General features: G+C 36.5%; 1 protein-coding gene, 1 long non-coding RNA gene and 1 pseudogene across 3 annotated transcripts; all 3 read right to left on the minus strand.

Moving 5' to 3' along the window:
• Positions 1-4,645: 4,645 nt before the first annotated feature.
• On the minus strand, positions 4,646-5,682 carry LOC307186192 (transmembrane protein 135-like; annotated as a pseudogene). Its single transcript has one exon. The product of its transcript is annotated as a transmembrane protein 135-like (transcript).
• Positions 5,683-31,891: 26,209 nt separating this feature from the next.
• On the minus strand, positions 31,892-33,066 carry PDHA2 (pyruvate dehydrogenase E1 subunit alpha 2; the record flags this gene model as incomplete). The annotated part of the gene is given in 4 exon segments (XM_079920661.1): positions 31,892-32,445; positions 32,539-32,700; positions 32,703-32,817; positions 32,821-33,066. Coding segments are annotated over 4 exon segments (1,077 nt in total).
• A 6,655-nt stretch (positions 33,067-39,721) lies between these two features.
• On the minus strand, positions 39,722-48,727 carry LOC307185582. The gene is made up of 3 exons (XR_013828101.1): positions 48,374-48,727; positions 43,799-44,297; positions 39,722-39,921 (listed from the first exon to the last, which is right to left on the minus strand). It is a non-coding gene; the product is annotated as an uncharacterized lncRNA (long non-coding RNA).
• Positions 48,728-72,089: the final 23,362 nt, after the last annotated feature.

A 72,089-nucleotide genomic window follows, 5' to 3' on the forward strand; every position in this document is an offset into this window, starting at 1 on the left:
CTTTTTCCATTTAAAAATTTAAATAATTTTATATAGTCATATATATCACTTATTTTCTTTAATTTTTCTGGTTTTCCTGTGTTATATTTTGTCAGATGTTTCAAACATAAAATACAAAATAAGTTACCCAGTCTTTTACTTTATGAGTTGAATTTTAAGAACATTTTGATCTTTTATTCATTCAGAATTTTTGATACAAAATGAAAATTAATTATAGATCAACCTCTCCTTCAAGTAACCAGCCAGTTAGTTATCCCAATATCATTTGTTAAAGTTTCTACCTCTTTCCAAACTGATTACCTATTAAGGAAATCCAAACTTGATCATAAATTACATTCCCAAATGAGTTTAGGTCACTTTATAAAGTCTTTCTTCTGTCTCATGGAGCTGCCCATCTATCCCTGCACCAGTAATATACTGAACAATAAATAAATGGAAAGATTCTGACCTTCACTTATGGTAAAAGGGAAACAAATTAAGGTATCAATGAGTTTTTTCATATCTTTCAGATAGACAAAGATTTGGACTTCTAATAATACAAATATTGGTCAGAATGTCAAATTCAGTCACACCAAAAATTTTGGTGGAATTGAAAATTGTTCAGCCAGGCAGCATCTGTAAATATTTTAAATGTGCATGCTCTTTAACTTCACACAGTGATTCTCAATGTGTGGTTTGAGGTTCCCTAAGGGTCCTCAAGATATTTTCAGGGGATTTGTGAGGCCAAATGTTTTCATCACAATACTAATACATCACTTGCCCTTTTTCACTGTGTAAACATTTGTATTGACAGTTTAAAAGCAATGATTGGTAAAACTGCTGTCACTGTAGCCAGAATAAAGGCAGTGGCAACAAATGTTGCAAATAGTCATATTTTTCTCCATCATGCACACAAAGTTACACATATACACACACACACACATACACAGTTTCACTCATAATATCCTGATGAAGCACTAAAAATTATTAATTTTATTAAAAATCTACTAATAGTATACGTTTGTTAAAATATTTTATATGATGAAAAATTAGGTACACATTAAGCATTTCTGTTGCCTACTGAAGTATGATGGTTGAATTAAGGGAAAAGCTCTTATATTAGTTGAACCAGCTCCTTATCTCATGCAACATCATTTTTACTAGGAAGAATGACTGACAGATGAACTATGGTTATTCAGACTTGAATATTGGGGAGATATTTTTTCTAAAATGAACAAAGGGAGTCTGTCACTTCAAGAAAAACAACTGACGCTGTTTGTTGCCAATAATAGAATCTGAGCTTTCAAGCAAAAATTAGAATTTTGAAAAATTATATCCATCACCAAAAACTTGAGAGCTTCCCCATACTTAAAGACTTTTATATGGTGATATTAACAAATGTGATGTTCTTTTCATATTCTATAACAAAATGTCAACATTTGTGAAAACTTAATAACTCAGGGAACCAATATTTTCAAAATGATCCATGCATGAGTAAAAGGGTCATTCTAAAGGTAAAACACAAATTTTAATGTTACAGTATGAATAATTAATTTGGTTTCAGATTCTACATTGCAACTAATCTTTAAGAAACTTCCACTTGTTGGGACTTCCCTGGTGGTCCAGAAGTTGGGACTTTGCCTTCCAATGCAAGGGGTGTGGGTTTGATCCCTAGTCTGGGAGCTGAGATCCCACATGCCTTGAGGCCAAACAACCAAAACAAAAAACAGAAGCAGTGTTGTAACAAATTCAATAAAGACTTTTAAAAAAATGGTCCACATCAAAAAAAAAAAAATCTTAAAAAAAAAAGAAACTTCCACTTGTCAAGTTTTGGTGTAGCATCAAAAAGGAACACCTACAATTTTCTGTAAAAGTTACTAAAATATTCCCCTTTTCTAAGTTTCTATCTGGGTGAAGTCAAACTTTCATCCACTTCACCAACATTACAATACATTGAATGCTGAAGCAGATGTCAGAAATCAGCTGTCTTATATTGTCAGACATTAAAAAGACTCAAAATATTTAAATGATGTCACTCTTCTCACTAATTTTCTGTTTTGGAAAATATAGTTATTTTTCGTAAAATTATGTTGACATCAGGTTTGTTATTATTTTAAATCAACAAACCAATAAGTATTTTGAAAATTGTCAGTTTTAATCTCTAAAGCAGCAAATATTGATAGACATATCCTACATTTTAGAAAGCTTTGCTCTCCTCAGTATAAAGTATAATAATTGAGAAGCACTGACTTTGAAAATCCACTAATAGAAAATCACCTTGAATAAGTGCATAAAATTACTAATGAACTAGTAATTGCTAGATAGTTCACATTCTTTCCTTTTCTCAATGGAAGTTTTTATTGAGGTTATCCTGATCCTACTCCACAGTTCTATATTTGTGCTGGGAGAGATGTTTTGTCTTTTGGTCCATGGTTAACTATATTCAGAAGATAACTTAGAATGTGAGGTCAGTGCATTCCACACACAGGTACACTTTTTTTTTTTTTTGGAATGGACACATCTATTTGACTTTATTTATAATGCAAGTTGCCAATCCATATCTGGTTAATTAGAGGTAGAAACACATTCATTTTGATTGTCTTCAGGAATACAGTTTCTTTGTGTTTGCTCAATACTTTGCAGTCTGTACCAATGAAATCAAATTATCCTTCTCTATTCACCACTGCAAACTAGTTAACTGCTCATTCCAGCTATACATTCATTATATGACTGCTTCGTGATGGCTATTTCATTTCATATTTTCTGTAAAATAAAAGATGACTATAGCTTCTATTAAAAAAAAAATAAATCATAGGAATGTACCTTTTGACCAGTAAAATTTCACTAAACAATCTCATCATATCTCAGTAGAATCTGTCTTCCAATTTCATAGTCTTTTAATCTGAATGAAAACAATAACTTATGGATTAAAAAGTTTTCTGTTTAACTGACAGGAAAAATATTATAAACATAATTTCTGAATAGAGAAAATGAGATGCAAGTAGCAGTGCTTTCTTCACTGCTATAATACTTCATTTTTAAAAGCAAACAGTACTAATCATTTTGATTCCAGTGAATAAAAACTTAAAACTGAATTTATTAATCAATTTGGAAGTCTGAAGCCAAAAGGATCCTTTAACTGTATTGCCTAATAGACAAGTCAATCCTAAAAAGGTAATCACAATGCAAAATTTTGGCCTAATTAAACTGGCTCTCTCTGATACTGTCTTTTTTGTTTGGTTTCAATCTGCCATAACAACCAAGGTTAGAATTACATGTAAACCGAAGTATACGTGGTGAAATTGAATACAGAGGATTAAGCATTTAAAAAGTCTGGGTTATAATTCTTATTGCTACACAAGTTCTACTGCATAATTAATTTACAGCAGCCTAAAACTTTTCAGCAACAAAATTATATTTAAAAAAATACCATTATCCCTATATGTTACATTAATTGTAATGTAACATATCACAACAACTTAAGCCTTTCATTACTTAGAAAAGAATAACTTGTCCCTGAAAAACTCTAAAGAGTGATCATATTTCAATCAAAGCTGTCCTGAACTAACTCATAATCAGCAGTGACTACATTTTGTCACTTCTTTGCTCTAACAGGAGTAAAAGTGATGACAATGATTTTGTGAAAAGAAGCTAGAGAACCTGCATCCAATTAGTCATAAAATGGACTTTTAAACAACCACTGGATTTTTAGAATGTTTTTAGTTGTCAAACATCCCTATAGGCGAAACAGCTGAGGAACACACTGCCTAACTTGCCCAAACTACTTTTGTTCCATAGAATTTGATCCCTTCTAAATCGACAACAGCATACAAACTTACCTATGAAGAATTCAGTCCTTGTAAATGAAAACAAACATAATAAACCTACAGGGGGTTTAAAAGTAACTTCATTTGAATATTCAAGTGTAATGCTTCTGTAAAAGATTAAAACATACGTTTCAACTTTAACAGATATGTCAATTTGCATTTGTTCTTAACCTGCCACTAATACATAGGTTCACTGGGCTGCCAAAGAACCCAGTTGATCATGGAGAGAGATGAAGGTATCAGTGGAAAAAGAGCACGGATACTACAGCATTTATCCAAACAGTATGACCCGTCTTTGCATCCCTGAAGTAAGAATGGCCACTTTCTCCAATTAATTTGCTCTATACTAAATAAAGCAGCATTGTCTGTGAAGAGTTACTCCATACCTATAACATTTCACTAGTATAGTTACCAATTCAGAAGTTAAAAAAAATAATAATAATACAGACCAAATCCATGTATCTGTGATCCTTTGTATCCTAAAATGTAGAAATATTCTTAGTTTTAACCAAGAATTATATTGGAATGAAGTAAAACATCTTTTAGAGTAATTTTGAGTATACTCTTATTTGTTACTACATTTCTGCATAAAGTATTTAAGATTGCTTGTGGACATAATTTAATCTATAATATATCATAATGTCAACCATTACAGTGATCCAGAATGAGATTCTGGCTATAGAGCGAGCTTAATTATTAAGCAACACTTTCCTAAAAAGCTGCTGTATTTCTGATTGGTAAGAAAAACATACAACAAAAAGAGCATCTCTCATTGAAATAACACTGACGTTCAAGCTCAGGCCCCCTTATTTGTGTTCAACATAATTAACTGTCTAGGAAAAAATAATGAAACATTAAGTCACATTAACAAGTTACAGTCATCTTCAAGGAAACTCGATGGGCAGTTCTGGTGTTACAGTTGTGTATCCTGGATCTAACCTAGGGATGAAGTCCTGAAAGTGTTTAGATGCACCAGTACCAAAAACATCAAGGACTTTTCGGTTCATGACGGCAAATCTGCCCTTGGTGAGCCTTAAAAGGAACTTCAGTAAGATTGTCTCAAGGTATGAACTTCCATGACAGCTGCCTGGAAGCAAATTGCTGTAGAGATGGAATAGATGATAGTGTCTGCATGGGGAAAATAGGGAACCTTTCCTGCTTCAATGCCTTTGAAATACATTGTCTCTACCAATTTGGAAGCTAAATACATGGAAATTGTGCTTTTATAAAACATCATTGATATTCCCACCAAAAATCCAGCTATAATGGCATGCAGTTCATCATCCAGATTTCTGACCCAGCGCAAGAAGCAACTAGTATCCTTGTATATACTAACAAAAGAGCCCAGAGAAGCTCTGAGCTGGAAGTTTTCTTTATTGTAGAAGAGAGAAAGTAGCCGGAATGGCTGTGTAAACAGATGCCTAAATGCAGAGGGAATCCAGAGGCAGCACTGGATCAAGTATCCCATGCTAAACATTCTGATGAAAACTTTAATGCAACAAGAGATGCAATTATCCTCATAGTGTTTGCAACATCAATGCCTTGGTCCATGCTTACATACTGAAACCACAAGCTTCCTGACTAGAGCAATTATATTCATTCCTCTTGGTTTTTCCTCATGTTTCTCAGTCTTTTGTTCCACTTTTGCATATGCCGCCTCTGGTGAATAAGAATGTGTGGGAATTTCTTCCTTCCCAACAATGAACCTAAGTGTAGAGAATGTAAATCCTTTCAAACAGTCCTTGCACCCACGCAGGAACATTTTGCTAAAGGGTAGACTAGTGGTAGAGGCTACCAGTTGTCTCCCAATATCTGTTCTCACTTTCTTCTCGTAATAGACCCCATGAACTTAAGCTGGGCAAATGGGTTGCCAAAACTATAATATTTTCCAGCTTTTTTTGCAGTTAGGTGTGACCAGGGAAATGTAAGGAAAATGGTAACAAAACTTCTGTGAAGGCTGGAATGTGGACGCAATATCTAGAACTAGAACAGATATCTTGCACAGCAAGGTAAAAGCCACATGTTAAAGATGGTAGAGCACAGAAGGAGCTTGGGTCCCTAAGGAGACCAGAGTCACCATATTCATCATAGTCTGCCAATATTTTTTTGAGAGTGAAACAAATTTCTATCTACAAATTTCTATCTTGAGTAAGCAGCTATAATTTGAGATTTCCTGTTACTCATAATTGGACATAATTTTAACTGAGAATGACTCAGCAGTACTGTTAGAGAAACAGGACTCTATTTTATCTGTTTATTTGTTCTCTTTTCCTAGTATAAGTGATTTTCCATTAGCATTATCAATGGAGTTTTTCAAGATAGTAGATTACTATTGAAGGCGAGGGTGGCAACTCAAATTTTCTTGGAATATTTGGTAATCATATTTCTAGAGCACATGTCCATACAAAGCTACTGATATTTTTTAACTGGCGGGAATATTTCAGAACTAATTCACACTCTTATTTGCATACACATACACAATACCTTATTTTGCTTGATTCAGTGAAGCAAAATACTTTTTTATTTATAAGTTAATAATTACTCCAGCAGTAACTAAACTATAATTACTAGCACAGAAAGTTAGCTAGGTACCATGTCTCCACCATAAAACTGTAAAAAGTTTGAATTAGAAGATATCTTAGTAAACATCTAATTCAACCCTTTCTTCTTTTTAGATGAAGATGTTCAGAGATACAAGGTAAAAATTACAAAATCACAAGATTATTTATAAAGCAGTGATACAAAAAAGCACCAATTATTATTCTCTAGCACATTTATTGTAACCAGTAAGAACCACTTTATCAGCTTGGAATATTAAATGAATGACATTTCCTTTCCTTCTTTTTTTTTTTTTTTAATTACTGAAGATCCTACTGTCTTTGTTAGTAGGAAGGCCATCAGCCTTCTTTTCAATTGCTATAGAACTTCATGATCATACTCAGCTCTCAGATTTTACTTAGATCTCACTACTGGGAGAAGATTAGGGAACCTGATCAACTCACCCACCAGTTTCACATTTTCAAATTTTCTCTTTGACACATGGGTTCTTGATTTTACATATAATTTTTATATTGTCATAAGGATTTCAGTGATACTTAGTTTATCTAAAATCACTGTAAAATTAGTGACAAATCACATTTGAAAATGCAAAATTCATATTTTACTTAGTAAGGTGTAAGAAAGAATTCCATTTACATTTATTTAATGCAAGCATAGTTCTTGGACTCCCCCTTAACAGTAAGATACAAAATAATTTAGATACTGTCTTAAGGCTGACTTTAGGAATCTTTGGAACCTTCTGGGATCTATCTTTTCTAACTTCCCTAAAGGACATCTTTCTAAGAGATTGCTTTACAAAAAAATCTACTTATGCACACAATCCTTTAAGTAGATGGTAGTCATACTTTAATTTAATTCATTATACCACTGCCAATGCATTGATCTTTTGTCTGTTTCTGTGTAAGTTAACTTATTTTGATATTTTATGTCATGAATCACTATAGGAATTTAATTAAATTGATATATTTACTGTGCTATAATTGCCACTAAAGTATTGTAAATGTCAGGCTACTCTGCTCTCATCCCAGATCATGACTGTAAATAAGATGCTGCAATTCAGATTCTGTTCTTTATCAAGAGATGTGTACAAAAAGAAATAATCTATTTTGACCCAAAATCTGGAATTTGAATTTTACCTTTCACATAGAAATGAAAAATAATTCCACAGAATATTTGATAAATTACCTATAATTATTTTTTTCAATTTTTTCTAATGTTCCAATGTTTAATGCTCTTCTGTGTTCATGATCTGATCATTGATAAACTGCCTGTCAGTAGTTGTGCTACTCAGTTTTTTGGACTCTAATTTATTCAGCACTTTTTTGAACATAAGTTAGTTTCATTTCCATTTTCACTAAGAGTATTTTCAAAATCTGATAATTTAGTTTTAAAAGTTTCATACTACATATTATCAATATAAAATTCCTATTAAAATGAAATATCGCAATTAGCAAATTCATCATCTGAACACACAGGAGCTATGATTGTACACCTTGAGGTATTTATCAATGTGGCAGCATAGATACTATATGATGGAATTAACTGGCCAGAGTATTTAAGATAAATAAACTTCCATTTAATAATGGAACACACTATTGACACTTAGACTGAAAAGTAACATGTTACTTTGTATAATAAACATGTTACTTTGTATAATAAATATGTTTAAATATTTTGAATGTTTAATATTTTTGTTTATTTAAAGTCATATTAGTTTAAATCAACCACCTATACCAAAGGTCATATTTACTTACCATTATATGCAAAATTAACTTAATTCCTTCCAAAAATAGACTATAAGCAAGTTGGGCATTAATAAGTGTTAATTTATTGACATATAAAGCTTTAATTAACACTTTAATATCAAAAACTAATATCCTAAAATTTGGGAGCAAATTAATTCAATACTAGATTAATGAATAAACACTTAAATAAATTTTTGGATTTAAAGTTCTATAAAATAGTTGATTTCTTAAATGTAGAAATCTATTTTTTATATTATTCTGAAATTTTTGGGTTATATTTATATACTTCATAGTTTAGAATATTGTTAGACTTACAGAAAAATCTGAAGATAGTATAGAGAGTTCCTACATAACTCACACCCAATTTCCCCCATTCAAACATTTTCCATTAATATGGTACACAATTAATGAATCAATACTGATCTATTAATATATATCTTAGTATCTTATGTTAGTATGGTCACAATTAGTGAATCGGTATTGAAACATTATTATTAATTCATGTTCGTACTTTATTACTATTCCCTTATTTTTTATCTAATGTCATTTTTCTGTTCCAGGATCCCATCCAGGATATTATGTTACTAGTCATCCTGTCTCTGTATTCACCTCTTGGCTGTTCTCAAACATTCCTTGTTTCGGAGGACCTTGATAGGTTTGAGTAGTACTAACCAGGCATTTTGCATAATATTCCTCAACAGGAATTTAATGTTTTCCTCATGATCAGACTAGTGTTACAAGTTTTGGGAAGAAGACCACAGAGTTAAAGTGCCATTTCCATCACATTTTATGAAGGGTAAATACTATCAACATGATCAATCATTGTTAATGTTGACCTTAATCACCTGACTTAGGTAGTATCTGTCAGCTTTCTCCACTGTAAAGTTACTATGTTTCCCTATTTTAATTCTGTACTCTTTGAAAGGAAGTCACTATGCATAGCCTACATTTAAGGAATTGGGAGTTATGCTCCACCTACTTGAGGGTAGAGTGCCTATAGAAATTATTCAGAATTTTTCTGCATTGAAAATTTGTCTATTCTTGTTTCAAGAATAGATTGAATGTTTGTTCAATCATTTATTCAAATCAGAATGGGAGAAAGCTTAATTTAAATTGATAACATCTAGTACCAATGATAACTATTGAAATGGAGGGAATATTCAAAAATCTTTGTCTTAAAAGGGAATATGACTTTCCATATATGATTTTCTAGCATATGGCTTGCCAAGGTGACTCTGGTACTATTACATACTAATGATGGTTAAAATAAAATAGTCTTAGGGGCTTCTTTGATTCTCTCTTTGATCTTTGAAAAATGCATCTTTACCAGTAAAGGAAGAAAAAAAAATCTATTCTCAGTTCCTCTTCAGAACTCTTTAGGAAAAGCCAGATGGAGAAGGGCAGTTTCACTTGAGTCATTTTTCATTTTCTCATTTTCTAACCTACATATTCAGTTTTCCTCCCTTTTTTAGTAAAACTATATGTTTTCTTTATTTACTCTTTATTTATGGAGCATGTACCATGTGTTCTGTGCTGAGGATAATGAGCAAGTTTGCTATATTTGGTTCCCACATAACATTGATTACAATTAACTTTGCTTCATTTGTAGTTAAATTAAGGAAAGCAATGATTATCATCAAGCTATATCAGTCAGGACCACTGCACTTTTTTAAACAATGTGGCCATTAGGAAATACTTCACATTCCTCATTTCTTTATACAATTAAGTGAGGTACCCTGGTTCAAATACTATGCATCTTCCAAGACACCTTAGAAATATTCAGTTCAAGACCCTAGAAGGCCATGGAAATCATAACTGGCCAGTCACAGGATGAAAATCAAGAGAATTTTCTTGGTGATATAAAAACAAACGCCCAAAATTAAGAAAATGGTAATAAGAACATATATATCAATAATTACCTTAAATGTAAATGGATTAAATGCTCCAACCAAAAGACACAGACTGGATGAATGGATAAAAAAGCAAGCCCCTTATATACGTTGTCTACAGGAGACCCACTTCAGACCCGCTGACATATACAGACTGAAAGTGAGGGGATGGAAAAATATAGTCCATGTAAATGGAAATCAAAAGAAAGCTGGAGTAGCAATTCTCATATCAGACAAAATAGACTTTTTAAAATAAAGACTGTCACAAGAGATAAGGAAGGACACTATGTAATGATCAAGGGATCAATCCAAGAAGAAGATATTACAGTTTTAAATATTTATGCACCCAACACAGGAGCACCTCAATACATAAGGCAAATGTTAACAGCCATAAAAGGGGAAATCTATAGTAACACAATAATAGTGGGGGACTTTAACACTCCACTTACACCAATGGATAGGTCATCGAGACAGAAAATTAATAAGGAAACACAAGTCTTAAATCATACATTAGACCAGATAGACTTAATTGATATTTATAGGACATTCCATCCAAAAATAGCAGAGTACACACAGAGTACACACTTCTCAAGTGCACATGTAACATTCTCCCAGATAGATCACATCTTGGGTAACAAATCAAGCCTCAATAAATTTAAGAAAATTTAAATCATATCAAGCATCTTTTCTGACCACAATGTTATGAGATTAGACATCAATTACAGGGGACTTCCCTGGAAGGTCAGTGGTTAAGAATTCACCTTCCAATGCAGGGAGTGTGGGTTTGATCCCTGGTCAGGAAGATAAGATGCCTGCCTCGGGGCCAAAAAAAAAGAAAAAAGAAAAAAAAACATAAAACAGAAGCAGTATTGTAACAAATTCAATAAAACTTTAAAAATTGTCCACATTTTAAAAAATCTTAAAAAAATATAAATCACTCATCCATTAAAATAAATAAAAAAGAAATCAATTACAGGAAAATAACTGTAAGAAATACAAACATATGGAGGCCAAGCGATATGCTACTAAATAACCAAGGGATCACTGAAGAAATCAAAGAGGAAATTAAAAAATCACATAGAAACAAATGACAATGACAACACAACAACCCAAAACCTATGGGATGCAGCAAAAGCAGTTATAAGAGAGAAGTTTATAGCAATAAACTCCTAACTCAAGAAACAAGATAAATCTCAAATAAACAACCTAACCTACACCTAAAGCAACCAGAGAAAGAAGAACAAACAAAACACAAAGGTAGTAGAATGAAAGAAATCACAAAGATCAGAGCAGAAATAAATGAAATAAAAATGAAAAAAACAATAGCACAGGTCAATAAAACTAAAAGCTTGCTCTTTGAGAAGATAAACAAAATTGATAAAACTTTAGACAGACTCATCAAGAAAAAAAGGGAGAGGACTCAAGTCAATAAAATTAGAAATGAAAAAGGAGAAGTTACAATTGACACTGCAGAAATACAAAGGACCATGAGAGATTACTACAAACGACTATATGCCAATAAAATGGACAACCTGGAAGACATGGACAAATTTGTAGAAAAGTACAACCTTCCAAGACTGAACCAAGAGAAACAGAAAAAATGAACAGACCAATCACAAGAAATGAAACTGAGACTGTGATTAAAAATCTTCCAACAAACAGAAGCCCAGGACCAGATGGCTTCACAGGTGAATTCTATCAAAAATTTAGATAAGAGCTAACACATATCCTTCTCAAACTCTTCCAAAAAATTACAAAGGGAGGAACACTCCCAAACTCATTCTACATGGCCACCATCAAACTGATGCCAAAACCTGACAAAGGTATCACAAAAAAGTAAATTACAGGCCAATATCACTGATAAAGATGGATGCAAAAATCCTCAACAAAACACTAGCAAACTGAATCCAACAACACATTAAAAAGATCATACACCATGATCAAGTGGGATTTATCCCAGGGATGCAAGGATTCTTCAATATATGCAAATTAACCAATATGATATACCATATTAACAAAATGAAGAACAAAAACCATATGATCATCTCAATAGATGCAGAAAAAGGTTTCGACAAAATTCACCACCAATGGAGAGACCTTCAAGATGGCGGAGGATTAAGACGTGGTGATCACCTTCCTCCCCACAAATACATCAGAAATACATCTATAACTCCTACACAACACCTACTGAACGCTGGCAGAAGACCTCAGACTTCACAAAAGGCAAGAAACTCCCCATGTACCTGGGTAGGGCGAAAGAAAAAACAGAGACCAAAGAATAGGGATGGGACCTGCACCTCTGGAAGAGAGCTGTGAAGGAGGAAGTTTCCACACACTAGGAAGCCCCTTCACTGGCGGAGACGGGGGTCGGCAAGGGGGAAGCTGTGGAGCCATGGAGGAGAGCACAGCAACAAGGGTGCAGAAGGCAAAGCAGAGAGATTCCTGCAGAGAGGATCAGTGCCAACCAGCACTCACCAACCTGAGAGGCTTGTCTGTTAACCTGCCTGAACAGGTGGGGGCTGGGAATTGAGGCTCAGGCTTCAGAGGTCAGATCCCAGGGAGAGGACTGGGGTTGGCTGTGTGAACACAGCGTGAAGGGGGCTAGTGCACCACAGCTAGCCAGGAGGGAGTCCTGGAAAAAGTCTGGAACTGCCTAAGAGGCAAGAGACCATTGTTTCTGGGTGCACAAGGAGAGGGGATTCAGAGAAGTGCCTAAACGAGCTTCAGAGATGGGCACGAGCCACGACTATCAGGGCAGATGCCAGAAATGGGTATGAAATGCTCAGGCTGCTGCTGAAACCACCAAGAAGCCTGTGTGCGAGCACAGGTCACTATCCACACCACCCCTCCCAGGAGCCTGTACAGCCCACCACTGCCAGGGTTCCATGATCCAGGGACAACTTCCCCAGGACAAAATATGGTGCACCTCAGGCTGTTGCAACGTCACACCAGCCTCTGACGCCGCAGGCTCGCCCCACATTCCATACCCTCCCTCCCCCAGGCCTGAGTGAGCCAGAGCTCCCTAATCAGCTGCTCCTTCAACCCCGTCCTGTCTGAGCGAGGAACAGATGCCCTCAGGGGACCTACATGCAGAGGCGGGGCCAAATCCAAAGCTAAACCCCAGAAGCTGTGCGAACAAAGAAGAGAAAGGGAAATCTCTCCCAGCAGCCTCAGGAGCAGCGGATTAAATCTCCACAATCAACAGAATGTACCCTGCATCTGTGGAATACCTGAATAGACAACGAACCATCCCAAAACTGAGGTAGTGGATTTTGGGAGCAACTGTAGACTTGGGGTTTGCTTTCTGCGTCTAATTTTTTTCTGGTTTTATGTTTATCTTAGTTTAGTATTTAGACTTTATTATCATTGGTAGATTTGTTTATTAATTTGGTTGCTCTCTTCCTCTTCTTTTTTATATACATATATATATATATATTTCCTTTTTTCTCTTTTTGTGAGTGTGTATGTGTATGCTTCTTTGTGTGATTTTGTCTCTACAGCTTTGCTTTTACAATTTGTCCTAGGGTTCCATCTGTCTGGTTGTTTTTTGTTTGTTTGTTTGTTTAGTATAGTTTTTAGCGCTTGTTATCATTGGTGAATTTGTTTTTTTGGTTTGCTTGCTCTCTTCTTTCTTTCTTTCCTTTTTTTTATTACCTTCTAATTTTTTTTATTTTTAATAACTTTAAAAATTTTTTAATAGCTTTCTTTTCCTTTCTTTCTTTCTTTCCTTCTTTCCTTCCTTCCTTCCTTCTTTCCCTATTTCTTTTTTTCTCCCTTTTCTTCAGAGCCAGGTGGCTGACAGGATCTTGGTGCTCTGGCCGGGTGTCACACCTGTGCTTCTGAGGCAGCAAAGCCGAGTTCAGGACATTGGTCCACCAGAGACCTCCCGGCTCCACATAATATAAGATGGGAAAACATCTCCAGAGACCTCCATCTCAGTGGTAAGACCCAGCTCCACGCCATGACCAGCAAGCTCAGTGCTGGACACCCTATGCCAAACAACTAGCAAGATAGGAACACAATCCCACCCATCAGCAGAGGGGCTGCCTAAAATCAAAACAAGGTCACAAGCACCCCAAACCCCACCACCGGATACAGTCCTGCCCACCAGAAAGACAAGATCCAGCCTAAATGCCAGAACACAGGCACCAGTCTCCTCCACCAGGAAACCTACACAATCCTCTGAACCAACTTTAGCCACCGGGGACAGACACCAAAAACAATGGGAACTACGAATCTGCAACCTGTGAAAAGGAGAACCCAAACACAGTAAGTTAAGCAAAATGAGAAGACAGAGAAACACACAGCAGATTAAGGAGCAAGGTAAAAACCCACCAGACCAAACAAATGCAGGGAAATAGCCAGTCTACCTGAAAAGGAATTCAGAGTAATGATAGTAAAGATGATCCAAAATCTTGGAAGTAGAATGGAGAAAATAAAAGAAACGTTTAACAAGTACCTAGAAGGACTAAAGGGCAAACAAACAATGATGAACAACACAATAAATGAAATTTAAAATTCTCTAGAAGAAATCAATAGCAGAAAAACAGAGGCAGAAGAACAGAAAAGTGACCTGGAAGATAAAATTGTGGAAATAACTACCACAGAGAGGAATAAAGAAAAAAGAATGAAAAGAATTGAAGACTATCTAAGAGACCTCTGAGACAACATTAAACCCACCAACATTTGTATTACAAGGGTCTCAGAAGAAGAAGAAAAAAAGAAAGGGACTGAGAAAATATTTGAAGAGATTATAGTTCAAAACTTCCTTAATAGGGGAAAGGAAATAGTCAATCAAGTCCAGGAAGGGCAGAGTCCCATACAGGATAAATCCAAGGAGAAACAGGCCAAAACACATTAATCAAACTATCAAAAATTAAATACAAAGAAAAAATGTTAAAAGCAGCAAGAGAAAAACAATAAATAACATACAAGGGAATCCCCATAAGGTTAACAGCTGATCTTTCAGCAGAAACTCTGCAAACCAAAAGGGAGTGGCAGGACATATTTAAAGTGATGAAAGGGAAAAACCTACAATGAATATTACTCTACCCAGCAAGGATTTCATTCATATTGGATGGAGAAATTAAAACCTTTACACACAAGCAAAAGCTAAGAGAATTCAGCAACACCAAACCAGCTTTACAACAAATGCTAAGGGAATGTCTCTAGTCAGGAAACACAAGAGAAGGAAAAGAACCTACAATAACAAACCCAAAACAATTAAGAAAATGGTAATAGGAACATACATATCGATAATTACCCTAAATGTAAATGGATTATATGCTCCAACCAAAAGACATAGACTGGCTGAATGGATTCAAAAACAAGACCCATATATATACTGTCTACAAAAGACCCACTTCGGACCTAGGGACACATACAGACTGAAAGCAAGGGGATGGCAAAAGATATTCCATGCAGATGGAAATCAAAAGAAAGCTGGAGTAGCAATTCTCATATCAGACAAAACAGACTTTAAAATAAAGACGATTACAAGAGATAAAGAAGGACACTACATAATGATCAAGGGATCAATCCAAGAAAAAGATATAGGGCTTCCCTGGTGGCTCAGGGGTTGAGAGTCCGCCTGCCGATGCAGAGGGCACGGGTTCGTGCCCCGGTCTGGGAAGATCCCACATGCCGCGGAGCGACTGGGCCCGTGAGCCGTGGCTGCTGAGCCTGCACGTCCGGAGCTTGTGCTCCGCAATGGGAGAGGTCACAACAGTGAGAGGCCCGTGTAACGCAAAAAAAAAAAAAAAAAAAAGACCTTCACCAAGAAAAAGATATAAAAATGGTAAATATTTATGTACCAAACATAGGAGCACCAAAATACATAAGGCAAATGCTAACAACCATAGAAGGGGAAATCAACACTAACACAATAATAGTAGGGCAGTTTAACATGCCACTTTCATCAATGGACAGACCAACCAAAATGAAAATAAATAAGGAAACACAAGCTTTAAATGACACATTAAACAACATGGACTTAATTGATATTTGTAGGACATTTAACCAAAACCAACAGAACATACTTTCTTCTCAAGAGTTCATGGAACATTCTCCAGGATAGATCATATCTTGGGTGACAAATCAAGCCTTGGTAAATTTAAGAAAATTGGAATCATATCACATATCTTTTCTGACCACGCTATGAGACTAGATATCAATTACAGGAAAAAGTCTATAAAAAATAAAAACACAGGGAGGCTAAACAATACACTACCAAATAACCAAGAGATCACTGAAGAAATCAACAGGAAATCAAAAAATACCTAGAAACAAATGACAATGAAAACACGACGACCCAAAACCTATGGGATGCAGCAAAAGCAGTTCTAAGAGGGAATTTTAGAGCAATACAATCCTACCTCAAGAAACAAGAAAAATCACAAATAAACAACCTAACCTTACACCTAAAGCAGCTAGAGAAAGAAGAACAAACAAAACCCAGAGTTAGAAGAATGAAAGAAACCATAAAGATCAGAGCAGAAATAAATGAAATAGAAATGAAGAAAACAATAGCAAAGATCAATAAAACTAAAAGCTGGTTCTTTGAGAAGATAAACAAAATTGATAAACCTTTAGACAGACTCATCAAGAAAAAAATGGAGAAGACTCAAATTAATAGAATTAGAAATGAAATAGGAGAAGTAAAAACTGACACTGTAGAAATACAAAAGATACTGAGAGATTACTACAAGCAACTATATGCCAATACAATGGACAACCTGGAAGAAATGGACAAATTCTTAGAAATGCACAACATTCTGAGACTGAACCAGGAAGAAACAGAAAATATAAACAGACCAATCACAAAAAAATGAAATTGAGACAGTGATTAAAAATCTTCCAACAAAAGCCCAGGACCAGATGGCTTCACAGGCGATTTCTATCAAACACTTAGAGAAGAGCTAACACCTATCCTTCTCAAACTCTTCCACAATATAGCTGAGGGAGGACCACTCCCAAACTCATTCTATGAGGCCACCATCACCCAGATACCAAAACCAGACAAAGATGTCACAAAGAAAGAAAACTACAGGCCAATATCACTGATGAACACAGATGCAAAAATCCTCCAAAAAATACTAGCAAACAGAATCCAACAGCACATTAAATGGATCATACACCATGATCAAGTGGGGTTTATTCCAGGAATGCAAGGATTCTTCAATATATGCATAACAATCAATGTGATACACCATATTAACAAATTGAAGGAGAAAAAACATATGATCATCTCAAAAAACGCAGAAAAAGCTTTCAACAAAATTCAACACCCATTTATGATAAAAACCCTCCAAAAAGTAAGCAAAGAGGGAACTTACCTCAACATAATAAAGGCCATATATGACAAACCCACAGCCAACATTGTTCTCAATGGTGAAAAACTGAAATCATTTCCACTAAGATCAGGAACAAGACATGGTTGTCCACTCTCACCACTATTATTCAACATAGTTTTGGAAGTTTTAGCCCCAGCAATCAGAGAAGAAAAAGCAATAAAAGGAATCCAAACAGGAAGAGAAGAAGTAAACCTCTCACTCTTTGCAGATGACATAATACTATACATACAGAATCCTAAAGATACTACCAGAAAACTACTAGAGCTAAACAATGAATCTGGTAAAGTAGTAGGATACAAAATTAATGCACAGAAATCTCTTGCATTCCTATACACTAATGATGACAAATCTGAAAGAGAAATTAAGGAAACACTCCCATTTACCATTGCAACAAAGAGAATAAAATATCTAGGAATAAACCTACCTAAGGAGACAAAATACCTGTATGCAGAAAACTATAAGACACTGATGAAAGTTGGCTTTCTATCTACAATCCACAGATTCAGTGCAATCACTATCAAACTACCAATGGCATTTTTCACAGACCATTTACCAATGGTCTTTTGTGTTCATGGAAACAAAAGATTTGAATAGCCAAAGCAATCTTGAGAAAGAAAAACAGAGCTGGAGGAATCAGGCTCCCTGACTTTAGACTATACTACAAAGCTACAGTAACTAAGACAGTATGGTACTGACCCCAAAACAGAAATATGGCTCAATAGAACACGATAGAAAGCCATGAGATAAACCCATGCACATATGGTCACCTTATTTTTGATAAAGGAGGCAAGAATATACAATGGAGAAAAGACAGCCTCTTCAATAAGTGGTCCTGGGAAAACTGGACAGCTACATGTAAAAGAAGGAAATTAGAATACTCCCTAAAACCATACACTAAAATAAACTCAAAATTGATTAAAGATATAAATCTAAGGCCAGACACTATAAAACTCTGAGAGGAAAACATAGGAAGAACACTCTATGACATAAATCACAGTACAACCCTTTTTGACCCACCTCCTAGAGAAATGGAAATAAAAACAAAAATAAACAAATGGGACCTAATGAAACTTCAAAGCTTTTGCACAGCAAAGGAAATCAAAAACAAGGTGAAAAGACAACCCTCAGAATGGGAGAAAATATTTTCAAATGAAGCAACTGACAAAGGATTAATCTCTAAAATATGCAAGCAGTCCATGCAGCTCAATATGAAAAAAAAAACCCAACCCAATCCAAAAATGGGCAGACGACCTAAATAGACATTTCTCCAAAGAAGATATACAGATTGACAACAAACAAATGAAAGTATGCTCAACATCACTAATCATTAGAGAAATGTAAATCAAAACTACAATGAGGTATCACCTCACACCAGTAATAACCATGATCAAAAAAATCTACAAACAGTAAACGCTGGAGATGGTGTGGAGAAAAGAGAACCCGCTTGCACTGTTGGTGGTAATGAAAATTGATACAGGCACTATGGAGAACAGTATGGAAGTTCCTAAAAAACTAAATATAGAACTAACTACCATATGACCCAGCAATCCCACTACTGGGCATATACCCTGAGAAAACCATAATTCAAAAAGAGTCATGTACCACAATGTTCATTGCAGCTCTATTTACAATAGCCAGGACATGGAAGCAACCCAAGTGTCCATTGACAGATGAATGTATAAAGAAGATGTGGCACATATATACAATGGTATATTACCCAGCAATAAAAAGAAATGACATTGAGTTATTTGTAGTGAGGTGGATGGACCTAGAGTCTGTTCATACAGAGTGAAGTAAGTCAGAAAGAGAAAAACAAATACCGTATGCTAACACATATATATGGAATCCTAAAAAAACAAACAAACAAACAAACAAACAAGAAACAGTTCTTAAGAACCTGGGGCAGGACGGGAATAAAGATGCAGACGTAGAGAATGGACTTGAGGACACAGGGAGGGGGTAGGGTAAGCTGAGACAAAGTGAGAGAGTGACATGGACTTATATACACTACCAAATGTAAAATAGATAGCCACATAGCACAGGGAGATCAGCTCGGTTCTTTGTGACCACCTTGAGGGGTAGAATAGGGAGGGTGGGAGGGAGACACAAGAGGGAAGGGATATGTATATGTATACTGATTCACTTTGTTATAGAGAAGAAGGTAACACACCATTGTAAAGCAATTATGCTCCAATAAAGATGTTAAAAAAAATTCTGCACCCATTTATGATAAAAACTCTCCAGAAAGTGGGTATAGAGGGAACCTACCTCAACATAATAAAGGTTGTATATGACAGGAACAAGACAAGGGTGCCCACACATATGTGGAATCTAAAAAAATTTGTATAGACTATCTTATTTACCAGGCAGAAACAGAGACACAGACATAGATAACAAACGTATGGATACCAAGGGGGAAAGGCAGGTGGGATGAACTGGGAGATTGGGATTGACATATATTCACTGTTGATACTATGTATAAAATAGATAACTAATGAGAACTTACTGTATACTACAGGGAACTCTACTCAGTGCTCTGTGGTGACCTAAATGAGAAGGAAATCCAAAAAAGAGGGTATATATGTGTACATATAGCCAATTCACTCTGCTGTACAGTATAAACTAGTATAATATCGTAAAGCAACTACACTCGAATAAAAAAAAAGTGAATTTTCTTGGTGAGGCACTGATATTCCAATACTCTGCAAGTGTAAGAGAGTGGTATTGACCCCAACTTCTGTATTATTTGCACATATAAAAGATGAACATATATATGTAATGGAAAGATAATGCAACATTCTGATTAGCTTGTACCATGTATATATATATTTGCCACCCTCAAGAAAAATGGAAACCATAACTATGATTGCACACGTTTACTATCAGAGACCCCGTTTTTTTATATAGCAATTCAATTAAAATTTTCTATACATTAAAAAACTTCTTTTAAAAAATGAATTAAGAGGCTGCTGAACCCTGGCCAAAAAACTGCTTTTACATTAAGAATTAATGTTCACTACTATTTAACTGTGTTTACAAAACCATGCTGTGACATACGGTCATTAATGTCAACTTACACTTCCAAGAATCCTCACCCAAAATTGTTATATAAATGAAAAAATGCAGTGAATTTTGCCTACACTTTTAAAGCAGCTCTTTGCCCCTTTCTGGTTTGCCCATTTCTGTCTCCCTCTGACCTTGAAAGAACCGAATTACAGAAATGAGATCACTAGGCAGTTTAAATAATAACTCTTTGACTTATACTCTCCTGAATGCACACCATGCCTTGCTTAACCTGTTGACTCTTTTCCTAGATACAATAAATAAGAATGAAGAACTAAGTAGGTAAAGAATGGCTAAGCTCTCTACCTGCCACAGCCCCCTTAGCGATCATGCAGGCAAGATAACATCTGAAGACAGAGCCAGCCAGTCCACAGGCAATGCAGAATGATGCAGACCCCAACCTCCTACCTCAGTGATTCACTGATATTCTCCCCCTCCCCCATTTTTCCCTTTAAAAACTGTCATGGCTGAGTAGAATCTTTGGAGTTAGTCTTGGGACATGATTCTACCTTTTCCCCCAGATTGCTGGCTTTTCTGATTAAAGCACCTTTCCTTTCTATTGACACTTTCCTCTTGAATTATTGGCTTTTGATCAGTGAGCAGCCAAACCCGAGTTCAGTAACAACTTCAATGCAGTGAACTTTGCCTACACTTCAGTGTTCAAAAACTAGTCATCAACCATTGGGTGGACCAATCTACAGCAAATTGAAAGAACAGAGAAAACTTTAAATGTAATAAAACTCCAGAAATATACCACTTGAGCAAAATATTTGTGAATCAAAATTTTCTTCACTGTATGTGTTGAAGCCCAAATTATTGCTTCCTAATATACTACTGTAGATGAATATACTGTTCAGAACTGTTTTCTCCCAGGGTCATATGGTAGCTCTATTTGTAGTTAAGGAACATCCATATTGCTCTCCATAGTGGCTGCACCAATTTACATTCCCACCTACAGTGTAGGAGGGTTCCCTTCTCTCCACACCCTCTCCAGCACTTATTGTTTGTGGATTTTTTGATGATAGCCATTTTGACTAGTGTGAGGTAATATCTCATTGTGGTTTTGATTTGCATTTCTCTAATCATTAGCAAAGTTGAACATCTTTTCGTGTGCCTCTTGGCCATCTGTATGTCTTCCTTGGAAAAATGTCTATTTAGGTCTTCTGCCCATTTTTTGATTGGGTTGTTTGTTTTGATGATATTAAGCCACATGAGCTGTTTGTAGATTTTGGAGACTAATCCCGTGTTGGTCACATCATTTGCAAATATTTTCTCCCATTCTATGTTGTCTTTTTGTTTTGTTTATGGTTTCCTTTGCTGTGCAAAAGCTTTTGAGTTTAATTAGGTCCCATTTGTTTATTTTTGGTTTTATTTCCATTACTCTGGGATACAGATCAGAAAAGATATTGCTGCAATTTATGTCAAAGAGTGTTCTGCTTATGTATTCCTCTAGGAGTCTTACAGTGTCTGGTCTCACATTTAGGTTTTTAATCTATTTTCATCTTATTTTTGTGTATGGTGTTAAAGAATGATCTAATTTCATTTTTTTTTTTTTTTACAGGTAACTGTCCACTTTTCCCAGCACCATTTGTTGAAGACATTGTCTTTCCACCATTGTATACTCTTGCTTCCTTTGTCATAGATTAATTGACCATAGATGAATGGGTTTATTTCTGGGGTTTCTATCCTGTTCCATTGATCTATAGTTCTATATTTGTGCCAATACCACACTGTTTTGATGACTATAGCTTTGTAGTATAGTCTGAAGTCAGGGAGCCCAGTTCTTCCAGCTCCATTTTTCTTTCTCAAGATTGCTTTGGCTATTCGGGCTCTTTTGTTTTTCCATACTACCATATGACCCTGCAATCCCACTCCTGGCATATATCCAGAGAAAAACATGGTCCGAAAGGATACATGCACCCCAATGTTCATTGCAGCACTGTTTACAATAGCCAAAACATGGAAGCAACCTAAATGTCCATCGACAGAGGAATGGATAAAGAAGATGTACATGTATACAATGGAATATTACTCAGCCATAAAAAAATAACGAAATAATGCCATCTGCAGCAACATGGGTGGACTTAGAGATTGTCACACTGAGTGAAGTAAGTCAGACAGAGAAAGAGAAATATTGTATGATATCACTTTTATGTGGAATCAAAAAGAAATCATACAAATGAGTATTTACAAAACAGAAATGGACTCACAGACTTAGAGAATGAACTTATAGTTACCGGGGGGGAAGGGTGGAGGGAAGGGATAGTTAGGGAGTTTGGGATTGACATGTACATACTGCCATATTTAAAAAGGATAACCAACAAGGACTTACTGTATAGCACAGGGAACTCTGCTCAATGTTATGTGGCAGCCTGGATGGGAGGGGAGCCTGAGGGAGAAAGGATACATGTATATGTATGGCTGAGTTGCTTTGCTGTGCACCTGAAACTATCACAACATTGTTAATCGGCTATACTCCAATATAAAATAAAAAGTTAAAAAAAAAAGAACCGTTTTCTCCCATTTTACTATATTTGATCATCTTTGAAACCTTGTGTGATTCAAACATGTGTCTCTTTTAATTGTAGTACCAAGGCCTCTATGTATCAGTTTCTTCTGAAAAATACTTTGTTAGGAACTTCGGTAAAGAAAATACAAAAACATACTAAAAACATTTGATATTTGAAGAATTAGGCTGAATTGCATAGAATATCAAATGGGGAAGGAAAAACTATACCTAATATCCATGTAATCATTGAGAAACAACTGTGGGTGGATACAAAAATCATAGTTTCTTGTTTCTATTACCAAGCTCTGTAACTAAATAATCATATATTTCCTTTTACAGTAGTGTGTTTTTAAAGATGAATGAGGTGACAATAACAAATATTTACATAGCCTGAAGCTATCTATGTTTAAATAAAGCTTTCCTAAATATACATACTGTTTTACAAGCATGCACATAGGTTAATTTAGAAAAGAAAGCAGTCTTGAATCAGAATATGATTAACTAAAAATGTAATATCTGTCTATCTATCTATCTAAATGCTGATAGTCATTTCATCTTACAACTTCTATATAGTGTTTCCCTAATTATAGCTGCAAAGAGATAATTTACTCAGCAAACAAAGACTATACTTCTATGGGACAGAATAGAGTCAGCAGGTTGACGTCTGTGAATTATGCAAATAAAGGACTAGAAAACAACCAGGTCCTAATAGGCAACTCCCATTCAGATGGAAAAGGAGAGTGGGGGAAAGACTCTTCTCAGATAATTATTAAAGTTGGGAGGGCACTTATTCCCAGGGTGCATCTCAGGGAGGACTAGTTTGTTTTGGCTTGCCTCCTCAAGCGGAAATTTAAGTGTGAATTAAAAACTGCCATGCTGAGTTTGAGAAGCAGCTCTTTCTCTTTGCCAAAGAACAACATTGGATAGAGGGCAACATGTCATTGATTTTGAAGCTCCATTGCATGTTTTATACCCTTATGGTGAATAGTAAGTAGTTTAAAGCTGTTTAGGACAGAAACTGTGAATAATGTTAATAAATAGAGTGTTTGCACTGCGGCTCCTTTAACTTGACAGAATGTTGCCACCTGCTCCTTAATGTTTTCAATGAACATGAAAATAAAGTCCTTATTAAGGAATAAAAAGAGCAAATTTATCCTCTAAGGAAACATTGACACATATGTAAAGTTTATTGTGCATATGACGAATTTCTTTCTAAATTAGCTAATATATGTAATGTTCATAGCATTTTAGAGATTTGGAAGTTTTCATGCTAATAAAATCTTTATGGCAAGTGCTATGTTTCATACTAAAATCTGACAAAATAAAATGCAGTAGGGTTATTAGAAAACAGGGTAGTTCAATGTGAATAAATAGTCTGGATAATAAGGATAGGTAAGCCACACTCTTAGCAGTACATGCCTATACAAAATATGCAGTAAACTCAATTTACAGACCAGGTGACATTTAAATTTTCCACTGATGACCTGTATAATGCAATAAGAGCAATGCTTATTGAGTTCCTGGAATCACTGAATAAAAATCATGACTAAACTTTTGGAATGACAGATTCAAAATCTAAATGACATGTGTGAAAGGTAAGAGACAAACAATGTTTTTTTTTTTTTTTTGGTAAAGGTTTGTGAGAAAAATCAAGCTTTCAACATAGGACAGGAGGGAAAGAGAAGAAGCGGAAGATAAGGGAAAATATAAGTACCATGTGGAGCACTTAATAGGTGTCAAGCAATAAACATTTTATGATGTTATTTCCAATCCTCACAACAGCACTACAAGGCAAGTGTGATACTCCCCTTTTCTACAGAGTAGTAAAGAATGACTGAGAAAGGAACATAACTCACTCAAGATGACACAGCCAGAAATGACAAGAGTCAACCTCAGTTGGGTCTGACCTCAGGTATATTTGAGAGTTCAGTTAACTCTGCTCTGATGAGAATTCAGTTCTTTTTCCTCAGTTAGCCTAATTCAGTGAACAAATAATCATTCAGTGTCAGAATAGTGAAACTGTGTTTCTACTATCTTTAGATCTGTCAGAATTCGTTTTTTGATTTTTTTTGGTAGAGCCCTTGGTTCAAATCTCAACAATTCAAAAAGATATAGCAAAATACATAAAGGATCAAGAAGAATATCAAAAGATAATGTGAAGACTGACAAAGGATTTTTGAAGATAAATTTAAATCACCAAAAAATGTCACTTCCACAAGAACTGACTGAGTTCATAATGTATTGATACTTTCATACTGGTAGTAAACTCTGATGATTTGGTTCCAGATTTTGTGATATTCCACATGATTTCTACAGCCTTACGTGTAAGGGAAGCTGTAGGATTTTACAAGGTATCAGTGAAAGAAAAAGCTCTCCAGTTCCTGGAACCCAGATTACCTCAAGGAAGTAACAAGCTGTGCACTCAGCAGCACTGCAGTCCACATGGATGGTGATGGAGAAGTTCTCTGGGTACTATTGGAAAGTTACTCTAAGTCTCTAATGGAAGCAAATTATATATTTTCTAAAGTGACAGTATCACTCTAGCAATTTGCAAATAAAGTGTTCCGGTGAAATCTAATAGCTCAAACTCACTAGAACCATTATTAAAATAATTGCTTCCTCCTACTTTTTTCTTTTTCTTTTTTTTTTTTTTTGTCTAAGTCCTACTTTGTGTGGCAGTCGGCTTTTAAAAAGAAGGTAACTTAAACTATAGCAGGACACAGAAACTACATAGGCAATATTCTCTCTCTTTTATAATTCTAATATATGACTGCTGAAATAGCACTGCAGCCTGGAAAGCTGACTTCTAATAGAACATTTGTGGATAATTGAACTCTTGCTCATTGTTCAAAAGGTCATGAGGTTTGAGTGGGCTCTTTTTCTTTTGGTAAATTATTCAGTTTGAGTATTTATTGGCCTGTCAAAAGGAAAGTATTGTATGAACTCTTTGTTGCTCTTCACCATTTTCTAATTTGATTGTGTTCTATTCTGTGCATAAAAGTCGGTGGAAAATTTCCATCTCTCTTTCTCAAATTCCAGTACAGAGACCTCTCATCTTTGCTCTTTGCTATACAGATCAGCCTCATGGATCAAATAGACACAAATTAAGTCAATGAGAAAGAATTATAATACTGATTGAATGGAGAGTTTTGGTTGATCAGATCATTGTTTTTATTAATATTTGGGAGCATTCCCTAAAAGGGATCTACAATAGGAAGAGTGCGGCTGATTTTTAAGGAATCACTAGTATTAGGTTATCTGTAGTCATTTATAACAGAATGGCAAAATCTGTATTTCCCACCCATGATTCTACCAAAATAGTGTCTGCATAATATCAACATGCTTTACTATAGTTAATAGAGCAATAAGCCCCAATTCTGAAGAAAGTTTGGGTGCAAACTGTGCATTTCCATTACTCCTACATGGTCTTACTGTCCAAACCTGCTGGCCCTTCATTACTATTTTCTATATCTAATGCTGGCTGAAGGATAACTACTTGTCAAAAGTGAGAGGATCATGAGAAAACAGAGGGTGGCTGACATTGCAAAAATATATTCCACGTGAAGGTCTTTCTTCTGACCACTGCAATTCTTACACTTAGCTATCTATATAAAACTGAAGATTTTAAAAATTCCTTTCAGATGAGGTAGACTCTTCAACTTTTTGTCTTTTTTCTCAGTGAACAGTTCTCTCTTCCTATGGACCAGAAATGTCCATTTATTGATCACCTTGGGTATACCTGGAGCTAAGTTAGATGTTATTGTACTTCTTTAACTTTTACAACAGTCATTTGGGCCAGCCTTATTACAGATGAAGAAGTGGACACACAGAGAGTTAAGTCACTTTCTCAAGGTACCATTTTTCAAAGGTGACAGTGCCATGAGTTGAACCCAGATGTAAATGCCACTGAAGTCCAGACTTTATTTCCATGTCACATAAAGACAGGGCTGCCTTCAGAGCAAGTGATGCTGATCAGAAAGCGTTAGGTTCTAAAGGGCCTGTCATTACATGAGATGTTGCTGACTCAATTCATCCAACAGATATTGAGCTCTGTGATAACACAAAGGTCACCAATATGCAAGCCTATTTGTTACATATTTCCACCTCATTTTCCTTGCCTCTGGTTTAGTCCTAATTCTCTCTCCTTGTCTATACCTACCAGTTTGATTCAGTTCCTGACTTCCTTCCAGCTTTGCCTCTCAGGTTCTGTTAGTCTTGAGCCCTTAGCTTCCTGAATTCCTCTTCATTAACTGGGTAGACTAGTCACGAATAGCTGTGAACTCATAACGACTTGCTCCCACATTGCGTTGGCATTTCAAATGCTGGCTTTGACTCATCAAGGCCTAAAACTTACCAATCAACAGAAAACTTCCTTCCGGACTCTAGACAAGCCTCAGTCGGTGAAATTGCAGTTCACAGCAGTGTGTTTCTTGACCAATGGTTGACAGTATTTTACTATAAAATACTCAAGACACAATGTTATGCTTTAGTTCACCTGAAAACCAGCCTTGATGGTGAAAAAATATGTTTTGAACAGTTGTAATTTTGTTCCTAGATTTTATTTCTATTGAGGACTTGTATCTTTCCTTTGCTACTTCTAAATTTTGAAACTCTGCACTGATACGTCCTATGGGCTTTCTGATTCTGACTTGGTTTACTAATCCTCACCTGTTCTCCTGACACACCTGTCTTGGACTAAGCAATATAATTTTCATTTCTGCTGAGTCTATTGCTGTATAACAAAGTACCTCAACAATTAGACTCTTAAAAGCAATCATGTCGTTTTTCTTGTGCTTTTGTACATTAAGAATCTGGGCAGATTTTGGCTAGTGATCCCACTGATCCTTCAAGACACTGTTGTTTTTTCAGTTGGTTTTCAGCTGGCAAACGGGCTATCTGGAGGGTCCAAGATGGCCTTCACTCACATACCTGTCGTCTTTGCAGGTCTGGCTGAAGGTTGAGCCAGCTGGGACTGGTAACCAGAGTGCCTGCCCGTACAGTCTCTAGCAGGGGACTCTCAGTGTATTTGAACTTCTTAACTGGAGAATCACAACTCCCGGAGAAAATGTTCCAAGAGACATGAAGCAAAACCTGCCTGTTTCTTACGTCTTGGGCCCTGACACTCTACAGCATAATTTCTGCTGCTCTCTATTGGTCAGAGCAGTCATAAGCCCACCAGATTCAAGGGGAAGGAACACAGATCCTACTTCTCAATGGTAGGAATTATGCTACAGCAAAATGAAAACATTATGCTAAGTGAAAGAAGACAGACACAATAGAGCACATATTGTATGATTTATATGAAATGTCCAGAATAGGCAGAGACAGAAAGCAGACTTGTACTTTCCAGAGGATGAAAAGAAATCAGGAGTGACTGATGGGTATGGGTTATCTCTTTGGGATGATAAAAATATTTTGGAATTAGATAGTGGTAATGGCTGCACAACTCTGTGAACATACTAAAAACCACTGAATTGTAGACTTTTAAAAGGATGAATTTTATGGTATATGACTTGTATTTCTATTTTTTTAAACTAGCACTTTCTCACAAATTATCAGATTAAATTTCACTAATATCTGCTCTGTTTTTTGTATGTTAGATTGGCAGACATGTCAATTTTTAAAAATAAGTGTAATTCTAAGGTTCTAAGTATTTCCTTTATATACTTAACCTCCTTCCTTTCTTATCTCATTCCACAGATATGCACACTATCCTTTACCTTTATAGAGTATCATAAAGATTAAGATATTAGGAACTCTTCCTTCTCTCAGATATTCCAGCATTGTTGCAACTATTTAATTCTTATGACCATCATAGTTTATTATGTCTTCTAATATGTGGATAAAATAGACTAAGTGGCATAGTACTTTAGACAGGAAATAGAATCCCACTGCTGGATTTCTACACTTGATTTACATCTTGGTAAATAAATTGCTATTATTAATTTACTCCTTGACCTAAATGAAAACAACAGGGATTTTTGTTTCTTTTTTTTTTTTGTATCCTTACAGAATTGTGTGCAACCAGTGATATGATTAAATTACAATCATGAATATACACATAAATGCCTGTACACATAAATGCCTGTATATTTTTTTAATATAGAAAATATTCAAAACTCTGTGCTTTAATGGAATTTGAAACTTGTATTGTGATAAATGTTTTTCTTCTGCTATAGTAAGACTGGACTTTTTTCCTGAAATGAAGTGTCTGTGTTTCTTGGTTTATGATGGTTTCATATCTAATCAGTTATTTGTATGTTAAGTTTTACTGACATTAAAAGAATCCATAATAAAAATTTATAAACAAAATCCATAAACAAAAATTGAAAATGATTTCTGTATATTGTCTACAGAAAATAGCTTTAATTGAGCAGCTTATCTTCCACTTGCAAGTTTATGGAAATATAAGTATGTCAAAATAAAAAAAAGTAGAAGAATTCTTTGTCATTCAAAGAATGTGATTATTTTGACCATCTTATGAATTACTTTGTTTTTGATGAAAGAGATTCAATCAAGCCACCTCTGAACTGAAGCTGCATAACCAAAACACATTAACTAGTAATATCACCGATTTATAAACAAATTGATGCTTATCTCTGCTTTCTGAATTTAGAATGTTGAGGTTATCTTACTTGTTTAAACCTATTTGGGGAAAGGTATGGAGATTAAGTGTCCACATATGTGTTCATATGTTTATGGACTCACAGGTCTCTAAGATTTTGGTTTTCTGTTAGAGTTCTTAGAAAGTATCTAAGCTTTTATTTGTAGAAGCAGATGCTGTAAAGAAAAGGTTTTAACTTTCTTTAAAAAATTGAGATATAATTCACATATAACATGATATTAGTGTCAGGTGTACAACATGATGATTCAATATGTGTATGTATTATGAAATGATAACCACAATAAATCTAGTTAAACATCCATCACCACACACAGTCACAATTTTTTTTTTCTTGTGATGGGTTTTAACTTTTAACAACTTTTGGTGTTATCTGCAAACTATTTCTTTTTTTGTTGTTGTTGCTGTACGCGGGCCTCTCACCGCTGTGGCCTCTCCCGTTGCGGAGCACAGGCTCCCGACGCGCAGGCTCAGCGGCCATGGCTCACAGGCCCAGCCGCTCCGCGGCATGTGGGATCTTCCCGGACCGGGGCACGAACCCATGTCCCCTGCATCGGCAGGCGGACTCTCAACCACTGCGCCACCAGGGAAGCCCCTGCAAACTGGTTCTTAAATCACAGGCAAATTCTGATTTCTGATTTCAGTGAGTCTATCTCAGCGGAGTAAGGTATGCCAAACATCATGCTCAATAGGTCTTTAGGTCATTTGGTAAATACAACCAAGTAAAGATGTTTTCACTGTCATGACTTGTTAATTGACATGGTATTGGACTATAGAGAAAACCAAACCTGTATGATCCAAGTTAGATTTTCTCATGCAAAAAGTTATCTGTGAATGCTCAGTTCTGGCCAAGGCAGATTTTATTTTCAATTTTTTATTAATATCACCTCCTCTGCTTAACTCCTTTGGTGTCGTCATATCTGTTCATTTATTTTTCAGTCTGAAATTTACTAAGAGTTCTTTAAAGTATGGAATAACAGTACAAATGGATTATAAAATAAGAGGAGCTTTCACTGGAAGATTAAAGCAAAATGCAGTTTTCCTCTAGATTTTAACTTTGCTTACATTTTTCCTTTAAATTGATACACTAAAAATATTGCAATTAAGCACAACATGAAAAAATGTCCTTGTCCTATCTCCCCCTGCTCTGTTATAGATCATGTTTTATTGGAAAAATGGTCAATGTTAAGTCGCTTCAGCATCAATACTGAATATTCACGCATGTGTGTGTGCACATGCACACTATTTAGTAGGCTGTGTTCAACTGGTTAATTTAAGCAAACTATTTTAAGTGACACAGCAGTAGGGGTCCTGATACTTTGGTATTGCTTGAAATTACTTCTTAACTTCAGAATAGTGACTTTACACCTAAACCTCTAGCAGGGTTGAGCAGGAATCAAAGGGCTATTTTTTCCTTTAAATAAGAGTATTTACTAAAATAATATAAAGCTAAATCAAATAGAACTATTACAGAAGATAATTTGGGAAGTTAAATAATATTTTCTCTGTTTTTCCTATTTTATTTTTTTTAAGATTTTTTTGATGTTGACCATTTTTCTTTAAGTCTTTATTGAATTTGTTACAATATTGTTTCTGCTTCATGTTTTGGTTTTTTGGCCGTGAAGCATGTGGGATCTTAGCTTCCCAACCAGGGATCAAAACCACACCCCCTGCATTGGAAGGCGAAGTCTGAACCACTGGACCACCAGGGAAGTCCCTGTTTTTCCTATTCTAGACTTGTATAAATTTAAAATAATCTTTAAGATATTCACATTGTTTAAGTAGTTAAACAAGGAAGCCATCAGACTGAGGTGGCTCTAATGTCTTGGGAGCCTACGTAAGCAAACCAAAACTAAGCTAGAGTCAATGCACTCAAACCAAGCAAATGAAACTTAAGAACAACCAATCACAAACGGCCAACTAGGCTTTCCCAAATAAGGCAACTCCTTAAGCTATCACCTATCAAATCATTTCCTTGCTCTGCTTCTCTCTAAAAACCTCTCCCCCAGCTCCTGTTGGTAGAATACTCCACCTTTTGTTTGGACTGATTCTAACTGATGTATGCTCAAAATCAACTCTTGAAAATTTTAATGTGCCTCAGTTTGTCTTTTAACAATACTAAATGATTAACTGTATAGTATCTTTTAACGCAATAATGTACAATTGAATGTAATGCTCAACTGAATGTGTATCTTTCTGTGATCTCATTTATGCCTTTCCATTATCTCTTAATTATCTCAATTCCTCTTAATAAAAGTTTAAAAGCCTTTGTTTTACGGGTTTTATTCCTCCTTAACAAAATTAAGTACACAGTTTCTTAAAGTTGACCGTGAATATATTCTCCTTTTAACTGACTGACTTAAACCTGATCCACTGATTTGCATCACGAATTTCAAAAGGTGGATTAGTGCTGTAGATGTGATGGCTTAATTTTTCCAAAGGTGGTTCAGGATCGGTTATAGCAAACTGAGCAGCAGCATCAATTTCTTTCCTCACTTCAACATCAATTTCCTTCAATTCTTCAATACTGGCAAGTTTGTTGTTTACCATTTTATCTTTGAGAAGCATGATAGGATGGCTCTTACTTCTTAAATTCTGAACTTCTTCTCGTGTACGATAACTGATTCCAGGGTGACTCATACTGTGTCCATGATAATGGTATGTCAGCAGCTCCATCAGTATGGGCCCCTTTCCAGATCTACAATAGTCAGCTGCAACCTCAGTTGCCTCCCGAACACACAGAACGTCCATTCCATCTACCTTTAGGCCAGGGATGAAACTGCCTCTCTTGTAGTAATCAGTGTTGGCTGCAGCTCTCTCAACAGATATTCCCATTCCATAGCGGTTATTCTCACAGATGAAAATACAAGGTAAATTCCACACAGCTGTCATATTATAAGCTTCAGATATCTGACCCTGATTAGCGGCACCATTCCCATGTAGAGTCTAACACACCTCGTTGTTTCCCTTACATTTACAGGCCAGAGCAATACCAGCTCCCAGCAGTCCCTGAGCGCCAACAGTGCCATTGCCCCCATAGAAGTTATTGGCATACATATGCATTGACCCTCCTTCTCCTTCAACACAGCCACCTCTTCGACCTGTCAGCTCTGCTAGAATTGATGGGACAGAAAGTCCACGAGTACACATGAACCGTGAGCCTGACAGGATGCAATAACATGATCCGTGGGATTTAGCCCAGCCTCAAGACCCACACAACAAGCTTCCTGACCATCACACAAGTGACAGAAACCACGAATAAATTTCTGTTTTTACAACTGATCCGCCTTCAATTCCATTCGACAAATGTTCTGCATCATCCTGTAGTATTTGAGTCCATCCTCCCGGGTGAGCACTGTGGTGACAGGGGCACCCTCTTCCAACCGATAAAGATCACATTTCTTAATCTCAAATGTAGCATCATTTGAATAGTTACAGGATGCCACAAGCACCCTGTTAGCGGGCTTCTGGGTGACAACAGACAGCACGCTAGAGACAGCAGCAGCCAGCATCTTCCTCATGGAGCGCAGCCAGGGAGGCCGTGAGTCTCCATCTGCCAGGGTCACCTGAGTCCCAGTCTCCAGTGTACCATCCACCCCCAAAACACACGCTGCACCACGATGACCGTGCGCTGGTGGCAGAGGCCACGTCATGCTGCGCGAGGCCACGGGCCGCAGCCTGGATCAGCTGATTTTTACAGTGCCTTCCAACTGTAAAATTAAGAATAAAGGTTGTTTCTTGCCCTGGAAGACTTGGCTGAACTACACTCTGTTCCTAACTAACGCCATCACCATTGCTAAAACATCATAATCTGGGTCCCTTTTCCCTGCTATACGCTAAAGTAATGCTTCCTGAACGTTGTATTCAATGGAAAAGAGGAGAAAACACAATCCTTAAGGCACACAAGAGCTCTGACAGGTTAAGCCAAAGATGTTCTTACCAATATTTCTTTAAAGTCTTTTTAAAAATCATTAAAATATGTATGAATATTTTACCCTACTCCACAATACACCATGTTTATTTTAAAGTAAAAATAAAGATGCAAATTATTTTTAGTTTACATAAGTTAAAAAAACACACACTTTTTTTAAAAAGTTGGTGCACCAGAAGAATATGCACATTTACACTATGGATTCTAGCACCTGTGTCTCCTGATTGGTGGTGAGGGAGGGCACGTGATGGTACACAAATCCCTACCTGAGATTAAAAGTCTAAACCCAATAACAAGCTTTGCCTGGTGTGCGAAAATTGAAATCAGGGTTGAAATGATCTAAGCATAGATGGAATGGATGTTCTATGTGTCCAGGAAGGAATCAGGGTTAAAGTAGCTACTAACAAGTTTTTACATGGCACTTTTCCTTGCTCTTTATTGTCATCCTGAATCCTGTTCAATTTTATCCCTATTTTCTGACTAATATTTTGGAGGGGTGTTGGTCTATTCCTATCACGTCTTCAACAGGTTTCCTTAGAAAATATCAAGATTCATATGGCTTTGTTTCTTGTTTTTATATCAATCTAAACAGAACCAGTCTTAGTCTGGGAAATCAAGAAGCATGTTCTTATAATATTTCCTTATATAGTAAACATTAGAAAGCATAACTTCTTATAAAGTGACACACTAAACAACATGCAGTTTGGATTGAAGAGCAACAGAGTTTGCTTAAGCAGTTGGTTTAATCATAGGACAAAAGAAGTCTTAACGCCTAGCGTTACAAAGATCACATACCATTTTCCTCTTTTGTGTTTTTGTGATTTTGTACCCTGATAAGCCATCCATAAACAGGGATTCTGTTCTATTTAGACTATTAAGCAATACACCTTAATACGTGCTTTGTTTTATATCCTCCACCTGTTTGTAAATAAACAAATAAAACACAAAAATCCCTGTTTATAAATAAATTCTCACTCAAATCCCTATGACATGTTCAAAGCAGCTGCCTTCTCTAACCTAGTTATAAGTATTATCATGGATACCTCTTATAGTATTCAGGCAGGAAGAAGAAAATAGCTTGTTAAAAAGTTATTATATCTATTAAAACTCCATCCTCCTCCCACCTTCCCACCCCAGACGTCATAAATGGGCTTCATCTTTTCACTCAATTTAAAATTCTGCTTGTGGAATTCATGGTCTTGCTGTGTTGTTTGCTCCTTCTTTGATAGTTAGCCTGTCTCTGCTGTTCTCTTTCATTCCTGCAGGTACTGGAGATCTCCAGGGAGCATTATCTCCATGAGAATGAGAAAAATGACACTGCATGATCGAACAGTAGTGTTAATGGGTCACTGAGTGACAGCTGAGCCTTCTCTCAGAGGCATCAGCCAGGCTAGCACTGCCAGGAACACAAGAGCTATACAGTAAAGTGTGCCAATTTAATCTTGTCACATGTAGCCTGGGCTGCAAAGATAGAGCTCCCCTTAAAAGCCCAGTGTGACAAGGCTAAACCTGACTCATGCCAGAGGAGAACATGCAAAGATGCTAATTGCAAAATACCTGTGCTACAGGTCACCACAGAAGATGGCCCTTTTATTGCAACAGGCTCTGGTTAAGATAATAAATAATAAAATGGGAAACTTGTAGGGACCTTTTGGACATCAGTTACACTATACAACCTAAATTCAACTTAAAGATAGACAGATGAAATCATATTTGCAGACTATGATGTCAGAGTATTTCCATTAAACTCATTAAACTTGATGATTTTTCTTTAAGTTTAAACCCATCCACATTTTCAAAGTAAAAGTAAAATTTCCAGACGTCAGGTAAAAGTTTAAAACCCCCAAGGAAATCCTGAGCTGTTGAGCCTCTCTTATCTGCCCCTGGCTAGACAGGATTCAATACACATGGACAATACAGCCAATGATAGTGTACTTCTCTGCGAATGATTTATTCTTTTGTCTTGTCATTGTTCAATACCATGTTTATTAGCAAACAGAACTAAGAGTCATCTACATGTTCACCACTGAAATGTTTGCAATTAAAATCCTCATAAATCCTAAGTTTTTAATTAACACCAAATCTTACTTTTAATCTATTTGAAATTAAAGGAAAACAGATGAGCACTTTTATAAGGCCAATAGTAGACTTTGCATTAATTAATAAAAATCCTAATAAAAGAGGAGCCAGTGATTATAGTAGCCATCATTAATGTCAGTGTGACAGAATTTCGCTTTGCATGTGTAATGGTTGATCCTCTACGGGCATTTATGAATTCATCTTAAAAGTGTCACCCCCATTGAATCAATAGCATATAAAATATTTTTTTATAAGCGACAAGGAAACACTAAAAAAAGAACAGCATGTTTGAAGAATATTAAATTCCTCCAGTAATAATTATGTACTTTTACCAAATGTTAAATAAGGAAAGCTGTTAAAGAGTGAATATGTTCTACATAAATAATATCAGATCTCATTATAAGATTACTGGCAATGTATTTTTTTCATAGCTCTAAGATTTGGCAATTAAAAGTGATGAGTAAGAGAACTTGGTGAAAAAAATTAAGACATATATAACTCACAGAAGAATTTTTCCCATTTGGTCTAATTATCTCCCTTGGAGAAAGGGAAAATGTCAGTACCATATATTCTGCAAAATAATGACAACCAAGCAGGGTCCTCCTCTAATGTTATAATAAATGAGCTTAGTTCAGAACAGTTCAGAGCCCTGGGCAAACAATATTTTTTTCTTCTCCTCACCCTCATCCTAATTCTCAAGTATCATTAAATAAAACTTCAGGACAAATTATCATGAAGAGAAGACAATTGAAAACAAGAGGTAAAGTGAGGGTGCTCCTCATTTTACTCAAATAATGATGGTATAAAGAAAGGAAAGACCTTACGGGTTAATTTTTAGTAGGGACTAATTGGAGCCACCATCTTTCTTCTGCTGGATGAACAGAGTCATCTGAGTCATCACGCCCACAGTATCCAACCCTTATCCCTAGAGTTCGGTACCAAGGTCTAGCAGATCATGATAAAAGGGGTCATTATACAAAACTGTAAAAGAAGAGTTTCCAAACATTTTAATAAGCCCCCTATAATTAGAACTGAAATTGACTATGGCCAAGTGAGATAAGAAAAGCAATTCATGTATAATTTGGTGTCAAGATTTACTATGGCCTACTGTCTCAACTAGTAGAGGACTAGTGCAGGTATCAAAAGCTGTGAAGTGATTTCTGCTCAGTACTTTGAGTTGTTTTGTAAAATAAAAATCATCAATTCAATATATGTTTCTAACAAATCAAAGCAAATTCAAGAAGCCCAAGTCAGGTCTCTTTGCATTTCCTCCAAAAATTATTATTTACATTTCTTGGGAAAATTTTTTTGTTCACAAGATCTTAATTCTCACATACTTAAAAACCCATATCTCAAATTTTCATTCTCTAAATATACATTTATCTTTAGTAGTTTTCATTTTAATAGCAATAAAGTATACATTAAACGTGATAGTAAAATAAACTATATATTCAATAGTGAAATGATGGCTTCTCTCCTTTGAACAAAGTCTTTTGTAATATATGTCTCTTAACTGTACATTTTATGATGTTTTCTGTATTAATGCCCTCAACAACACTTCCTTCTAACAACTTTGGGTAGACTATTACCTTTTCCTAATATCAGTATGTGATAACATAATTAGCACATTTATTTCCTTTGACTTTGCTTCTTTGAAGATCTGAGTCACTGAACTAAGATTTAAAGAGACAAAGGATATTGGCAAAATTCCAGGGCACTGCTGCCCCCTAGAAGGAAGTTTGAGCAGCACATCTGACCATTACAGACAAATCTTGGGAAAAAGAGAGTCTGAGATCTTGCACCCCACTTTTAACAACCTACTGTTGGCTGCATCATTGGTTTTTTTGTGCCCTCTTCTTATCTAAGCTTGGGCACAGGGTTGCCTATCACATCCTAAACTAAGATCCTAATACACTCCATGGCTCTCTCCAGAGATCCCTGCGGATATGTAGAGTCATACAAACAAAATTTTCTCAACAAAATAATATTTTTTAAAATAATGAAGATGACATTTGAAGCTATCATGTGCATTAATCTGAGATTTAAGGAACTACTGTAAATATTGCCCAGGTTTGTAAAAACCTTTCATCTCTTTGTTGAAGATACAAAGTTTGTTCATTTGATTTTTACAGAGACAGGTAAGGCAGTTTCTATCATTCTCAATTTCTATATGAGGAAACTGAGATCTAAAGAGTTTAGATGAAAGGCAAAACTTACAAAGTTAGTAAAAAGTATAATATTCATCCTTTATTTATTCAGCACATATAATGAAGTGCCTTCCTTTCTGTACTAAGTAATAGAAATAAAATGATGATATACAATAAGATTTTCCTCTACTTAATCCAGTTCATATGGAGGTGTTGTGCTGTGAGCTCTCCCAGATTTTCTGGCATTGCATATAGAAAAGGACACATCATCATTGAATGACACAGAAAGAGACACATGAACAGCTGTTATAGAGGCAATAAGACTAATGTATTGCATGCTGGGCAATGGTTACAATGACAGTTTGTCTTTATTGGGATCAGTGATGAACAAATTAAAATAGAGTAATGTCAAAAAGTGACACAAAAAACAGAACACTCTAATTTTGTAAAGTTGTGTTGTCTCCTTTAACTTGGTAATACAGCAGAGCTGAAAAGGCACACTGGGAAATATGAAAATCAGGATCTCATAATTATGCAATACATTATGAATATGAATGCAGTTTCTCCAAGCAACCTGAGACAATGCTGTAGATGTTTTATGGAGATTTTTGGGCGTGAGAATCTCTCTGTTCCCACGGACCCACTGTTCATCTGGATTCTAAGATATTTCCATAGTGCCCAGCACTGTAAGTCTAAAAGGCCACCATGGGAGAAGCCTCAGAGAGGTTTTTAAATGAGAAGTCTAATAAACATCATCCACATTGCTAAATGAAGATAGTGTGTAAGAAGAGTTTTTAAGCTCAAACATGTTAGGCACTCATCAAAATCATCATATTCAGAAAGCAAGATTGTCGGAGGATTGTCAGAGGAAGTTAACAAGCTTCTGTCAGGGCTACCAGCTCTTCCATTCTCTTAGGCCATGAGTGCTGCATTAAAATTTACAACAAATTTCTTCAAAAATTCTTAATCTTTATCTGCCTTCATCTAGCCCTCATCCACCTCATTTCATGATAAAATTACTCTATTTACTGTAAGGATGAATTACACCTTTTTAAAGGATTTCTCATATTTTACGGAATGTCTCCAAATCATATGGAAAATTATATGGAATGCATAATATCCCCATTGATCTGAGGAGAAACAGACCCAACAAGTTTGATAAGTCCAGCAAACATTAGGCACGGCCTCAAGTCATACATCTAATTCATGGAGAGCCAGCCTCAGTTGATCAAGTGCTCCTTGCCTTCACATACTACACTGCTCCCCTCACCCTAGCTGCCTGTCTTCTGATGAATTTTTACATCTATTAGAGCTTCCTTCCCACTAATCTTAGCGGAAGAGGAATGCTCTTCTTATCTAGAAATCTAAACCCTCAGCCCCTGCTACAGAACCTGCTACTGGCTCAAAACGAGACACTGCTCTTACTCACATATTCCCCACCCCGACCAGGGAATCATCAATTTTGTCTTCTCCTTTGGTTTTCTTTCCTGCTCATATTTCCTCTGCTCTGAAAGAAGATACCCAAGTCTTCATTGCCTCTTTTAGATCTCATCCCATATTATTCCTTTTATCTAGTCAAGCTCCACAAACATGCAGCTTGTACCCACAGTCTCCATTTACCTTCCTCTAATTGCTTCCATATGCTTCTGCAATCTGTGTCATCAACAATGAATTGAAATTTCTCACATCAAGGACTTGGCTAAATTTAATGACAACTTCAGTATCGTCATTCTCTGCAACTCTCCACCGCATTACATGTGTTTCTCCATGGATATTCCCTTACCCTAACTTGAAAAAAAAAAATGTTCTTATGCTGCTTATACCCTACACTTCATTTCCTGATATCTCAACCTTGACCCAAAAAGTAAAAGTAGGTTTAAAGTTTAATACAATACTATATGCTCTATTGTTGATAGTTACATGATTACCCACAGAGTCTCACATGATTTATTGGTTTAATTCTCACCAGTAGGGTACTGCCAACTATATTTTCAACATTAACTTTCCTTCATTCTCTCTAATATACCAGGGGAAAAGTGTATTTGAAAGTCCTGTAGTTATTTAAACTAAAAAAATTCTAAAATGAGAGAGTTCTTACCTATTATCCATTTGAATAAAAATAACTTCCTTCCCAATTTTCTTGTCTTCATTAGAGTCCTGTTGCTGGTTTATAAACTCAGCATATACTTTGACTATTTTGTCTTTTTAAAAATTCTGCCCTGTAAATGCAGAAAAGTACAAAGATGAAATATTTAAATCATCTCAAGATAATTGCTGTCAAATTTTGATTTATTCCTTTTTATTATTTTTTATTTCTGATATCAGGATCATATTGTATATTTTATATCTCTTAAGATTTGTTTCTTAGAATTATAATTATTTTCAAAATAATCAAAAGCTATTTAAAAGATAATTTCAGTGGCTGCTAAAAAAATCTCCATTTTATGGATGTGCCATAGCTAACTAAAATGTCCCCCTAAGACTGAACACTTGTGTTATTACTGAGCTCATACTATGTTCCTGGCAATATGCATTAGGGAAAGGACTGCTTTTTAAAATTTTGTTTATAATGTTTTTAACACAAAAATGTAAGGTTTTCAATGTGTTGATCTCTTCTGTTATAGTTCCACTCTTTGTACACAATCATGAGTTTATATACTATAAATAACTACTTATTTTATTATTTAGTCTTTGAGACATCTGGAAGTTACTGGATAATGCAGAGAAGTGATATTACAATTTTATTTTGTCCACTTCATTATTCCAAAGTCGTAGATTGAGTAGTCTATATTTTTATTATTTTGGGATGCTAGCTTCATATCTATCTATATATCTATATATATCTACATCTCCATAAGCTAAAAATTTTGTTTCTAAGCTCTTCAGTTTTATTATCTCTCAGTTGATTCTTATGAGAACACTTCCCAGTTTTAATTATTAGAGCATAATATAATTACATATTTGATAGACCAAGCCCTTAATCATTGCATTTTTCAAAATCCATTAAGATTTTATAGCCTATATACTATTTCATATGAAGATCGGGTAATTATATTAAATTAAAAGAATTTGGTATTTAAATAGAATTCCATAAACATATAAAATGAACAGGAGAGAGGTCTATCTTTACAATATTTAGTTTTCCCATTCAAGCCTATGCATCTCTCAGCCTACTCAGAATTTGACACACTGACATCATGTGGTTTTCCTTATGAATTGTTTCCTTATCCACTGTTTGTAAAGTTGTTTCTCAGCTTGGGTGATGGTGTTTTTTTCTTTTTATTGGAGTATAATTGCTTTACAATGTTGTGTTAGTTTCTGCTGTACAGTGAAGTGAATCAGCTATATGTGTATATATATATATCCCCTCTCTCTTGGACTACCCCACCATCCCACCTTCATGCTATGTTCCAGGCATTTTGCTAAGTATATTGCAAGCAATTTTTTACTTAACTGTCACAACAATCCTATGACATAGATAAGATTGCCCTACTTAATTTTACTGATAAAAAAACTTAGGCTTTAATAGTAAGTATTTACAGGAACCAAAAGCCAGTAAGTGATAGAAACTGGACTCAAATGCAGATTGTCTAATCCCAAAGTTTCTGTTTTTGTCAATACTTATGGTGATAGCTCTGAGATGGAAACATGTTTCCTTAACATGTTTTGTTAAGGAAATAATCTAAATTTAATCTTTACTATGTTTTTAACAAATATGTTAAATTTTTTAAAATATCTTTTCATATTATTTGAAATAGTTATATCACATCTTTTTACTTGACTTCCTGGTATATTGTCATTCAAGGCCACTCCTATGGTGTGTGGCACCCCAGGCAAATATACTTTTGCAGAACTCCAAAGTGCATTACAAAATTCATGGATCCATGCAGGGCATAGTGATTTGTCAATGATGATTTAGAATAATAGGTAGAGAAGAGGAAATTACACATTTATTGTCCAATCAGAGCTTGTGAAGATTCTTGATACAGTTAAAAAGGCACAGTCTATTCTTGTTCACGTCCAAGAATCATCGCTTCCTGTTCTTTATTGCCAAGTGCATAATTTTAAACTAATTTCTCATATGCTTTTCCAAGAAAGAGGTAGTACCTGTTGTTAATCACAAAGCAGTGGTTCTCCAGAATCTGTTTGTATTCAAATAATATAGATCTTCTTGGCTCTATAGTTCCCTAATACCATTTAATTAATTCTGGTTACATCATTACTTATGATGCTGCAGCATATATCCTGCCAACCATAAACACTAGATCCTCAAAAGTTGTAACTGTGCTTTATTGATGATGACCACAAACGTAAGTCTTACCCAAAGTGTGCAGGTAAAAGTAAATGATAATTATATTTCTGGTCATGCTCAATTTACCTTTAGGATATTTATAGCATATAGAACAACACATCTTCCAAACATGTCCTCTCTTGAGAAGTTTAGAATGTTATCACTGCATTTCTAGAATGTGATTTCTTTCCATGTGGATTGCATTCCTGTCATCTACTCATTGCCACCAATAAGAGGGGCCATGGAAGGAGTGGGATGAGCCATCATATTCATGCAAGGAATGACTGCCCTGCCTTGGCACAGCTTAAGACCAACCAAGGAGAGCACAACATTACCTCAATTAGAAGCAAAAGAGGAAATATGTAAGAAGGACCTGATGACATTGTAGAGCAATTGTCTCAAAGTCCCAGGAAGAGATAGGAGCAGCCACCCGAGAAGGGCTGACAGACAGGTGGAGTGGGGTTTTCAGAATGGGTGAGTGACCACCCTAGATACAAGTGATGACTGGTTCACAGGGCAAAGAATGACTGCTGCCATCCTTACCACTCTTGGGTGCTATAGACTGGAGACAGCACCATGCTCATAACACAGATGTACAAGAGCCAATGCCTGCTCAATGCTCAAACCCAAGGACCGGTGCTGAACTATGGGTAGCCAAAAGCTTTGAATTTGTCCTGTATCCCATGAGAGTGAGAGTCACACAAAATCAATGTGTCTGTACAATTCTGACAGTCCAGTCTTGCTTGATTCACATCATGCCAGTCAGCAGGAGTGGTATACTTGCCAGTCCACTCACATGGATCTGATGCCCAGGCATGGGGCCCTGGGATAACCCCATAGGCAGATGTTCTGGAGCTCCTCTGGGAATCTGGTCAACCTCACAGATGGGTCAGAGGGTACCCAAGAGAAGATATGGATGGATAGATAGTATATGTGTATATATATATATATATATATACACACATACACATATATAAAATATCTTGTTCAATTTATATAATCTAGTTAAAACATATTCTTAAGTACTTTATATTTATAGATTTCCTAATAATCAACTCTCCTAGAATTTCTAGGATAAATTCAGATTGTTTGTTAGTGTATTTACATAATGCATGAACAACTTGTGTGGCCTGATTTTCACAAAAGTCTTCTCTTTTTTGTTAGAGAAATTTCTTTTTTGGAAGATTATGTTTGTACTTGCACAAATCTGGATTCCAGTGTTCAAATTTCCTAACAACTAGTCCATTTTTGTTTTTGATAGATTACATTCATTTAAGGTCATATTTATTTTTTACCCTCTATGTGTCATAATAACAATCGCCAACTTTTATTGAGTGCTTAGCATGTAATGCTCATTGTCTAAACTTTACCATAGGTTATCCAGGTTAATTCTTGCAGGCACACTTTTAAGTGGGTACCATTATTATTACTTTCTCACAGTGAAAATGAGTTTTATTGAAGATGTTTATCACACATAATAGAGCTTGTAAATAGTGTAGCCAGATTGTGAAACCAATTTAGTCTGAGTCCAGAATTCTCACTCTTAACCACTGTACACTAGAGAGAGAATACTAAAAAAGATAGGATCTCTGCCCTCAGGGACCTTAAGTTCTTGTGCAGGTCTCTGAGAAGCCCAATCAAATTATACTTCTATCCTGTCTGGATTCTAAATAAATTGGTATATAAGACAAAGGATTCAAAAATGGAGGCCAAAATGTCATCAATAGTTTTGTAAAGTTTCCATTGGAAGATATCTTAGTTTGAGAGCAAATTTGGTCTCCCAACCCAGGAATAAGGAGACTCACCTCCTCAGAAACAGGCAATGCTAGACCCAGAGGTTGAGGTCATGGAATGGGAAGAACAGAGAGGAAGTTTTGCTGCCTGTCATATGTTCATTCCCAAGAAGCGAGAAGAGCTGAGTCTAGTCTGTCCAATTTATAGTTCCCAATTTTGCCATCTAGATAACACACTTCACCTCTTCTAGGTGAGGAGACTGAAAAGATGGAAAAAACCAAAAAGTGTTCCATCCAATTCCAAGTACTGATGAGTTTCCTCTCCTTTCTCTCTCATCCTAATTGCTCCTTCTTGGCCAGCCTCCTGTTGACTTATTTTCTGCAGCTGGGAAATCGTGCATCCTGCTCATTTCATTTCATTGTTTCTATATTTTCTTTTGTTTCCTCAATGGATGACTCAGTTCTTTCAGTGTGGACAGGTCATGCTGGTGCTGAATTCTGTGAATTGTGGACATGGGAGCAGAAGAAATACACTTATACTTGGAAATATTATTCTTCTAAAATTTTATACCTGGAAAACACAAAAGAACGAATCAAACAATTTTTGAAAAAATAATAAAATAGGGCTTCCCTGGTGGCGCAGTGGTTGAGAGTCCGCCTGCCGATGCAGGGGACACGGGTTCATGCCCCGGTTGAGGAAGATCCCACATGCCACAAAGCGACTGGGCCCGTGAGCCATGGCCGCTAAGCCTGCGCGTCCGGAGCCTGTGCTCCGCAACGGGAGAGGCCACAACAGTGAGAGGCCCGCGTACCACAAAAAAAAAAAAAAAATAATAATAATAATAATAATAAACTAAATTAAAATGTTTGTCATGAAATGAGCATATAGAACATAATAGCTTTTATACTGTTTTTTATTTAAAATATAAAGGAAGAAAGGATACCTTTTACAATATTAACAAAATAAATAAAATAGCTTGGAAATATTTTAGTGAGAAACGTTCTTATATGAAGAATTCCAACAAAATAACATTAAAAATTATGAAAAATGGAAATGTACATCTGGCTTGTGGGTAACAAGACATTATTTTGGCTATGTTGGTTCTTCTAAATTTAATAAATGTTATCTATAACAAAATAACATGACTTTCTTGAGGGGCTAAGAAGGGAGATACGGAAATAGGAGTAAAGTTTAAAAATTAAACAAGGGAAAATTTCCAGGGATGTCCCAAAAGAGATTATTAACGAGGGATTGTCTCTGATCTGGATTTAAAATATTAAAAAATGACAAGTAACTAAAGCATTTGGTCTCTATAGAGTGAAAGACCAATCATTCAAGCTAGAGTAAAAATATAGATGTTTATATATATATATATATATATATATATATATATATATATATATATATAGGGATTTAGTACATGAAAAATATTCATAAAGAAATAAGGATGCTGGAACATGGTCTTGGGCAAATGACTATACACCTAGGCAAAAAAAATTAAATGAAAAAATGAAGTTGGCAGCTAAACATGCTATTGTACAAAAACCAGCTTCAGAGTGATCCAAATATTAATTACAAAAAAGAATAACAATAATAAATTCTAGAAGAAATTGTGATAAGTGGGGAAAGAAGGTTGACATAAAACCTAAAAACAATGAAGAAGGGGGAAAAAACTAATAAATTTGACCAAATAATTATTTTAATTGCAGGAAAAATATGGTGACGTAAAAAATTGCAAAGTAAGAGAAGTATGTGTAATACATGAGATTTAAGGAGCTCATTTCCTTAGTATACAAAGAACAAGTTATAAAAAGAAAAATAATGAACGTGAACATAGCAAAGGATTCATAATAAGCAAAACATATAAAAAGAAAGTGCCAAGAAACATTTTTAAAAAAACATTGGCTTTCCTTGGCTGTCCAGTTGACAGACGGCAGATGGTGGGACTTCTCAGCTTAAATAAACTTGTGGACCAACTCCTATAATAAATCTCATTGTATTGATATCTATCTATATCTATATCTGTATCTATGTCTATCCTATTGGTTCTATTTCTCTGGAGAACCCTAATACTACTGTATATAAAAACTTTCATTCTCTCAAGTAGAAGACTCATCAGGAATCCAGGTTCCTTTTAGGTCTCTGCTTCCCCATCTCTAGCATGTGGTCCTTGTTTTTATACTTCAAGGTGGCTGCTAGATCTCCAACCAACACATCTACTTTTCAAGAAGCAGTATGGAGGGAAAACAAGAAAGAACAAAAAATAGGTGAAGGGAACATGCCAGATATCATCTAAGGAATTTTCCTTGAAATTACACACTTTTCTGTTTACATTCATTGGTCCTTAATTAGTGACAAGGCCATGTTTAATGAATAGTAGGGAAGGTGGAAAATAGAGTCTTTCCATTGGGCACATAAATAAAATACAGGATGCAATTACTAAAGAAGGAGAAGAGAATGGATTTTGGTATACATAACTATTAGTTTGTCACCGAATAAATTAAATTAATACTAAAGGCTACTCTGTTACCAGGGCTAAAAATTCCTTATCCCAAATTATGTCCAGTCACCTTTCTAATATACCATACTAGAGATTTTGCAAGAGAATGAAAGAAGACAATAAGAAACTGATAATAAAAGCTCAAACAAATATGAGGACAAAGTAAAAAACCTTTCCCTCAATTTTGGCCAAAGAATACAGAAGCATTTCAAGAGTTTAAGAAGTGGAGTAAGTAGAGAAAAGTATTTAGGTTTAGCCTCAACAGAACGCTAGTAAATTTTACAGAATTAAGAACTGTTAACCTGAACTAATAGGAGAAACCTCTAGTAAGGTTGAATTGATGAATTTTGGTACTGTACATTTAACACATTAGGGGAGGCGGATGGTGGAAGGCTCCTATGTCTACCATAACCTCTCTCAGAAAGTGGCTCTTGAGAGTTTCATGGCAGTGATAGACACAGTCACCCAATCTTACTTTTTTCTCTTCTGTCTAAGTTGATACATTCCAAAATCTTTTAATGTCCATTTTCTCTCAGCTTTGAGTTCCTAGTACTTGGTGCAGCATTCCAGGTGAGGTTTGTCTAGTAATACAGCTGTCACCATTTCCTGTGAATTGACAATTTAGTCCTGTGCCCAGTTGCTGCTGCCACTGACTCCCTTTCTGAATTTAAGCTGCTGTTGAAGCTTTTGAAGTCTGCGTCTCCGGGGTTGGGAAGGAACAATTCCATAGTCTTGCGCTTCTGCTGACTTTGCCATTTCTCCATTTTTGATGTCCATGAAGTTTTGGGGAATACTCTATTAGAGCACGGGGAAGAACTGCAGGGCCAGTTATAATGACCAAATCACTTTGAACCACACCCAGTAGTGATCTGAGTAGTTTCCAACTGTTCCTCCAGATTTTCTTTCTTGGTCCTGAATTCAGAATGGAATTTTGGGCAGCTGACCTAATGCTATTTACCTAGACCTCTGTCTAATAACTTAAATCTAGAGACTCCCTAGGGCTCTCCAGCACATAAAGAGCTTACCCACCTTTGAGATTTGAGAAAGCATAGTTCCTTCCTCTGTTGTTTAAGAGACCCATAACTGGACAGACTCTCTTTCCCACAGAGGTAGCTTTGCCTCACCAGTGCCTGCTCAGGAAAAGCTCTGCTTGTGAACATCTTGAAGCCTGAAGACATCTATATCATGAAGACACAGCAGTTCTGCTGAGGCTTATGCTTGGTCTGATTCTCTCATCTTTCTCAGGCCTGTGCCTTCACTAAGGTCTCTGTGGCCTCAGTTCTACTTGCCAGGCTACGCGCGCCTGCCCACTAGCTAACACCTAAGAATCCCTTTACAAGATCCTGTGTCTGGCTTGAAAGCGTTTTGTCCAGGCAGCAGAAATTGAAACCTAACTGCACAAATGAAAAACCCGAATCAAAATACTTTGTCCATAACCAAAGGCGTGGCCACACCAGAAGCCCTGTTACTTCGTTTATATTTGCTTTTATTTTCCTCTCTAAAATTTTGCTTCCTGTGACTTGTTTCTTAAAGGCGGTCTGGCCTAAGAAGGAAATGATGCGTTTTGTAAGGGGGGCTAACAAGTTAAAAGTTTGAAAGAGTATCAGATGGAAGCTAAATATCATTTTTGTTATTGGTAGAAGATGCAGTTTCGTGAGAAAAGTTAATGGGTTTGTGGATTGTAATCCACAATTAGGCAGACTTACCCCCCAACACCTAGCAATACTGTGAAGTTTCCCTAAGGAGGAGCAGGATGGTAGGCAGCCCATTCCCAAGGGAGGAAGTCTGAACAGGATCCTTGGGTTATATTTTCCAAATTTACAAATCAAAGGAGGCTTTTGTCTTCCATACGGGAGAATGAGTAAAGGAACATTCTGAATGCTGAAATCAGAGGTCAAGAATGTCACACTTCTTTAATTCTCTTTACTTAGAAGAACACATCAGAAATAAAGATCCCTGCCCCTCGCCCAATAATTTTATTTGGCCTAATATTAAATAACCAATAAAATTATTTACTTAAAATTACAGAGAGCTAATATAAATTTTAATAAAGGACTTGATCTATTCTCTCAATCAGTATTTCTCAATGGGGACACTATTTGCATTTTGAGAGGGACAATATTTCAATGTGCAAAACTGACCTCACCTTGTGGATCGTTTAGCATCCTGGTCCTTGAGCACTAAAGGGCAGCAACACTCAGTCCAGCAGACACTAGTACAATAAAAATTGCTTCTATATGCTCTTAAATATTTTCTAAGTGGTGACATCTCTCCCATCTGCACCTCCACCTGCTGCAGGTGATCCAGAAGAATTCTCAGAGAACACTCCCCTCTGAATTCTGAAATATGAGTAAAAATTGGATTAGTGGAGAAAAGTAATTGTTTTCCAAGCAGAAGAAACATGTTGGATGTCCCTGAGGCCCAGAGGAGCATGGCATATCAAAGAACTCAAAGAACAGCTCTGAGCTTAGAGTTAAGACAGTGGGGAAGTGCTGGCAGAGGAGGGTGGTGATGCATGCAGGGACCCACGTCTCTATTAGGTCTTTATTAGTGTAATAAGGGAATGGCACGATGAGATTTTTGTTTTAAAGTCAATCATTTTATTGCATGATTCTCATTCGCAGTAAATTCATTTTCAGTTAATACTCTTTGCACTAACTTGAATACCTTTCTAATTCACATGACTTTTGTCTTTCGTGTATATGTATGGCTTTTTGCTTATTTGTTTAAGGGATTTTTTTTGCAAACAGATTAAAGGCATTTTATATAAAATGAAAACAAAGCATCTTTTAATTACCCACACCTTCACTCCTCATTGATTTTCACACCATGTTATTGCATATGAGATGAAAACGAATCCAATTGTTCCATACCACACATACTGCACAAGAGACTCATTCTCACATTACTTAGTCTTTAAAACTTCAGGAAAGAAAGCTTGATAGATCTGCTGATGAAGCTGTTCAGTTAATTAACAAACAGTGAAGTAATAAAGACTTGTTTTAATTGTGCATTTCTACACTCCCACTCTGCGGACAGGTCCTTTTTATAAAAGATCTTAAGTGCTGACAAAAAGAGAAAAAAGAAATCGCAGAAGACATTATTACTCCAAAAAAGTATGAAGAAATAGACGACATTTCACATTCCGTCATTTAAACATTTAATGATGGAAAATCCATTTTATTTTTAAGACAAGAGATGGTGGTTAACCAAGGAACAATATACACCTTTATACAATATGTATGGAAAAGTACTACTTAATGCTGCTTGTAGAATGAGGTCATTACGTTCAAAGGAGGGACTACAATTTCAGTATATCTGGTATAACATAGCAAGTTCAAGGTTAATTTTTTCCCTCCATTTAACTAAATTCATTCTAATCGTCTGTAATACGCCTCTTGTAGTTTCAGATTCATCCTTTTACTCTTAAGTGATTACATAGAATAAAGAATTTCCCAAAGGCTACAAAGCTGTTTTCAAATAAATACCTGACATAGCCTTCAGTATTCATTATATCAGTTTTTAGGAAACCAAACACATAATTTTGCAGTAAATTTAGGGTCTAAACTTAACTTAAAACATTTTAATTCTCAACATATGCTTTCTCCATAGTAATTATACAGCACGTAAAAACTTTGCAAAACATACATTTTGTAATCCTCATTTTGAGATGGTTTTATAGTATAAAGGAAATATCTAAGACTGCAAACGTTAAATAGGTGGCTGAAACCAGCAGCAAATGAGCTCCATGGAGAATGTAAACAATTATCGTTTTATCTGAGGAATGTTTCAATGCAATTCCATATATTGCCTTCCTGAGAATGCTGAAAATATAACATATTCAACAGTAAATTCACTCAATAATATTTATTAAGAAGATGTTATATGGAAGGCAGTGTAATCAGAGAGGGATTGTAGACTGCAAAGACTTTGGATCTTCTTTTTAATAAGCTGGGGTCACTGGAAAGTTTGAGGAGAACAGTGACAAATTAAAAGTTCATTTTAAGAAGTATATTTAAAGTATTGCTTATAGTGAACCTTAAATTTAAAAGGTAAATTAATAACAATTGAAAAAGAATTAATTATAGTACTTACAGATTTGCGCTGAAAAATATGCTGAGAGCTATACTTTGTTACTATTTAACAAAGAGGAACTTAGAGGAAAATAAAGTATTTTTTTAAATCTTTTTTTTTTTTCAATAACAGTAACAAACGCCATAGCCTTGACTTCTGAAAACTACATTTTAAATGGGATGGATTTTTTTAATAAGTTCTCCCCACATTACTTATTAATTAGAACTACCAATTTGAACACTTCCTATGTGCCAGAATTATTCTAAGAAGAAGGACTTTTCAGTTTAGAGGGAGAATAAAAAAAACCAGTTTATTCAGATGTAATGTAAAATGGTTTTAAAAGAGGTATTCATCAGAACATGTGGGAGCTTAATATTTTGAGTGGTTTTGTCATGAGAGAATCTTCTCCAAGATTCAGGCTGATTTTGAAGAAACAACTGTATTGATCCAAATGAAGTGTGTGTGTGTGTGTGTGTGTGTGTGTGTGTGTGATTCAGAAGGGAGGAATGAGCAGGAGAGAGAAAGTTAATGGAAGTGAGAAAGGAAAAGTGTCTTAGAGTGAGCAATGTACACAAAGACATTATATATAGAATGGACAGTATATACAGAATGCAACATTTTACTTATGACAGTAGAGTTTCAGGAACTGAGTGGCAGGAAAATGAGCAAGAGTTGCAAGTTGCATATGAGGAGACTTCTATTATACACCAGGGAATTTAGAATCTTCTAACCTTAAAAGATTTGATGAGCCATATAGTATGAAAAACAAAATGACATGATAATATTTGCATTTTAGGGAGATCATTCTGTCTTTATTATGTCTTTGATAGGACAGCCAAGAAGGTGAAAATCAGTTAGGAGGATACTCAACCAGCCACATAAGAAACGGTATAGACTTTAATTAAGACTGCCTGATAAAAAGGGATGGAAAATGATGGACATTGCTGAGAACTGTCAAAGAGGCAAAACTGATAAGACAATGTGCCAAAATGGATGTAGGTGGTGAGGGCAGGTGATGTCAAACTGGACATCTAGATTTCCAGCTTATTCAGATAGGTGTGTGGTGGTGTCACTGATTGAAATAGGAAATAAGAAGGGAAGAAAAAGTTTTAAGCTATAAGGTCAGCAAAATTAAGGATTTGATTTTAGACAAGCTAAGTCTGACGTGCTGTGAAGCAGTTGGATTATCTAGTAGGCACCATGTCTCAGGAGAAAGATCTGAGCTGGAAATACAGATTTGACTTTTAACAGTATGGGCATCTCAATGAGTTGAACTGGAGACATAAACAAGGGTTAAGAGCATGGACATTGACACTATAGGAAAGATGAGATCACTTACTGGAAGTGTGTTCCATAAGCAAGAGAAGAAAATTTAGGCTAGAAACCTGGAATAATGGGATAGGCAATATTAAAAATGCAGGAAAGGGAAGAGGAATCCTGAAGAGAAGACAAAAAAAAAAAGCCATAAGGGAGGAAAAAGGCAGAAGAATATGGAATATGTTGCTCTACAAACTAAAGAAGACAATGTCAATAAGGAGGAAAAGGATGGGATGAACACAGTCACATGCTATAGGGAGGGCAGGCAGGACAGGGTCAGTTTTTCTTAAAGGAGAATCTTTTATTTACAACTCCATCTTCTCATACAGTTTTGTTCTATCCTATAGAATGCCTAGTACATTATGTATGTATCTAAGTGCTTAGAATGATGATAAGTGTAATATAGCCTGCATCTTTTTAAGGCAAATATTTTTGAACACTTTAATTAATGATATATATTTTGTATATGTGGCATAAATACAGTAACATATTTTCTGACCTTTTAACCTGCATATATATATTTTATATAATATTATATAAAACATATGTAGGTATATATACATATATATATATATATATATGTATATATATATTTGTTCTGACCCTTGAACCTGGGAAAAATATCTATAGTATATCCATAACAGGCTAGGCTAGTTACATTTATCTCTATAATAGTAATAATAAGCTTTCTTACTAGACATGATTCTCTTCATTGATATACTATGATTTTTCATATTTACTTCTTATATTCATATATATATGTATTCTTTATTTCATGGTACACATATAGTAATTCTGGAAACTGAATATTCTGTTTACTTATTAAATAAACATTAACTACAAATTGCCAATAGTTTGGTCAGACTTCCCTGCAGATAATCAGGAAGTTATGACTCATCAAACTCACTTATAATAATAACTTAATAATATCAAATAGAATGCCAGCTAGTACATTTCAGTGAAAACTTCATTAACATTTTTAAACTAAGTACTTGCATTATTGCTTTTTTTTAATATTTAAACTTGCAGGACTTATTCCTGTAAGTAAGTATTGTTAATAGGATTGCAAGCAACAGTTTCCCTTTTAGTCTTATTTGGTTCTCAGTATTCTTACTCTTGATTTGGGTGAAGGAGCTACAAAAGACATTTTAAGATGGGGTTGCAATAAGGGTTTGTAATTTCTGATGGTCAAAGGGACTGGTTATAAGAGCAAAACAGGCTGGGTGTAATGAAACATGCTCTGGATCAGACCTGTGTACCAGGAACTTGTGTCCAGCTGAAGAAGGAGCAACATTTGTTTTCCCCATGCTATGTTTTAAAAATAATGTATATGAAATACATTCACTAATGGTTACCACCAAGAATAGGAATATTTCTTTGGGGTATAATTCAAGTTCATACATAATGTCAAGTATTAGACATGAGGTTTTGTCTTTAATATCACCTTCTATCTTCTGTACTTACATTATGCTTGGTTTTCCTCATGGATTGTGGCATTTGGTATTTTAATTAAATAATGCCTTTCTTCATTCTGTTCTAACATGAGAAAAGTTTGACTATATAATTGCAGGTTTCCATTCTATTTTCATTGCTTAGATTAACACTTTATTCTAATTGGATATCTTGCAGAAAGAATTATAGGAATAAGTTTGAAATGGTTATAATTATAGTGGCATTTAGGTTAAATAGTGGGGAACACATTTTCCAAGTTTAAAAGCACATTCAATTCTTCAAGGGTTGGAGATTCAGAGTATTGGACTGAAATGGGTGTTGTGCTCTTTGGTTTGCTGTTGTTGCTACACTTTTGTTCAAAAATTTTAAAAGGACTAAATTAGCTGTATTCCAGAAAGAAAAAAATTTAAACATAAATTTAAAATATTTTAAATATGAAAAGCCAATATCTGGAGTATAGGTAGCCTTCTAAGACACTCATGTCTGATTTCAAAATCCCTGGTACTTATTGTGAGCTCATTCCTATAAAGGGTCCCTTGGCTACTTGGTGAAGGTTAAAGGAGAAAGTGTTTGTCTACTTTAGAAAGTCTGCTGCTGAGTCTAACTGTGAAGTAATGGGGAAAGGTCTCCTTTTTAGTTCCCAGGATGAGGTGTGGAATTGTCTACTGGGGATGTTTAAGTAATGCTAGAAGGAGACTTGCTGCCCCATTATGCCCCTTTTCTAGATTGGAGTTAAGAATGAGAAGCTGTGTTTCATTAGAAAAGGATGCATTTAGGGATTTCTTCCCCAGAGCATTTCAAAGTTCAATGTTTAAGATTTTGCCTTGGTATTTGGCAAAGAACCGGGGTTCTTTTCCATGCCTTCCATTATAAAGTACAGGAAATAAGTCCTTGGATTTTTCCCACTTTCTTTTTCATTCCACCCTTGTGTGCCCTATATCTTCCTGCTTTACCTAGACCTGCTCAACTCTAGGTATTGAAAAATTTCACTCACTCATACTTTTCAGACTTCAGCCTCTGTCCTTCTCAATTTTCAGAGGCAATCATACTCACGCTTAGGACATTAGAGAGTGGATAGAATTAACAATTAATCTCACAAGCCCAGGCTACTCCAAACCCAGCAAGCTGCAGAGCTTTACTATCCATCCTCCTTTCTCCCATCCTCCCAGTCACGAGGACTTGGCCAGAGGAGTGGGTTTCTTCCCATTCACTGATTTATATTTCAGTTCTTCTTCTGGGACAAGCAGCTTTCTATGAAGCTTAGGCTTTTTGGCTACAGTTTTCACAACCTAACTCTTGTCCCAGTTTTTCTATAGGGATTATTTCCTAAACCTATAGCCAATGCCTGTGGGTCTGCTCTGAACAAGAGTAGAGTTCCTGGAGTAAAAAAATGTGCTGGCTAAAAAAAAAAAAAAAAAAAAAAAAAAAAAATTGTGCTGGCTGCCTGATTCTTCAGTAAGACATACTGTTGTTAGGAGATTCCTGTCACAAAATCCTGTATCCCAACTGCACAGCTTGGATGCCAGGGTTAAGAACATAAGCCTGGATGATCCCTAATCCACTCCGCCTTATCAGCCATTGTTTAAATTGGTAGCACCCTCACACCTATGCCAGTGCTATAGGTGAGGTAGCCCTCTACCACTCACCCTGTGCATTCCTAGATAGTTGCCTACATGTATACCAGACGATTGGCTAAGGTTGCACTGGCTATGCCCTTGTCGCCACCCGAGGTTTTAATAAGAGGTTAGGAACTAGCTAAGAGAGCAAACTAACAGAACATGTGAATGTGGTTACTCCATCAATAGGGAGAAGTCATACCTACTAAAAATACACATAATTTAAGATTTTGAGCTCTTAAAATAACAGTAAAATAATGCCCTCCTTCCAAATTTATCTCCATCTTCCCTCCTTTCAGCCCATAGAGAATTCCTCACAATCTCCTTCCATCACAAATATGAAGACTTTTCATTTCTTCACACTTCTGCACATATTCTCACTGTTTTTCTCCTATTACTGTGTTCTACTCCATAAACATTGGACATGATAAAGTCTAGAAACTTCTCCAGAGGGTTTACCTTTTAAAAATGGGTATATAAAAAAAAAAAAGGGTATAGACCCATCTAAGTCAACTTAGCTGATTGCAACCCAAGCTACTACGTAAATTCTATTTTCATGTATGCTCACTTCTCATACGGCAGCACGTTTACAAACTCACTGGTGAACAGAACTGAAGAGAACACTGCTTTATATAGTAGAGAAAATATAAATAAAACAAATGTTAATACGTTCCTTAGAAATATCTATGTGTATATCCCTATCTATCTAAATTTATATATCACTCCATATCTATTTATATCTATCTATCTATCTATTTATCCATCTATCTGTACACCCATACAGATAAAGATATACTTCAAAAAATTGGGGAAGCATATGTAGTTACTGCCTATTAGCAGAAATAACAGTCTTACCAGTCAGATGATCACAGCCAAACTCAGAATCCAGAGGATGGTGCAAAGTAATAAGTTACTGATTCCAAGTTAGAATCCAACTTGAATGGGTGCCTAGAAACAATTTCTCCCTCGGTCTCCATTCCACTTTCTTTGGCAACTCCTCTGCTCTGGCCTCTGTCATAATTCCATCTTGCTGCAATCCCTTGAAATCTAAGCTAGAGTGATAAATTTACGGTTCCATCCTGATATAACATAGTAGATTCCTACATTCTTCAAATTGGAGCAAACACAAGAAAACTAATATACTGAAAACAAAACAAAACATCCCAACACAACAAAAGAAAGTACCACCCAAAACAACAACAACAAAGCTTATCCTTTGTTCATATTGGTCACCTGTCTCCATAAACATCACATTGACTTGACAACTTATTGTTCTAAAAGGCCTCCTTAGTGGATGGAGGGGAGAGGATGTGGAAAAAGAGTGAATGAGACAGTAGGGCAGAGGGACTCTCTTATTTAATTATGCTTCTCTCTCTCATCGCTCTATCTCTTGTAAACAATACATTGTAAACAATACATTGCGCAAGAATGAAATACATATTATAATAAAGTTGCATTTTATTTTTGTCTTTCACTGTCCTTTTATATTCAGTGGTGGTAATCTTGCCCTTCCTTCTGATGACAATTTCTGTGTGTAAAATTACCTTTTTGCCCACTTACAGACCATACTATCGTCATGGTTAGTCAAGAACAGAGTATTAATTTGGAAATTATAATGTCCATTTCATGATATGAATAAAAAATTTGACTTTAGTTTACCATTCATCTTCTTCTCTCCAGGCTCTCTGTTAGCCAATATGTTATCTCTGTGGAAATCAGGGAAAAGTACACTCTTAGCACACCAGAGTCCCCTGCCAGGACTTGGCCAATGGAACACCGGCTAAATTTCAGTTCCACCTCACCTACTCAGTGAATTTAGAGTACACTATGATCAATGTTGAGGGTAAGCTCTGCATAGTCATATAATCATATACCTCAGCCCTGCTTCCTTCCCACAGTGGGAAGGTAGAGGCACAGTGCTTTTGCTATACACACTCTTCCCAGTCACCTCTCCCCCTCAACAAACTAGCAGCTGTTTTACTTATTTCTTCTAATACCTCCTCAATATTAATCATAACTCCCATGAGATAATTTAGTTCAAGATATTTTTTCTTATGTTATTCCTTGAATTTTTGAAACTCAAGGTGACACAGAAAAGTTGTCAGAAATCAAGTTGCATATTATGACCAAAGCATAATATTTGCCATGTGGTTAAAAGTGATTTTTATGATTATTTTTAATTTTGGGGGGCAATGTACTTTTGAAGTCTCTAGCTCTAATGTTTTCTTAGAAATAAACGGCCAATTTAGTAAACAATAAAAACATAAGCTCTGTGTTCTCAAAGATTTATTAAACATATACACTTAAGTGAAGTTGTATTTGAAACAATATGTGATACATATACATTATAAAATAATAGCAATAACTTGTTATAAAGTAATAGTAATAACAGCATCTAGGTCTAGAGGCTAAGCATCGAGGGAAAGTCAATATGGCCATTAGCATCTTAGTTTGTGTGTAACCCATAATTTATATGTTTTTTATTTTGATATTATGGAACTTTATTTTTGTTTAGATATTTTAAGGCAATTTAATATTTTCTGGGCATTATAAGGTAGATATACACTCTACTTATATATAGTTATTGAATAAATACTCTAAAGCTTCTATCAAATGTGGCTTCAGATTTGTCATTAATTTTCTATTACATATAATGAAATCACTGCCCTTGTAGTAATTTTCCCGGTGTGATATAGAGACAAACAAACTTTTCACCTTTATTCTATTGGAATCTTAAATAAATCTATAATTTGTTTTTTTTTTTTTTTTTTTTTTTTTTTTTGCGGTACGCAGGCCTCTCCCTGTTGTGGCCTCTCCTGTTGCGGAGCACAGGCTCCGGACGCACAGGCTCAGCGGCCATGGCTCACGGGCCTAGCCGCTCTGCGGCATGTGGGATCTTCCCGGACCGGGGCACGAACCCGTGTCCCCTGCATCGGCAGGCGGACTCTCAACCACTGCGCCACCAGGGAAGCCCAATCTATAAATTTTTGTTAGCAAATAGTGATTAAGTCAGAGTGGTGGTCAGCTAAGTGCAAGGTAAAGTTAAATGATCAAAAAGCTCATATTAATACTGAGGTTCTAAGAGGCTGGGATTCTACCTAAAGTAAAATTTTAATAAAGTAGAAGATATATTAATTTGATTTTATAAAAAGACTCAAATCTACTTACCTAAAATGTTCAGATAAAATTTTTTGTGTGTTTTTTTCTTATTAAATGTATAGGTAGATGTCTCCAATGTTCATTTGCATGCTAGCTGATATTTGACCATTTTGTGGGGATGGAATTGCTTATCTCAAACATTTCACCATTTCATGTATTCCTTAGTCAGTCAGGTAGGAACTACCACCTCGTTTTACAAATGGAGCAACTGAGATGAAGTGAGTTGCCCAAAGACATATACTTGGCAAGAGGCAAAGGCAACAATCAGACCTCAACTTCTGACTATGGATCCAAAGTACTTTACTCTACCCAACCTCCTAATTGTTTCATGATGATCCCACCAGTCTAATAGTGAGATTCTGCCCAGCTGAGAGTAACAGAAAAATGGTAATGGTTTAAAACAGATGAAAAGTCGCTCTCTAGAGTCCTTGGCTGGAAGGCGCACTGGTTTCAGTTTCAGAAGCAGCAGAAAAATTTCCTTAATTGTTCTGCCTGTGCATGTAGACAAGTCATCTTTACTTTGCATGACTATGTGCCAGGCTAAAAATATCTAAAGAAAGGGCACTAGGGAAGGAAATCTGCAGTCTCTGACACAAAGAAATATGGAGATAGATGGATAGAAAGATATATACAGTTTTTTCTTCTGTGTCAGAGACTGTGTCATATATTTTATATATTATAGGTATAGTGCTATATGTATGTGTGCGTGTGTGTGTATATAGCTATATGGATAACTTGGAAGCTATCTACTTTCAGGATTTAAAATTGGACATCATTTCTTAATTTGGGTTGTAATAAAATAAGCTCTTGCATCATCCTTGACCAAGATTCAAACTAATTTTTCTTTGAAACAAATGAAAGTCTCCGATTTGTTTGATAATATTTTATACAGCTTTCATTTATTTGCCTGTCTTGGCAGAATAAAGGAACAGTAATGCTACCACCTATGGTATACAGGTAAGCAGCCTTCAGTGAGGAGGCTCAAAAGGACTGCCCCTCCTCTTCCTGCCCTTGCCTCCTTTGAGCTGTCCGGAGAGTTAGGCAGAACACCAGAAGCAGCTAGTTGCTCCCTAGTGGCTAAAAGAATGTGAGCCGCCGCTCTGCTTGCCCAGTGGTTCAAGATGGCCCCAAATACTTTTAAATGCGCTCTGTCTTTTGGAGATGCTTATTGCAATTTGTTCCTTAGTCTTAAGAAAGCAGAAAAGTTAATTCCAGATAGCAGGGTCCATTTTTTTAGAGCTCCACAGGAACACGTAAGGATGAGAGATCAGCAATCGTCAGACTTAAAAGACGATATGGTTTTCCAACTCCACAAAACGTTTTTTTCTTCCTAGCACCAGCTGCTTTTTCTTCATTTATGTTGTGGAACTTGCATGCCATTCCTGGTACAGTTTGAGCAACTTCTATGAGACAGGGATTGTAGTGACATTTTGCAACAAAAATTTTTATATTAAAAACTAGCCCTTAAAATACTACTGACTGGCAATGGGAAATGGATTAAAACAACCCAAAAGAAAATAAGTAGCAATAATATAGATATTTTATACTAAAATCACAGTCTTTGCTAGACATTTTAATAAAGGATTCCTTCTATGCAGTCAGTAAATAATATGGTCAAGCAAATTTTGTACTAACTTCCACGTGCCACATGGAGGCTTTAATTAACCTGTCTTGTGAGTCACTGAGCCTTTATGAATTCCAATTATACTGCATTGTGGGAATATGACATTTACTTCTTCACACCATTTTGACTTTTTTCAATTATTACCATGAAAAAATTTATTGAGCAAATGTCACTGCAAAAGAAGCCATGGCCCAATAGTGGCCATTCCTGCAGGTGGCTGGTACTGACTGCTAAAAAACAGCAATATAAAGAAAAGGCCAGGAATTTCCTAATTTGATCCTTCACACCCCGAAATGGTATCCTGATCTTGCTAATTAAGTAACTTAAAAACACAGACAGGGAACCCAAAGGAAAAAGCCAGCTTGGTCATTTGTGAAAATCTGAGAATTAATTTTTGCCTTTGAATTCTCTTGGGTAACATAGTTATTTTCATGCATTAAAGACCAAATCTATGCTTTCTTTATTTTGATATCATAGCACAAAAGATGTCACGCTTATGCTTGATCTCTCCTAGATACAATAATATATGTCACTGACCAGTAAAGTTACTGAGTCAAAGCCATCTGCACAGTTCCAGTTCCCTCAGCACCTGGTAAGAGCGGGTTATTCTTTATATGTACAGAGCCTGACAATCTTTTAGTAATAGGGCAACTTTTCACCACTTTGTGGATGCTGAGAAAAGAAAAATATTACGAGTGTTTAATGAAATGCACCATGACCTTGCACTAAGATAATCTTATTTTTCTTATAAGATAAAAAAGAAAAGGCAAATAGATTTTAAAGAGGTGAAATAAGGGCATGTTTTTAAGCAATGTGCAAAGTAAACATCAGGTAAAATACAAAGGCTGGAAGAATTTATTATGCCACTTGTTTGCTCTCCTGTGGAATACAAAAGAATCAGGGGCATGCTCTGCTACTCCTTGCAGGTAGAAATCAAGCTTGGAAACAATATACTGACATCTCTGCCATGCAGATAATTCCAACAAGCTAATGTGCTGAATCAACTATTGTCATTTAGAAACTTTCTGGTCTAGTGATTGACAGCTATAGAGTGTATCTTCATGGTCTTCTCTTTGCAAGTCAATTTTAATAAAAGGAAATATAATTACATGGAAGAGAATGAAGATCAAAGGCGAAAAAGAAAATGGGGCAAAAACAAGAAGATAAAATATCAAAAATGCTTCATCAAACATGAACAACAGCCAGAGGATTACTTCATTACTCGTTACATGATGAAAGAAACCTATGACCACCATCATGTGGTTAGACACCTCATCAGAAATACCGACAGATTGCATGTAACATTAGATGTTTAGCACATTGTTTTTGACAGTTTCCATTAATGTATTCTTATCATTACTCTGTCTTAATTATCACAAGTATTCTTATCAGCCCTGATCTGCACACCATAGACTAGAAAAGCACAAGCTCACTGACATTTGACTGAATGATTAGTAATTCTCAGCACGAATATTGAAAGGGGAGTGGGTAGCAATTGTATTTTTACTGTATATGCATTACTGCTACAATTCCAAGCTCATAAGCTCTTCAGTTCCAAAAAAAAAAAAAAACTCCTTCAAGCATATTCTGCTTTAGACTTCAAGGAATTTTCTTGCCTCAGCCCTGAAAAAGCACCATATCGATAAAAACTCTGTTAAGAGTTATAAATATTTACGTATTTTAAGGAAAGATACAGGAGCATCAGAAAAGGTAAGACAGTAAGAAAATCTTCTGGAAGTGTTTTATTTATTAATAGATCTCTTTCAATAACTTCAAATATTACTTTTTTTTTAAGAATCTGAAAAAGATTTTTTTTTCTTTTTTTAAAACATCTTTATTGGAGTATAATTGCTGTACAATGGTGTATTAGTTTCTGCTTCACAACAAAGTGAATCAGCTATACATATACATACATCCCCGTATCTCTTCCCTCTTGCATCTCTCTCCCTCCCACCCTCCCTATCCCACCCCTCTAGGTGGTCAAAAAGCACCGAGCTGATCTCCCTGTGCAATGCGGCTGCTTCCCACTAGCTATCTATTTTACATTTGGTAGTGTATATATGTCCACACCACTCTCTCACTTTGTGCCAGCTGACCCTTCCCCTTCCACGTATCAAGTCCATTGTCTAGTAGGTCCGGGTCTTTATTCCCGTCTTGCCCCTAGGTTCTTCATGACCATTTTTTGGTTTTGTTTTTTATATTCCATATACATGTGTTAGCATACGGTATTTGTTTTTCTCTTTCTGACTTACTTCACTCTCGATGACAGTCTCTAGATCCATCCACTTCACTACAAATAACTGAATTTCATTTCTTTTTATGGCTGAGTAATATTCCATTGTATATATGTGCCACATATTCTTTATCCATTCATCTGTTGATGGACACTTAGGTTGCTTCCATGTCATAGCTATTGTAAAAAGCTGCAATGAATATTCTGTTACGTGACTCTTTTGGAATTATGGTTTTCTCAGGATATATGCCCAGTAGTGGGATTGCTGGGTCATATTGTAGTTCAATTTTTATCTTTTTCCTGAACCTTCATACTGTTCTCCATAGTGGCTGTACCAATTTACATTCCCACCAGCAACGCAAGAGGGTTCCCTTTTCTCCACACCCTCTCCAGCATTTACTGTTTGTAGATTTTTTGATGACGGCCATTCTGACTGGTGTGAGATGATATCTCATCGTACATTTGATTTGCATTTCTCTAATGAATAATGATGTTGACCATTCTTTCATGTGTTTGTTGGTAATCTGTATATCATCTTTGGAGAAATGTCTGTTTAGGTCTTCTGCCCATTTTGGGATTGGGTTGTTTGTTTTTTTGATATTGAGCTGCATGAGCTGTTTGTAAATTTTTGAGAATAATCCTTTGTCAGTTGCTTCATTTGCAAATATTTTCTCCCATTCTGAGGGTTGTCTTTTCATCTTGTCTATGGTTTCCTTTGCTGTGCAAAAGCTTTTAAGTTTCAAGAGGTCCCATTTGTTTATTTTTGTTTTTATTTCCATTTCTCTAGGAGGTGGGTCAAAAAGGATCCTGCTGTGATTTATGTCATAGAGTGTTCAGCCTATGTTTTCCTCTAAGAGTTTGATAGTGTCTGGCCTTACATTTAGGTCTTTAATCCATTTTGAGTTTATATTTGTCTATGTTGTTAGGGAGTGTTCTAATTTCATTCTTTTACATGTAGCTGTCCAGTTTTCCCAGCACCACTTATTGAAGAGGCTGTCTTTTCTCCACTGTATATTCTTGCATCCTTTATCAAAGATAAGGTGACCATATGTGCGTGGGTTTATCTCTGGTCTTTCTATTCTGTTCCATTGATCTATATTTCTTTTTTTGTGCCACTACCACACTGTCTTGATTACTATACCTTTGAAGTATAGGCTGAAGTCAGTGAGCCTGATTCCTCCAGCTCCGTTTTTCTTTCTCAAGATTGCTTTGGCTATTCGGGGTCTTTTGTGGTTCCATACAAATTGTGAAATTTTTTGTTTCTAGTTCTGTGAAAAATGCCAGTGGTAGTTTGATAGGGAAGGCACTGAATCTGTAGATGGCTTTGGGTAGTATAGTCATTTTCACAATGTTTTTTTTTTTTTTTTTTTTTTTTTTTTTTTTTTTGCGGTACGCGGGCCTCTCACTGCCGCGGCCTCTCCCGTTGCGGAGCACAGGCTCCGGATGTTCAGGCTCAGCGGCCATGTCTCACGGGCCCAGCCACTCCGCGGCACGCGGGATCCTCCCAGACTGGGGCACGAACCCGCGTCCCCTGCATCGGCAGGCGGACTCTCAACCACTGCGCCACCAGGGAAGCCCCATTTTCACAATGTTGATTCTTCCAATCCAAGAACATGCTATATCTCTTGATCTATTTGTATCATCTTTAATGCCTTTCATCAGTGTCTTATAACTTTCTGCATACAGGTCTTTTGTCTCCCTAGGTAGATTTATTCCTAGATATTTTTTTTTCTTTTTGTTGCAGTGGTAAATGGGAGTGTTTTCTTAATTTCACTTTCATATTTTTCTTCATTACTGTATAGAAATGCAAGAGATTTCTGTGCATTAATTTTGTATCCTTCTACTTTACCAAATTCATGGATTAGCTCTAGTAGTTTTCTGGTAGCATCTTTAGGATTCTCTATGTATAGTATCATGTCATCTGCAAACAGTGACAGCTTTACTTCTTTTCCTATTTGGATTCCTGTTATTTCTTTTTCTTCTCTGATTGCTGTGGCTAAAACTTCCAAAACTATGTTGAATAATAGTGGTGAGAGTGGGCAACCTTGTCTTGTTCCTGAATTTAGTGGAAAGGGTTTCAGTTTTTCACCATTGAGGACGATGTTGGCTCTGGGTTTGTCATATATGGTCTTTATTATTTTGAGGTAAGTTCCCTCTATGCCTACTTTCTGGAGGGTTTTTATCATAAATGGGTGCTGAATCTTGTCAAAAGCTTTCTCTGCATCTATTGAGATGATCGTATGGTTTTTCTCCTTCAATTTGTTAATATGGTTTATCACATTGATTGATTTGCGTACATTGAAGAATCCTAGCATTGTTGTGATAAACCCCACTTGATCATGGTGTATGATCCTTTTAATGTGCTGTTGGATTCTCCTTGCTAGTATTTTGTTGAGGACTTTTGCATCTATGTTCATCAGTGATATTGGCCTGTAGTTTTCTTTCTTTGTGACATCTTTGCTTGGTTTTGGTATCAGGGTGATGGTGGCCTCTAGAATGGGTTTGGGAGTGTTCCTCCCTCTGGTATATCTTGGAAGAGTTTGAGAAGAATAGGTGTTAGCTCTTCTCTAAATGTTTGAGAGAATTCGCCTGTGAAGCCATCTGGTCCTGGGCTTTTGTTTGTTGGAAGATTTTTAATCAGTTTCAATTTCAGTGCTTGTGATTGGTCTGTTCATATTTCCTATTTCTTCCTGGTTCAGTCTTGGAAGGTTGTGCATTTCTAAGAATTTGTCCATTTCTTCCAGGTTGTCCATTTTATTGGCATATAGTTGCTTGTTGTAATCTCTCATGATCCTTTGTACTTCAGCAGTGTCAGTTATTGCTTCTCCTTTTTCATTTCTAATTCTATTGATTTGAGTGTTCTCCCTTTTTTTCTTGATGAGTCTGGCTAATGGTTTATCAATTTTGTTTATCTTCTCAAAGAATCAGCTTTTGGTTTTATTTCTTTGTTATTGTTTCCTTCATTTATTTTTCATTTATTTCTGATCTGATCTTTATGATTTCTTTCCTTCTAATTTTGGGGGGGGGATTTGTTCTTCTTTCTCTAATTGCTTTAGGTGTAAGGTTAGGTTGTTTATTTGAGATGTCTCTTGTTTCTTAAGGTAGGATTATATTGCTATAAACTTCCCTCTTAGAACGGATTTTGCTGCATCCCATAGGTTTTCGGTCGTCGTGTTTGCATTGTCATTTGTTTCTAGGTATGTCTTGATTTCCTCTTTGATTTCTTCAGTGATCTCTTGGTTATTAAGTAGTGTATTGTTTAGCCTCCATGTGCTTGTAATTGTTACAGATTTTTTACCTCTAAATGATATCTGGTCTCATAGCGTTGTGGTCGGAAAAGATACTTGATACGATTTCAATTTGCTTAAATTTACCAAGGCTTCATTTGTGACCCACGATATGATCTATCCTGGAGAATGTTCCATGAGCACTTGAGAAGAATGTGTATTCTGTTGTTTTTGGATGGAATGTCCTGTAAATATCAATTAAGTCCATCTTGTTTAATGTATCATTTAAAGCTTGTGTTTCCTTATTTATTATTATTTTGGATGACCTGTCCTTTGGTGAAAGTGGGGTGTTAAAGTCCCCTACTATGATTGTGTTACTGTCGATTTTCCCTATTATGGCTGTTAGTGTTTGCCTTATGTATTGAGGTGCTCCTATGTTGGGTGCATAAATATTTACAATTGTTATATCTTCTTGGATAGATCCCTCGATCATTATGTAATGCCCTTCTTTGTCTCTTGTAAAAGTCTTTGTTTTAAAGTCTAGTTTGTTGGATATGAGAATTGTTACTCCAGCTTTCCTTTGATTTCCATTTGCATGGAATATCTTTTTCCATCCCCTCACTTTCAGTATGTATGTGTCCCTAGGTCTGAAGTGGGTCTCTTGTAGACAGCATATATACGGGTCTTGTTTTTGTATCCATTCAGCCAGTCTATGTCTTTTGGTTGGAGCATTTAATCCAGTTACATTCAAGGTAATTATTGATATGTATGTTCCTATTACCATTTTCTTAATTGTCTGGGTTTGTTATTGTAGGTCTTTTCCTTCTCTTGTGTTTCCTGCCTAGAGAAGTTCCTTTAGCATTTTTTATAAAGCTGGTTTGGTGGTGCTGAATTCTCTTAGCTGTTGCTTGTCTGTAAAGGTTTTAATTTCTCCATCAAATCTGAGTGAGATCCTTGCTGGGTAGAGTAATCTTGGTTGTAGGTTTTTCTCCTTCATCACTTTAAATATGTCCTGCCATTCCCTCCTGGCTTGCAGAGTTTCTGCTGAAAGGTCAGCTCTTCACCTTATGGGGATTCCCTTGTGTGTTATTTGTTGTTTTTCCCTTGCTGCTTTTAATATTTTTTCTTTGTATTTAATTTTTGATAGTTTGATTAATAAGTGTCTTGGCGTGTTTCTCCTTGGATTTATCCTGTATGGGACTCTCTGTGCTTCCTGGAGTTGATTAACTATTTCCTTTCCCATTTAAGGAAGTTTTAAACTGTAATCTCTTCAAATATTTTCTCAGTCCCTTTCTTTTTATCTTCTTCTTCTGGGACCCCTATAATTCGAATGTTGGTGCGTTTAATGTTGTCCCAGAGGTGTCTGCCACTGTCATCAGTTCTTTTCATTCTTTTTTCTTTATTCTGCTCTTCAGTAGTTATTTCTACTATTTTATCTTCCAGGTCACTTATCTGTTCTTCTGTCTCAGTTATTTTGCTAATGGTCCCTTCTAGAGGATTATTTCATTTATTGTGTTGTTCATCACTGTTCGTTTGCTCTTTAGTTCTTCTAGGTCCTTGTTAAACGTTTCTTGTATTTTCTCCATTCTGTTTCCAAGATTGTGGATCATCTTTACTATCAGTATTCTGTATTATTTTTCAGCTAGACTGCCTATTTCCTCTTCATTTGTTAGTTCTGTTAGGGTTTTTCCTTTCTTCTTCATCTGCTGTGTGTTTCTCTGTCTTCCCATTTTGCTTAACTTACTGTGTTTGGGGTCTCCTTTTTGCAGGCTGTAGGTTCGTAGTTCCCGTTGTTTTTGGTGCCTGTCCCCAGTGACTAAGGTTGGTTCATTGGGTTGTTTAGGCTTCCTGGGGAAGGGGACTAGTGCCTGTGTTCTGGTGGATGAGGGTGGATCTTGTCTTTTTGGTTGGCAGGCCCACATCTGGTGGTATGTTTTGGGGTGTCTGTGCCCTTATTATGATTTTAGGCAGCCTCTCTCTAATGGGTGGGTTTGTGTTCCTGTCTTGCTAGTTGTTTGGCATAGGGTGTCCAGCACTGTAGCTTGCTGGTCGTTGAGTGGAGCCGTGTCTGGCGTTGAGATGGAGATCTCGCGGAGATTTTCGCCATCTGATATTATGTTGACCTGGGAGGTCTCTTTTGGACCAATGTCCTGAACTTGGCTCTCACACCTCAGAGGCACAGCACTGACACATGCCTGGAGCACCAAGAGCCTGTCATCCACACGGCTCAGGAAAGGGAGAAAAAGAAAGAAAGAAGAAGAAAAAATAAAATAAACATTATTAACATAAAAATAAAAAATAATTATTAAAAAATTGTTTTAAAGTAATAAATAAAACGAAAGAAGGAAAGAAAGAAGAGAGCAACCGAACCAAAAAACAAATCCACCAATGATAACAAGCGCTAAAAACTATACATGGAAAAAAAAAAATCGGACAGACAGAACCCTAGCACAAATGGTAATCGTAAAGCTATACAGAAAAAAATCACACACAGAAGCATACACCTACACACTCACCAAAGGAGAAAAAGGGAAAAAAAATATATATATATCATTGCTCCAAAAGTCCATCTCTTCAATTTGGTATGATTCGTTGTCTATTCAGGAATTCCACAGATGCAGGGTACATCAAGTTCACTGTGGAGATTTAATCCACTGCTCCTGAGGCTGCTGGGAGAAATTTCCCTTTCTCTTTTCTGTTCACACAGCTCCTGAGGCTCAGCTTTGGATTTGGCCCGTGTAGGTCGCCTGAGGGCATCTGTTCTTCGCTCAGACAGGACGGGGTTAAAGGAGCAGCTGGTTCTGGAGCTCTGGCTCACTCAGGCCGGGGGTAGGGAGGGGTACGGATGCGGGGTGTGCCTGCGGTGGCAGAGGCCAGTGTGACGTTGCAACAGCCTGAGGCGTGCCATGTGTTCTCCCGGGGAAATTGTTCCTGGATCATGGGACCCTGGCAGCGGCAGGCTGCAGAGGCTCCTGGGATGGGAGGTGTGGAGAGTGACCTGTGGATGCACACAGGCTTCTTGGTGGCTGCAGCAGCAGCCTTAGCATCTCATGCCTGTCTCTGGGGTCCGCGCTATTAGCCAAGGCTCGCGCCTGTCTCTGGAGCTCATTTAGGCAGTGATCTGAATCCCCTCTCCTCGGGCACCCTGAAACAATGGTCTCTTGCCTCTTCGGCAGCTCCAGACATTTTCCTGGATCCCTTCCTGGCTAGCCATGGCAGCGCTAGCCCCTTCAGGCCGTGTTAACGCAGTCAAACCCAGTCCTCTCCCCGGGATCCGACCGAAGCCCGAGCCTCAGCTCCCAGCCCCGCCCGCCCCGGCCGGTGAGTAGACAAGCCTCTCGGGCTGCTGAGTGCTGGTCAGCAACGATCCTCTGTGCGGAAATCTCTCCGCTTTGCCCTCCGCACCCCTGTTGCTGCACTCTCCTCCATGGCTCCAAAGCTTCCCCCCTCCGCCACCCGCAGTCTCCGCCCGCAAAGGGCCTTCCTAGTGTGTGGAAACCTTTCCTCTTTCACGGCTCCCTCCCACTGGTGCAGGTCCCGTCCCTATTCTTTTGTCTCTGTTCTTTCTTTTTTCTTCCCTACCCAGGTACGTGGGGAGTTTCTTGCCTTTTGGGAAACCAGCCCGCGGTCCCCAGGACTGTCGCGGCTTTGCCTGCTGGGGCCCCTCCAGAGCCGGCAGCCTCAGTGGGGCTGCCCTCCCCTTGGGTTCCGGGGCAGTTCAGTGATGGCGGAGGGAAGAGACCCAGAGCCAGGAGTTCCAGCTCTGCCTCAAATATTACTTTTAATCACAGCATGGAGAGTTTGCAGGGATCTTGAATGAAAGAAGTGTTGATGCATTTACTTTAAAGCTATACTACTTTCTGTAAAAAAAAATATATAAGTAATATTGATAAAATCATTAATTTAAAATTTATATCTTACTCCCTTCTATTAATAATTTAAGGTGAACTCAAAGAGACAGAGTCAGTGGTAGCATACACAATAACAAAATATATGTCAGAAGACCACAGACCCAGACTGAGAGATGGATACTTGGGAAAGGCTAATAATTTGACATGCGTTGAAAATGGTTTTCTTTAAATACTTACTAAACATTTATTAAAAAGAAAGCCTGGGTACTTTGTGAGAAAAAGTATTAATCGCAGTGCTTACCTCTCTACTGTGATCCTTAAAAATTTGATTCAGGCCCCAATTCACATGCTTTCTGCAAGCAAAGCCAGAAACCAGCAGTGAATTGGACATTTGCACTTTAATTTTTACTTATTTTAAAATACTATCTCATTTTATTTTATTTATTTTTTTCGCCACAAGGCTTGTGGGATCCTAGTTCCCTACAAGGGATTGAACCTATGCCCCCTGCATTGGAAGCACAGAGTCTTAATCACTGGACCACCCGGGAATTCCCAGGATATATGCACTTTAGAAGGCAGTTCATCATCTGTGAGATAATAGAAACATATATGTGTGTGTGTATATATATGTATATATATTTACATATATATTATATATATTTATATATATATATTTATATATATATAAATATATATATATTATGTGTGTATATATATATACACATAATATGTGGGATATATATATATATATATATATATATATCCCAAGTTCCTGACCCAGGGCTCCTAAAACCCTTGTAAATTCCTAAGTGGTAAGAGTACTAGGAGCATCTTTTGCTTGAATGAGATGACTCCAGGGGTCTTGGATGGAGGCTGGTCACCAGAAAGGCCAAGCCATGATTAGAGGTTGGGATTTGCAGCCCTATTTCCCAAGCTTCAACTTTTCCATAGTGGGGAGAGAGGACGGAAATGGAGTTAATAATTGATCATGCCTATGTGAGGAAGCCTTCATAAAATCCCAACAGTGTGGGGTTCAAAGCATTTCCAGGTTGGTGAACACATCCGCACCAGGAGGATGATGCACCCCAAGGCTACAAGGACAGAAGCTCCTGCATTTGGGCTCTCCCAGACCTCACCGTATGTATCTTTTCACCTGGCTGTTCAACTTTATCCTTTAATAAACTGGTAAACACCTTATTTCTTACAACATATTCCACTCAACTGGCTCATCATAAGCTGAATTATTGCTACCTCATTTTTCCACCCAAGTGATGCTTTGGCACTACTGAGATTGTTCCTCTGGGAAACTGGCCTTTATTGACTTCTTCAATATGAGTCTGAGTTCCAAAATACAGGATGGCCACCCATAGAGAGCTGGTCCTCATAAAGAATGTAGAACAAAATCTTTACTTGCAACTTTACTCTTTAGTGAATTCTTCACCCAGGTTCCATAACTCTTGCATTTATTTTATAGGTAAACTTTCTCGTCCTGCCTACTACCCCCTTACTTTATTTTTTACTTTGAACAACCACTAACCAGCTGCTAATATTATAGTTCCTATGGGTCTCATCCAGAAAAGCCTTCAAGAAGGCACAGGTTCTGAGGTGAGAAGAGATGACACAGAGCTGAATTTATCTGAAGACACCACCATGCCCCTCAAGACAAACACACAGTAGCAGCATGGGCCTACTGAGGCCTACTGTGGGGAAAGAAAAAGATAGAAGAATTTATTTCCCACAGAGCATCAGGTTGGGTAGCAGGGAAGGTGGTGGACCTGGAAAAATATTCAATTATCAACTTGATCTTTCATATCACCTTTAGATTGGGTGCGTTTTTCAGGGCTGCTTTAGCCTGAATGAAAAAATAAAAATAGACTTTCACTGAGACATTCTAACAAAGCAAAATACACTCAAAGAAGAAAACTTATCAAAAAAGAGGTTACGAATGATAATGGGTAAGAAAATATTGCCCAAGCAGAAACCAAAAAAAAAAGAAAAAGCCAACCCATAAAGGGAGGAATATTAAGGAAACACACATTTTAATGGAAAATAATTGATATCCTGTTTAAAATTAAACAATAAATGTTACTGGGCTTTTTGACCAGCAAAATGAAAAAGTTATTAAAGCAATACCTATTTTTAAAAAATCACCTAGAGAAATTAAACAAAGACATTGAAATTAACCAAGTAATAGTAGAATGACTGACGACTTACTTTGCCTTCTCCCAAAAGCGGACCCAGAGACAAGGATTCAGAACGAGTGGGTTCATTGGAAGGCTGAAGGGAAAACCCACAGGAGAATGTGGATGTGAAACAAGGAAGGGAAAATGCCAATGAGGGACTACATTATCCAGCCAGCCATCGCTGTGGATAACTGAAGCTTAATCCTCATAATGACATTTGGGAGACAGTGTAGAACACATAACCTCAGACTTAATCTCTCCAAGGAGCAAGGAATAATCGTATATCAATTCTTGTCAGTCACTGGTTGAGGCCTGGTCCCAGTACCATTCATTACTCTGCACTTTCAGCAAGCCAAACAAGAGACAATGTTATGTAGTTGCAAGAGAAAGCTCACAGCAAAGCAACGTTGCCTGACCAAGTGGCAAGGGCATGGAATATTGGTGGGACACTAAAGGCATCTGTCACAGAGGCCTTACAGGGCTTAACCAACACAACAGAGTCTATTAAATGCTGGAATTGTATTAAATGCTGGAACTTGAATCTATAAAAAGAAAAGTTTAATTAGCTACACCCCCACCAGGGATATGTTACTACTCTAAGCCACTGAAAACATGTTATTTTTTTAATAACTTTAATACTTAATGAAATAAAAATATGTGGTTCATCAGAAAACATATAACACACGTTTCATGCCCTACAGTAAAGGAAAGGAAGTCTTCAATAGATCAAGGAGACAAGAGACTCCTCAACTTAAATTCCCCCATCAAAACTGGGTAAAGAAAATGAATGTAGGGTAATTAGACACTTCCTCCTCAGTCCTTGAGCATATAAATGTATGCAAAAATAAATTGGGGGCCTAACTTCAATTGCTGGGGGATCAGAAGCCCTTAAATGCTAAAATGAATGCCTATTCCTGGAAGCCTCAATGGAAAGCCGACAGTGGGGGAATCCTCCAGAGCAGAACAGTTGCACAGGATGTTCAGAAACAGGACAGTGAGGAGGAGAGTGATTCACACCTTCAGTGCTGCATCCGCTCTCAGCCTAAAAACAGAACTGCACCTACCACTTCTGTCCATCTGGCACCCGAAACAGGATTTAACTCATTTCAAAATGAGATGTACATAC

Source organism: Stenella coeruleoalba (genome assembly GCF_951394435.1).
Source record: "Stenella coeruleoalba genome assembly, chromosome: 4".
In the NCBI taxonomy this organism is placed as follows: Eukaryota; Metazoa; Chordata; class Mammalia; order Artiodactyla; family Delphinidae; genus Stenella; species Stenella coeruleoalba.